At 37.9% G+C, this 72,089-nt stretch overlaps 4 pseudogenes; 2 read left to right on the top strand and 2 right to left on the bottom strand.

The window, feature by feature from the left end:
• Positions 1–28,291: 28,291 nt before the first annotated feature.
• On the bottom strand, positions 28,292–28,840 carry LOC100066697 (ferritin heavy chain pseudogene; annotated as a pseudogene).
• Positions 28,841–29,182: 342 nt separating this feature from the next.
• Positions 29,183–45,164, top strand: OR5AL22P (olfactory receptor family 5 subfamily AL member 22, pseudogene; annotated as a pseudogene).
• A 3,233-nt stretch (positions 45,165–48,397) lies between these two features.
• LOC138920857 (forkhead box protein N3 pseudogene) lies at positions 48,398–50,863 on the bottom strand (annotated as a pseudogene).
• On the top strand, positions 58,352–59,278 carry OR5AL17P (olfactory receptor family 5 subfamily AL member 17, pseudogene; annotated as a pseudogene).

Raw genomic sequence — 72,089 nt, 5'->3', positions numbered from 1 at the left:
CTTGAAGTCAGCAATTCCAAAAGTCCCATGCACCACAATGTTCATTGCAGCATTATTTATAATAGCCAAGATGTGGAAGCAACCCAAGTGCCCATCAACAAATGATTGGATAAAGAAGTTGTGGTATATACATATACAATGGAATACTACTCAGCCATAAAAAATAACAAAATCATCCCATTTGCAACAACATGGATGGACTGTGAGGGAATTATGTTAAGTGAAATAAGCCAGATCGAGAAGGACAATCTCTGTATGACTCCACTCATATGAGGAATTTGAAAATGTAGACAAAGAGAACAGATTAGTAGCTACCAGGGGAAAGCTGGGGTGGAGGGTGAGCACAAAGGGTAAAGGGGTGCACCTACAACACGACTGACAAACAATAATGTACAACTGAATTTTCACAAGATTGTAACCTATCATTAACTCAATAATTTTTTTTAAAAAAAGCATGAGACAGCTGGCTCTCAATGCCTATAATATGTTGACTTACCGGTCACTATGTAATATTCTTTTTTAAATTAATACACTATTTTTATAGAACAGTTTAGGTTTGAAGTAAAATTGAGCAGACAGTAGAGAGAGTTCTCACATACCCCCTTGTGCCCCCACCACATACACACACACGCAGAGTTTCCCCTATTATTAACATTTTGCATTAATGTGATGCATCTGTTACAACTGGTGAGCCAATAGGATATATTATTATTAACTAGAGTCCACAGTTGACATTAGGATTCACTCTTCGTGTTGTACATTCTATGGATTTTGCCAAATGCATAATCTCACGTGTCCACCATTACAGTATCATACACAGCAGTTTCACTGTTGCAAAAGTCCTCCGTGTTCCACCTGTTCATCCTGCCTTCCTCACCCCTGGAAAACACCAATCTTTACAGTCTCTAGGGTTTTCTCTTTTCCAGAATGTCATTTAGTTGGAATCATACAGTGCGGAGCCTTTTCAGATTGGCTTCTCTCACTTAGTGACGTACATTTAAGTTTCCTCTGTGTCTTTTCATGGCTTTACCACTCCTTGGAGCCTGGCTCTGGCCCTAATGGTGTGGGCCTGAGGTGGGCTTCACTTCACAGGTCAGCTCCCTGACCCTCCCCGGCCTCTGTGTTATCCCCACAGTGTCCCGCTATGTCCCCCCAGGTTCTCTGTTCAGGGCTAGGGTGAAGGGGAGCACCAGGCTCTGTGCTCTCCTGCTGCTGTTCCTCCTCTTGCCCTCTGTCACTTTGCCATCTATCAGTTCTCTGTGCAGGATGCTGAGGTGCAGTTTGCTTCGTGAGGCCCCACTCACCGCCCTGCAGGGCATTTGCCATGGTTCCTTATGCTGTCATGCCTCCCCCCACCCCCCATGGATCTCACCATCAGCACTACCCCTGAGTGAGCTCCTGATCCTGCTTCAGATGCCCTGATTTTAGTTTCCCCAGAGTCTGGGAACTCCTTGCAGCAGGGCTGGGTCCTAGGATCCTTGCATCTCAGATCGACATTTGTCTCTACCGTAAGCTAGCTGCACCTGGACGAGTCCTGTAAAGTGTTAAGGCTAGATGGTGAGCACCCCAGCACGAAGGCCAGGGAATCACTGGTTCTGAGAGTATATGGCCTCCACTGGGTGTCCATCCATCACATGGAGCACTTGGATCCTCAGTGGACACCTGGCCTCCAATGTGAGGAAGTCACATGACCTGGCAGCACACAGATGATTCCATTCAGTCGTTCATTATGTGATGCATATAATCACAAGGGCATTTATTCTAGGTTTAGAGATGCACACGTTCTCGCCCTGGTCTCACCTCCTTCTAGAGACATTCTAATATTTCCTCCTCTTCCTGTGTCATTCCTGTTTCCTCTCCCCCAACAAGAGCCTGGGGCTGGATGCCACTGGTGTCTGATGAGAACGAGTGGCTGCAGATTGACCTTGGAGAGAGGGCGGAGGTCACCATGGTGGCCACTCTGGGCAGGTGCGGGAGGTCCGACCTGGTGACCAGCTACCTGCTGACGTTCGGTGACAGCAGCAGGAACTGGAAGCAGTACTGGGAGGAAAGCATCTCCATATGTCCCATTGGTGTCACAGGACTCCAGGAGCCACAGCAGGGCCACTCCTCCCCCAGCCACAAAGGTCTCAAATCCAGAAGAGAAATGGAAGCTGCAGGATTACTTTGCCAAACTTTTTGTGCATTTTCAGATGCATGACACACACATAACTTAGCAGCTCTCCAAAAGTGAAATCATTTTAGAGCATATTGGAAAAATTGAAGAGAAAGTGTTTTGTTTCACTGAACGTGTGGACAGCGTCGCGTGTAACTAGCTGTGTGCTACAGCACGGAGGCAGCACTGTCTCCGAGTCATTTCACACGCACACAGGGGCCATTGTCTTCACTCCTTTGATCCCAAGTTTCTGAAGGGCACCACTGAATGACCTCCGTTCCTGGCATGTGCAGAAATGCAGAAATTGCCACTTGCGGTCTGCAGGGTCTGTCTTTCCTTCTGTGGCCACGTTTAGTGAGTTTTTGGGTAGAGACCTCAGTGGGATTCTGTGACATTGTGTCTCTGAACACCAGTGCTTCTTTGGAACACAGTGCTTTTGTTTGGTTAACTTTTGTGACTTTTAGAAAGTTATACAATTGACTGCATCTCTTTTATTACAGGATCATTTAAGGAAGCTTTGCTAACCTTTGTTCAACCTTGCCTATCTCTGACAATGGTTTAAAATGTTGGATTTTGTGGCTGGGGTGTGGGCTGATAAGGGAGGGACTGGCCATTTAAAGAGGCAGGTTATTTAAAGAAGGCAGTGATGACAAAGCCACAAATGGGAAACGAGCACTGAGAGAGCGAGCTCGAAGGAGACTGCCAGCAAAAAGACCTCCTTCTTTTCTGATCTAAAATGACATACAAAAGTTAGTCTGTGTTTGGGCCCACCAAGTACCATGTCGCAGCTGGATAACCCTCGATTCTTTGCTCTGAGCTGTCGTGACGAGGGGAGGATGCAGAAAGTAACCACCAGTGAAGAGAAGACAGCGAGGAGACCCATCCTAATGGGTGTAGGTATGTGGCGTGGTATCCCATTATGGTTTTGATCTGCATTTTCATTTGTTTTTTGAGGAAGATTAGCCCTGAGCTAACATCTGCTGCCAATCCTCCTCTTTTTACTGAGGAAGACTGGCCTTGAGCTAACATCCTGAGCCCATCTTCCTCTACTTTATATGTGGGACGCCTACCACAGTGTGGCCTGTCAAGCGGTGCCATGTGCACACCCGGGACCCAAACTGGTGAACCCTGGGCCGCCAAAGTGGAGCATGCAAAGTAAACTGCTGCACCACCAGGCAGGCCCCTTTAATATTCTTTTAACCAGAGCTGTTTTTACTTCAAGAGAAGTAAAATCTTACAGTTAATAATTACTAGTTTTATCCTGTTGTACTTAAGCAAAACAGGCTCCTCTTGGTGTCTCCAGCACTGTCATTTGTATTAGTTAGCTCCTTTATAATAAATCAACATCTTATTAGAAATTCTGCCTTTTCCATATACATTTGTTTTAGATTGAAATTGTAAAAGTCAGAAGTAGTTAAGTATTTACTTTCATCCCCTAAAAAATTAACACTCTTGTTAATGAAAATAATATACTTACCCTTAGCCATGTCAGCATGTTTGTAGATCTCTGACTTTTTAAATTATTGTTGGCATCTGTGCCTTTGAAATGAGGATTCTTTGGATAAGTACCCAGTAGTGGGATAGCTGGGTCGTATGGTAGTTCTATTTTTAACTTTTTGAGGAATCTCCAACCTGTTTTCCATAGTGGCTGCACCGCTTTTCATTCCCGCTAGTAGTGTACGAGAGTTCCCTTCTCTCCACATCCTCTCCAACACTTGTTATTTCTTGTCTTGTTAATTATAGCCATTCTGATAGGAGTGAGGTGATATTTCACTGGAGTTTTGATTTCCAATTCCCTAGTCATTAGTGGTGTTGAACATCTTTTCCTGTGCCTGTCGGCCATCTGTATATCTTTTTTGGAAAGATATCTGTTCAGATCCTCTGCCACCCCCCCTTTTTTTTGTGTGAGGAAGGTTGGCCCTGAGCTAACATCTGTTGCAAATCCTCCTCCTTTTGCTTGAGGAAGATTGCTCAGTGCTACTTATGGACCTTCTGTCAACAAGAGAGACCAGTCTGAGTGGCAAAATGGAATAAGGCAGAGAACCAGGACCTGGCAAGTTGCCCTAAGTGAATAGTGAGAATCTAGGGCTGTTTTCCTGTTCTCTCTTCTCTTCTCTTGCTCTCTCTCATAATCTCTCTCTTTCTTACACAGAATTTTTATCATCTGAAAACACCTGATCGATTCTCCAGCTGCCATTTCTCTTTAATGAAGGTTCCCATTATACCTGCCCCATTTCTTAGGAGCCAGCACCTTAGCCCCAGACCCACCCCAGGATTGTTCCCTGGCACAGACATGAACTTGGGCTCAGAATAGGGGCACAGAGCTGAAGGGGCACGGAGGAGGGGGAGGAGGAAGATTTGGAGGAGGATGTGGAAGAGGAAGAGAAGGAGGATGTTGAGGAGGAGGAGGATGTGGAGGAGGAGAATATGTAGGAGGAGGAGAAGGATGTGGAGAACGAAGAGGATGTGGATGGATAAACAAACTTTTGTCTACTCAAACAATGGAATGTTATTCAGCAATAAAAAGGAAACGAACTATCAAGTCATGAAAAAAACATGGAGGAATATTAAATGCATATTTCTTAGTAAAAGAAGCCAATTGCAAAAGGCTACATACTGTATGATTGCAATTATATGCCATTTTGGAAAAGGCACAACAAGGGAGATGGTAAAAAGTTCAGTAGTTACCAGGGCTTGGGCAGAAGGAGGGAGGAATGAATAGGAGGAGCACAGAGGAGTTTTAGGGCAGAGAAATTGTGCTGTGTGATACTGTAAAATATATATATTTTGGTCAGAAAGATTGGCCTTGTGCTAACAAGTATTGCTAAGTATTGCTAATCTTCCTCTTTTTGCTTGAGGAAGAATGCTGCTGAGCTAACATCTGTGCCAATCTTCCTATTTTTGTATTTGGGACACCACCACAGCATGGCTTCATCAGTGGTACATAGGTCTGCACCGGGATCGAGCCTGGGACACCCGGGCCACCAAAGTGGAACATATGAACTTAACCACTATGCCACCAGGCCAGCCCCATGCTGAAGTTTTCTATAAAATTAAAACTATTCTAAAAAGGAAAGTCTATTAATAAAAAAATTAAATTCTAGAAAAGGGAATTATTTGAGTACTGATGAATAAAATAATGAGTGATGTTAATTGGTAAATCCCAAATATTCATAAATATTAAATAATTTAGATTAATAAAAACATCCAGAATGTATGGGTTTTTTCTTTTTACATTTTTGAATTTCCTATTGCAAAGGCAATGCATGTTCAATATATAAATATAAGAAAATAAAGTATAAAATAACATGAAATACTCATTGTTCTGGCACAGCTATGAAATGGCACTGTCTAAACTTGGATACATACGTTCCCAGATGCTGGGTAATGAATATATTACAGTATATCCCCTCCTTTCATACCTTTTTACTGCAAATTTTATCTACTTAGTTCATCAATTTTTGGATAAGTAGATTTACCAACAAATTATTTGATATAGGTTTTGTGCTAAACCTGGAGAGCAGTAAGAGAATACTAGCTTAGAAATAAAAACAAAAAGCAAGAAAATGGAAAGTATTCTTCAAAACGGAGTTGCACATGACCAAGTTTTGAAACATAGAATCTGAGATATTCATTACAAATGGAATCCATCCCTTTGACTAAACTGTGCTGTGGAACTATTTGCCCAGGAAATGGCCTCCTGGACTCGTCCATCCACACCAACCTACAGAGACAGCGCAGGTTCTCAGTGTTGGAGAATGCAGGGCTGAGGAGCAGTGATGGGCACAGCAGCTCTGGTGAGGCGCTTGGCCTCCAGTCCTCCAGGAACACCCACAAGTGGAAACACTATCCAGCATCCTTTCCATCTCCTTATCTTGGCTTGGGATGCCAAGAAGGGCTGGGAGATTTCATCCTTGAGAGGTAAAGGGGAAGTGGATGAAGTGGCTTACTAGGGAGGTCAGAACATTAGCATGCTTTTGGCCAGAGCCAAGACCCAGGAAGATAGAGAGGGTAGCACAGAGCTCCCATCTGGGACACACTTTGCACATGCCAGCTTCAGCACATTTGACATAGAAGGTGCTGGAAGGTAGTGGTCATGGCTCTGAACTGGAAGGCTGGGGAATGGGTAGAGTAAATGTAAGATTCCAGACCTTGGTCTACTCTGGAGGTCTTCTCAGGACCCTGCTGCTGTTTACTTGTTTACTGCCATTGTGACATAAGGGATGTTTGTTTCCTTTTTCCTTACTTGGTGATGAGGTTAGCACTAAGAATGTCATTCCCTGTGGACAAAGCCACTGACAGCCAGGCCTCACCTAGTTCCCCAAGACTCATAATCCTGGATGACTCCTTGCACCTTCTGGTAAAGCTGCCTGTGTCCTCCTTTCATGCCTTAATGTGGATGGAAAGACAGAAATTTAAAAATCACCATGAAAACACATGGTAATAATTGCTGCAGGCAGTGGACACATGCTAAAATTAGAATTTAAGAAGTCAAAAGATTTTGTGCATCCTCAAGTTAACATCCACAAAGTACTTACTTAATTTTCTGTCATTCCAAAAACACTTCCTGTTTTTCCAAAGAGATTATTTACATTTCCAAAGAGATTATCATATTATGGTGAATAAATCTGTCAAAAAGTCAATCAGTGTGATACACCACATTAAAAAATGAAGAATAAAACTCACATGATCATCTCAATAGATGCAGAGAAAACATTTGACAAGACCCAACAGCCATTTGTGATAAAAACTGTCAATAAAGTGGGGATAGAAGTAAAGTACCTCAACATGATAAAGGCCATATATGACAAACCCACAGCCGACATCATACTCAATGGTGAAAAACCGAAAGCTATTCCTCTAAGAATGGGTACGAGACAAGATGCCTATTCTCTCCACTCTTATTCAACACAGTGCTGGACGTCCTAGCTAGAGTGATTAGGGAAGAAAAAGAAATAAAAGAGATCCAAATGGGAAAAGAAGTAAAACTTTCATTATTTGTGGATCATATGATTCCATAAATAGAAAACCATAAAGAATCCACCAAAAAACTATTGAAAATAATCGACAAATACAGTAACGTTTCAGGATATAAAATCAACATACAAAAATCATGTGCATTTATATATACTAACAAGGAATAAGGCAGAAGAAGAAATCAAGAATGCAATTCCATTTAAAATCAGCACAAAAAGAATAAAATACCTAGGAATAAATTTAACCAAGGAGGTGAAAGACCTATACACTGAAAACTGTAAGATATTATTGAGAGAAACTGAGGAAGACATAAAGAAATGGAAAGATATTCCATGCTCATGGATTAGAAGCATAAACATAGTTAAAATGGCCATACTACCTAAAGCAATCCACAGATTCAATGCAATCCCAATCAGAATCCCAATGACAGTTTTCATGGAAAAACAACAAAGAACCCTAAGATTTATATGGAACAAGAAAAAACCATGAATAGCCCAAGCAGTCCTGAGAAAAAAGAACAAAGTTGGAGGTATCACACTCCCCGAGTTCAAAATAGACTAGAAAGCTATAGTAATCAAAACGGCGTGCTACTGGCAGCAAAAGAGACACACAGATCAGTGGAACAGAGTTGGAAACCCAGAAATAAAACCACACATTTATGGAGAGCTAATCTTCAACAAAGGAGCCAAGAATATGTAATGGAGAAAGAAAAGTTTCTTCAAGTAAATGGTGATGGGAAAAATGGACAGCCACACACAAAAGAATGAAAGCAGACCACTATCTTACATCGTACACAAAAAATAACTCAAGCTGAATTAAAGACTTGAATGTCAGAGGTGAAACCATAAAACACTTAGAAGAAAACAGAAGCAGTACACTCTTTGACATCAGTCTTAGCGATAACTATTTTGTGTGTGTGTGTGAGGAAGATTGGTTCTGAGCTAACATGTGTTGCCAATCTTTTTCTTTTTGCTTGAAGAAGATTATCACTGAGCTAACATCTGCTCCAATCTTCCTCTATTTTATGTGGGATGCTGCCACAGCATGGCTTAATGAGGGGTGCTAGGTCTGTGCCTGAGATCTGAACCTGTGGAACCCAGGCTGCCGAAGCAGAGCATGCAAACTTAAACACTGTGCCACTGGGCTAGCCCAAGCTATATCATTTTGAATACCATGTCTCCTCAGGCAAGGGAAAGAAAAGAAAAAATAAACAAATGGGACTATATCAAACTAAAAGTCTTCTGCACAGCTAAGGAAATCATAAATAAAATGAAAAGACACTCACCAACTGGGAGAAAATACTTGCGAATTATATATCCAATAAGGGGTTTATATCCAAAATATGTAAAGAACTCATACAACTGCACAACAAATAAATGAACAACCTCATCAAAAGTGGGCAGAGGATATGAACAGACATTTTTCCAAAAAAGGTGTACAGATGGCCAACGGGCACATGAAAAGATGTTCAACATCACTAATTATTAGGGAAATGCAAATCAAAGCTACAATGAATATCACTTCACACCCATCGGAATGGCTATTATTAAAAAGATAAGAAATAACAATTGTTGGAGAGGATGTGGAGAAAAGGGAACCCTCATATACTGCTGGTGGGAATGCAAACTGGTGCAGCCACTATGGAAAACAATAGGGAGATTCCTCAAAATTGAAAAGTAGAAATACTACATTATCCAGATATTCCACTTCTGGAAATTTATGCAAAAATACGAAAGCATTAATTCAAAAAGTTATATGCACTCCTATATTCATTGCAGCATTATTCTCCATAGCCAAGACTCAGAAGCAACCTAAGTGCCCAACAATGGGTGAAAAGGTAAAGAAGATATGAAATATATATACACAAAGGAATACTTCTCAGCCATTAAAGAAGATGAAATTGTGCCATTTTGACAACATGGATGTATCTTGAGGGAATTGAACTAAGATAAATAAGTCAGACAGAGAAAGCCAAAGACCATATGATTTCACTCATATGTGGAAGATAAAAAGACAAACACACGGATACGGAGAACAGATTGGTGGTTACCAGGAGGTAAGGGGGTGGGGAGGGCAGAGGCAAAGGGTCACATATATATGGTGATGGATGGAAACCAGAATTTTGGTGGTGAACACGAACGCAATGCAGTCTATACAGAAGCCAAAACATAATGATGCACACCTGAAATTTACATAATATTATAAAACAATGTGACCTCATTAGAAAAATAAAACAAGAAAACAAATATAACAAGAACAACAACAAAGAAATCAGGAAGACACAAACTTAACTACAAGATTCAAGTTAACATCATCAGTAAGAAGAGAGATTAACCTCATGGATCCCTTGATATGATAAACTGCTGAAGGCACATCACCTTTGTGGTTCTTGTCAAAAATGTAAAATCTCAATCTAATTATAAGAAAACATTACAAAGATTGAAAGCGAGTCTAACAAATAACTGTATTTCAAAAGTGTCAACATCATGAAAACAAGGAAAGACTGAAAATTTGTCCCGGATTGGAGAAACCTGAGAAGGCATGACGGGTAAATGTGATGTGGGATGCTATTGGAATTCTTGAAGAGAAAAAGGACGTTAATGGATAAATTGTTGAAATCCAAATAAGGACTGTGATTTAATTAATTATTTTACACTAAGTTGATTTAGTCTTGGCAATTGCGCTTTGTTTATGTAAGATGTTACATAAGACGTATTAGGCATGCTGGGTGAAAGATATGCAGAAGTTTTGCTACTTTTTAACAGCTTTATTGAAATGTAATTCACATACCATACAATTCACTCATTCACAGTGTAGAATTCAGTGGCTTTCAGTATATTCACAGATTTGTGCAACCAACACCACAGTCAACTTAGAACCTTTTTAATACTCCCTCCAAAATGCCCATACACCTGTCGGCCATGACCTGTCTCCTCCCCAGCCATAGGCAACCACTAATCAACTTTTGATTACTATAGATTTACCTGTTTGGGACATTTCATATCAATGGACTCATACAGTTTGTGGTCTCTGTGACTGACGTCTCTCACATAATGTTTTCAAGGTTTATCTCTTTTGTAGCTTGTATCAGAACTTCATTTCTTTTTCTTGCCAAATGATATTCCATTGTATGGCTATACCAAATTTTTTTATATTCATTCATCAGTTGATGAACATTTGGGTTGTTTCCACTTTGGGACTATTATGAATAATGTTACCATGAATATTTGTGCACAAACCTTTGTGGAGACATCGGTTTTCATTTCCATTGGTCATATGCCTAGGAGTAAAATTGCTGGGTCACATGGTCACCACATGTTTAGCCATTTACAGAGTTGCCATGTTGTTTTCCAAGCAGCTGTGTCTTTTTACATTTCTGCCAGCAGTGAATGAGGGTTCCAAATGGTATAAATATCACTAGTTATTGTCTGTCTTCTTAAGTTACAGCCATCCCAGGGACGTTGAAGCAGTATTTCATTGTGGTTTTGATTTCCATTTTTCTGATGGCTAACGAGGTTGAGCATCTTTCCAGGTACTTTTTGGCCATTTATATATGTCCTTTGGAGAGCTGTCTATTCAGATCTTTGACCCATATTTTAGCTGGGTTATTTGTCTTATTTTCGTAGAATTGTAACAGTTCTTTATATGTTCTAGATACAAGTTTCTCATCAGATACATGATTTATAAACGTTTTCTTCTATACAGTTCATTGTCTTTTCACTTTCAGAATGGTGCCCTTTGAATAGAATAAACTTTGATGATATCCAGTTTATCTAGTTTTTGTTTTGTCATTTGTGCTCCTTGTCTCACATCTAAGAAATCATTGCCTAATCCCAGGTCACTGTGATTTATGCCTATGTTTTCTTCAGAGAGCTTTGTACTTTTAGCCCTTTCGCATAGGTCTTTAATCCACTTAGAGGTTGTCTTTCTGTATGCTGTGAGGTAGAGATCCAACTTCATTCTTTTGCATGAGAATATCCAGGTGTCCTAGCACCATTTATTGAAAAGACTATTTTTCCCCAATTGAATTGTCATGGCATCATTATTGGCAATCACGGTAAATGTGAGGGTTTATTTCCAGACTGTTCATTGTCTTTCATTGAACTCTCTGCGGTATATGTGCCACTCTGATGTTGCAAAGTCTAAAATCATTTCAATGTTTAAAAAGTAATGTTATCCATTTTGGGCTTGTAGCTTTCATTTTATCGAATTTTCCCTATTTTTACTTACTTCTGCTGGTTTAAACTCTCAATGACTGAGGGAAATTTAAGGAGAACGTTAAAGAACATCATTTTATGTCAAAACTGTCCATTCAACCTCATAGATTTGCCCATTTTAATTATATGTTACTGGGATATAAAATAAGATACATACAATTTCAGAACTGTGACACCTTCCTAGCGAATTAAGCTTTTTATCAATATATATTGATTATTTTAAGTCTACAGTCATCATTTCAAAGTAATGCCTATCTTCTCTGATCCTAAATTATGTTAACTTTCTCTTGTGTTTAGCTGGTATGATTTTTATCATCTTTTCTGTTGCAACCTCTTTCTCCTCAAGCTTTAGACGTGACATGTTTAAACACCTACACTTGTATTTTTAAATTCATATTTATCCTTCTTTTACATTTAAAAAGAGTTAATCCATTTAAATTTACAGTGATTATTGAGAAACATGAATCAGTTACAGCTGTCTAATGTTCTTCCTTTATTTTTCTGTTAGTTTCTTGTTTTCCTTTACATTTAATTATTCTTTCTCAATCCATTTTTTCTTCTGTCACTTTGGAAAATATTCACTCCTGTTCGATTGTGTAGTCTGTTAACATAGAAATATACCAAGCATTTTAAGTTAAGAAAGTTGAATTTTAATTATTTTTACCATTTTCCACACACCTGACATTTGTTAGAAAGCTTCAGCTCCAATCCACCCTGACAACTGTGGCCAATGTGTAGTTCATTAATACTTTTTTCTTTTATTTTTAACCCAAGAAATTAGACATTACATTAGCACTTTTTCACAGAAAATAGTAATATATAAACAGGACATACAGTGGGAATAGTTTATATATTTTATATACAATCTTTTATATGTATTACGACTATCTACTCCTAGTCTGTGGTCTAGGTTTTCCCTCTCCTAACAGTGTCTTTTGAAGAAGAAAAATTCTTAATTTTAAGGAAGTCCAAATTATCAATATTGTCTTTTGTGGATTGTGCTCTTTGCTTTCTCTTTCTCTTTGCCCTTCCCCAGGGGATATTTTCATATTTATTCTTCTAGAATATTTAATGCTGTAGCTTTCCCATTTAGGTTTGTCTCAAATTAATCATTGTATTGTAGTCATTCATACTTCCACCAAGGAAAATTTTCGCATACAGATATTCTTTTGTTTCCAATAGCATTTTTTTTTTGCAAGGTTACAGTTACCCCAGTGAATTCCAGTGGTTCTTTTACCATAATCAAGGACTTTATATGTGTTGATCTATTTGGGGACTTATTATTGTGTTCCATTTGTCTATTTATGTATATGTTTGAGTGGTATTTGCATGCCTTCTTTGGAAAAAATGTCTGTTCAGATCCTTTGCCTATTTTTTAATTGGATTGTTTGGTTTTTGCTATAGAGTTGTATGTGTTCTTTGTACATTTTTAATATTAACGTCTTATTCCATAGATGATTTGAAAATATTTTCTCCTGTCCATAAGTTGTCTTTTCATTTTGTTAACCATTTCGTTTGACATAGTCCCATTTATTAATTTTTGGTTTTCTTCCTTGCACTTTTGGTTTCATATCAAAAAATTCATTGCCAAGACCAACGTCAAAGACCTTTTTCCCTATGTTGTCTTCTAGGAATTTTGCTGTTTCAGTGCTTATGTTTAATTCTTTGATCCATTTTGAGTTTATTTTTGTGAAAGTTGTAAGATAGGGACCAATTTCATTTTTCTGCATGCGGTTTTCCAGTTTTCCCAACATCATTTACTGAAGAGGTTATCTTCTTTCCATAGAGTATTTTTGGCTCCCTCGTCAAATAACAGTTGGCTACATATGCGAGGTTTATTTCCGGGTTCTGGATTCTGTTCCATTTGTCCATGTATCTATTTTTATGCCAATGGCAAACTGTTTCGTATACTATATCTTTGTAGCGTAATTTGAAATCATGAAGTTTGATGCCTCCAGCTTGTTTTTTCTTTCTCAGGATGTATTTGGCTATTTAGGGTCTTTCGTGGTTCCATACAAATTTTAGGAATTATTTTTTCTATTTCTGTGAAAAATGCCATTTGAATTTTGATATGTATCGCACTGAATCTCCAGATGTGTTTGAAAAACTTTTACACTTTAACAACATTAATTCTTCTGATCAATGAACATATGATATCTTTCCATTTGTTTGTGTCTTCTTCCATTTCTTCCATCAAAGTCTCATAGTTTTCAGTTTAAAGATCTTCCTCTTCCTTAGTGAAATTGATTCCTAAATATTTTATTGTTTTTGATGCTATTGTAGTGGAATTGTTATCTTCATTTCTTTTTTAGATGTGTTGTTATTAAGTTATAGAACCACAATTGATTTCTGTGTTGATTTTGGATTCTGCAACTTTATTGAATTCTTCGATTACTTCTTACAGTTTTTTGGCGGAGTCTTTAGGGTTTTCTCTATGTAAGATCATATAGTCTGCAAAGACATTTTTAATTCTCTCTTTCCAATTTGTATGCCTCCTATTTCTTTTTCTTGTCTGGTTGCTCTGGCTAGGACTTCCAGCACCAAGTTGAATATGAATGGTGAGAGTGGGCACACTTGTCTTGTTCCTGATCATAGAGGGAAAGTTTCTAACCTTTCACTGTTGTGTATGATGTTGGCTCTGAGTTTGTCATATATGGCCTTGTGTTGAAGTATATTCCTTCTATACCCAATTTGTTGAGAATTTTTATCATGGAAAGATGTTGTATTTTGTCAAGTGGTCTTTCTGCATCTCTTGAAATGATCATTTGATTTTTTCTTTCATTCTATTAAAGTGGCACATAACATGGATTGATTTGCGTACGTTGAGCCATCCTTACAATCCTGGCACAAATACCTCTTGAACGTGGTGAATGCTTCTTTTAATGTGCTGTTGAATTTGGTTTGCACAGTTTAATTTTAATTTATTTAATGGTCATACCATTAGTGTCTTGAGAGGTGCTTTTCTACCTCTTTTTCTCTACATGTTTAAAATAGTTTCCTGTAGAATTAGATCTTGAAAATTTTCTGTTGCTCGTTTTATATGAATTTAGTTTCCTGAACAGTAGAAGGAAGTGTGGTTCAGGAGAGTTCTTTCCGACTTCACAGAGCTACATATTCTTCTGTTTTAGTGACTTGCTAACAAGCATAGCAGCATCTCCTCTGAGAGTCTGTGGCTCTGTTTCCAGCCCCGTCATATATCTTCTCTTCCTTTTTTCTTCATTGTCCATGCCCTGCTCATTTGTGATTCTATTCGCAGAACTTTCTCCTTAGTGTGGGGTTTCATGCACAAAGGGAAATTTGGCTGGTTGTTCTTCAGAATTTATGTGGCCCAGATTGCTGAAGTTCCTCTCAGATCATACTCTTGACCCATTGCACCTCTCCAATGCCTTGTACTCACATGGTATTAGGTTGGGTGTAAGCCCTTGCATTTCCACTGGTGTTCTCAAAATCCTTTCCAAAATTCCCAAGTATGCCTGTTGTCTCTTTTTTGTGGTTCTCTTGTTCTTGGGTACACTAGCAGCTCCCTTATGCTCCTACCCGCTTTCCACAAAGAATCTAATGACACTGTGGGTAGGTGTTGAGGTTTTTATTGGTTTGTCCTACTCCATTTGTATTTTGCATTTTGTGGCATTTTAATTTCTCATATGGTTTTGTTGTCAATGATCTCCATGGGCTTTTTATTTTGTTTTCTATTTGCTCTGCAGTTTTTAAGTGGGAGTTCAGAGAGATTAAAAACCTACCACTACCACCTCCATTTTTCCATTTTTCTAGAAACTCTCACAATTTCTCATTTTTAATTTAACTTATGCTCACACAATAAAAAAAATGCAACTTTTATGAACAGTAATGGGGACCACTGTAGCTGATCCATATACAATTCATCTTCATATTGGTTACTATATCAGAACGGTCATGAGTCGAAGGCCGTTTTGAAACCTTCTTTGCAAAAACATCTAAACACAATTAAAGATTTGAGTATTGATCTTATAGCTGACAACCTTGTTGAACACCTTAATAATTCGAATAGTTTTTTATTGGTTCTCTTAGGACTTTCTATATACAAGGTCAAGTCATCTGCAAGTAAAGATTGTTTTCTTCTTCTTTACAAATATGCATGCCTTTATTTCGTTTCCTTGGTTAATTGCCGTCGCCAGAGGCTGTAATACAATGTTGAATAGAAGCGGCAAAGCAAATAGCATTGTCTGTTCCTGATGTTGTGGGGAAAGCATTCAGTCTCTCACAATTAAATATGACCTTTTAGCTGTGGGATCCCTAGATGCATTCTATCAGGGAGGGAGGTCTTCGTCTATTGCTACTTTGTTGAGTGTGTTTATTATGAAGGAATGTTGGATTTTATTAAATACTTTTTCCACAATCTTGAGATGGCTATGTGGTTTTGTCCTTTATTCTACGTATTCAAAATATTTCACTCACTGACTTTTGTATGTTGAACCTCACTCTTGTGTTCCCGGGATAAGGCCTACTTGGTCATGGTATAAAATCCTCTTAATATGTTGCTAGATACAATCCACTCAAATTTTTTGAGGATTTTTGCATCTATATTTATGGAAAAGATTGGTCTGATGTTTTCTTTTCTTTGGATATTTTTTTCTGCTTTTTCTATTCCTAGTACTGGATCCATAGAATGATTTGGGAAGTGTTTCTGCTCCTTTTGGTTTTTTATAAAGCTCTTTAAAAAATTAGTTCTAACTATTTTTTAGACATGGTAGAATTCACTGTAAAGCAATCTTGGGTTGAACTTATCATTGTGGGGATTTAAAAAATATATTTATTCAATGTCTTTACTTGTTATAGGGCTACTCAAATTTTCTTTCTTTCTTTCTTTCTTTCTTTCTTTCTTTCTTTCTTTCTTTCTTTCTTTCTTTCTTTCTTTCTTTCTTTCTTTCTTTCTTTCTTTTTTTTGAGGAAGATTAGCCTAAGTTAACATCTGCTGCCAATCCTCCTCTTTTTGCTGAGGAAGACAGGCCCTGAGCTAACATCCGTGCCCATCTTCCTCCACTTTATATGTGGGACGCCTACCACAGCATGGCTTGCCAAGTGGTGCCATGTCCACATCTGGGATCCAAACCGGCAAACCCTGGGCTGCTGAAGTGGAACGTGCACACTCAATTGCTGGGCCACTGGGCCAGCCCCCAAATTTTCTATTTTTTTGTGATATAGGTTCAATGGTTTGTGTTTCTTTAGGGACTTTATCATTTCATCTAAGATAGCTAAATCATGGTAAAGTTCATAGTGTGTCCTTGTGGTTTGTAGTATAGATCATACTATAACATATGGTTCATAGTATGCCCTTATAATCATTTTTTTATCTGTAAAGTCAGTAGTAATGTCATCTCCTTTGATCCCTATTTCAGTAATTTGAGTCTTCATCCATTTTTTTCTTGGTCAGTCTAGCTACCGGTTTGTCAACTTTGTTGATGTTTTCAAGGAAACAACTTTTGACGTTCTTGACTTTCTTTATTCAGTTTCTATTCTCTAGTGAATTAATCTCTGCCTTCATCTTTAGTATTTCCCTCCTTCTGCTTGTTTTGTTTTTAGTTTGCTCTTCTTTTATTGATTTGAGATCTTTCTCCTTTTTTCCCCTTCATTACTCCATTCCTCAGAAGTGAGTCACTCTGTCCAGCCTACCCTCATGGGGGAGATGCACATTCCTGAATTTTTAAGATCTGTTAGAACATTTTTTTTAAAAAATTGTGTAAAAATATAGAGGACATGAAATTTGCTATCTGAATCATTTTTAAGTTTTATACAGTTCACTAGTGCTAAGTAGATCCACATTGTTTGTGCAACTAGTCTCCAGAAGTCTTTTCGTCTTTGAATATTGAAAATCTATGGTCATTAAGCAATTCCCTGTTCCCTCTGTTCCCCAACTCTTGGCAGCCACTTTCTTCTCTATTGATTTGACTACTCTGGTAACTTATATGAATAGAATCATGTAGTATTTTTTTTATGTGCCTGGCTTATTTCACTTAGTATAGTGTCCTCAAGGTCCATCCATGTTGTAGCATGTGTCAGAATTTTCTTCCTTTTTAAGGTGGAATAATGTTCCATTATAAGTGTATACCACATTTTGTTGATCCATTTATTCCTTGGTGGAAAAACGGGTTGGGTCCACCTATTGGCTGTTGTGAATAATGCTGTGTTGAACATGGAGGTACAAATATTTCCTCAAGACTTTGCTTTCAATTTTCTTGGGTATATACCAAGAAGTGGAGTTGCTGGATCATAAGTCAATCCTATTTTTGGTTTTTTGAAGAAATGCCATACTGTTTCCCATAATTCTTGTTCCATGTTACATTTCCTGCCAACAGTGCACAAGGGCTCCAGTTTGTCTACATCTTTGCTAACACTTTTGGATATTAATCTCTTATCTTATCACATATATGATTTGCAAATAGTTTCTTCCATCCTGTAGGTGGCCAGAAGTTTTAAAATTATGATGCAGTCCAAATTATCTAGTATTGCTTTTGTTGCCTGTGCTTTTGGTATCATCCCTAAGAAATCACTGCCACAACCAATGTCATGAAAATTTCTCCCCTATGTTTTCTTCTAAGATTTTAATTACTTTAGCTCTTATGCCTAGGATGTTGATGCATTTTGAATTATTTTTTATTTGCTGTGAAGTAAAGATACAACTACTCTTTCATGCATATCTAGTTTTCCCAACATCATTTCTTAAAAAGAATGTCCTTGCCCCATTGAATGCTCTTGGCAAGATCTTTCTTATTATTTAATATATTTATAACATGTATTTAATATAATTTAATGCATTAATTGAAAATGTAATTAATATTTTAAGTGATATGATTTCTAAATATATAAAATATACTTATGGCTACAAATTAATTTCCCTCTAAACACAGCGTTAGCAACATCTCATAGGTTTTGGTATACTGTGTGTTCACTTTCGTTCATCTCAAAGTATTTTCTAATTTCCTTTGCAATTTCTTCTTTGACCTTGATCTTTTAGGAATATGCTGTTTCATTTGCACACTTGTGAGTTTCCCAAATTTCTTTCTGGTATTGATTTCCAATTTCATTCTATTGTGATTGGTAAACATATGTTCATGTTGTCAAGCCTTTTAAATTTGTTGAGGCTTGTTTTATGGCTCATCATATGATCTCTCCTGGAAAACATTCCATGTGTACTTGCAAAGAGCGTGTATTTTACTGCTGTTGGGTGAGTGTTCTATAGATGTCTGTTAGGTCTAGTTCATTTATAGTGTTGTTCAATCCTTCCAACCGTTTGTTCATTTTCTACCTAGTTGTTCCATCCATATTGAAAGTGAGGTATTGCAGTTTCCAACTATTGCTGTGGCATTCTCCTGCTCTCCCTCCATTTCTGTCAGCTTTTGCTTTCTGTGTTCTGGTAAACTGTTATCAGATAGTTATACATTTATAAATATTATATACTCAATGGACTAACACTTTTATAACTATAAATTATCCCTCTTTATTTCTATTAACAATTTTGTTTTAAAGTCTATTTTGTCTGATATTAGTATAGTCACTAGCTTTCCAGTGGTTGATGTTTGCACGCTAGGCTTTTTTTCAATTTGTTAAAACTTTCCACATTTTATTTATATTTTGAACCTACTGTATGTATCTTGTAGACAAACTATAGTTGAATATTGTTTTCCATTCTTTCTGACATGTGTATTTTCCTTGGACTATTTAATCTGGTAAACATTAATGGTATTGATTCATATATTAGGATTTATGCTTTCCTTTTCACTTTCTGTTTTACATGTCTTATTCCTTTTTTTAACCTCTATGCCTCCTTCACTGCTTTTTATTGGCATTAAGTGAGTGTTTTCTAGTGCAACAGTTCAATATTTTTAATGATCCCTTCTACTGTCTATGTTTGGAGTTACTTTCTTGGTTGCTCTAGGGCTTACCAGATATATCTTAACTTAGAATCAACTTCAGATTTATACTAATGAATTTTCTTGTGATATACAAATATTATTCCTAGATAGCTCTTTTCCCTCTTCCCCTTTGTCATGTTGTTAGTATTATATATATAAATTCTACATACATAACAACCCCAACTATATATCATTATAATTATTACTTCATGCTATTTCATGTCTTTAAAGAAACTGAAAGAAAAGAGACAAATATACAATTATAGTTTGTTATGTTAACCTTCATATTTACCATTTCTGGTTTTCTTCATTTGTTCCCGCGGATTTCAGTTACTGTCTGGTGACATGTCCCTACTCCAGTACAATTTTATTCCCACAAACCTCCTTCTGTACTCTTATTATTTAATACATCACATTCTTCTATTTTATAGGCCCAAGAATTTGATTTTACAAGTATTGTTTTATTTAATTGATTTTGAAATCAGTTGAGAGAAGAAAGTGGAAGAAATGTACATTTAGATTGTCTTTTCTGTTGACACAAACACCTTGCTGATAGCCTTTGTTTGTTTGTGTGGATTCTAATTACTGTCTAGGATCCTTTGTTTCCAGTCCTTTGCTTTCAGCCTGAGAAATTCTCTTTGATATTTCTTGTAAAGCAGGTCTGCTAACAACGAATTTTCTCATTTTTTGGTTTTCACTTCATTTCACTGTCATTTTTTAAAGATAGATTAAGTGGATATGAGATTTTCTGCTGATGGTTTTGTTCTCACAGCACTTTGAATAAGTCATCCTACTGCATTCTGGCCTCTGTCATTTCTGAGAATTTGGAGTGTGACTTTTACAACAGTCCCTGCACCTCTTCTAGATTTAGTGCGGGACTCAGCACAGATGCCTGCCCCTCCCCCAATGCCCCAACAGTACAGAGCTTTTGTTATCTTTTCTTTTCTTTTCTTTTTGTGCTGGGGAATTTTTTCCCTGAGCTAACACATGTTGCCAATCTTCCTCTATTTTTTTGCATGTGAGCTGCCACAACAGCATGGCCACTGACAGATGAGTGGTATATGTCTGCACCCGGGAACTCAACCCAGGCCACTGAAGCAGAGCACATGGAACTTAACCACTAGGATACCAGGGCTGGCCCTTCTTTTTCCATTCATCCCTTTTAATGGGTTTCCACCATTTTCCTTAGTCCACATGTTGTCAGGATTCTCCTTGCAGATCAGGACCTTTGTAGCACAGGGGAGACGAGTCTGGGCAGATTTCAGGAGTGGCTGCTGTTCCCCCCACTGTTCTCGCCCTTGGGGAAGCTTTCTCAGGCTCTCCCTCATCTTCCCTGTGGAAGGGAATGTTGGTGCAGTTCCTGGAGGAAGAGCCCACAGGACAGTGTGAACCTCCCTATGTCCCTGGTCCTCGGTGCTTCTCACTTTCACAGTAGCCCACACTTGGCCTTTAGCAGTTCATTAAAAATTTCTAGATGCCACATTGTACTGGCTTACATGGTGTTCCATAGCATCTGTCCCAGGAATCAAATGCTTAGGTCTTGACTCTCCCTGAAGGGGCCTGACTCACTCACCAGATTTCAGGTTTGTTGTTTGCACTGTGACCTCAGTTCTTTGATGGTTTCAGGAAACCTGGTGAACTCGCACTTTTCAAGCTTTATCTTGTAAATATGGGAGCAATGTACTTTCCAGCTTCCTATGTCTCCAAACAAAAACTGGAACAACCTGTCCTCTTGTTTTAAACACACAAACCTCCACTTTATCACTTGAATTTAGGCACTCAGAGCAGAGTGTGGGCAAGCACATTGTCTGAAACCCTCTAAGATAGCCCCTCTTGGCCTCCCATCAAGACCTTGTCTTCCTTCCAGAAAGTCAGACAGCCTTAATTGCTCTTGCGGGGAACATGAAAAGCTCACTGTGAGTAATTACGTGTAGGCTTCTACCTCGTCCTCAATTCTGAAATTCCAGAGTTTGGATTTTTATATCCCTCTTTCCTCTGTACCTGACTAAGAGGGCAGCAATGCATTCTGGCCTATTGCCTAATTGCGAAGAGTTGCTGAGGACCAGAAAGAGTTCCAGGGAAACTGCAGTAGGTGACGTATCACAGCATTTTGCTGATATGCATGAAAGTGATAAGTGATGCTCACAGAGCAGCTGTGGAAGCCTGTGAACAGTATAAAGAAAACAGAGGTGTTGAGCCTTGTTTCAATTGAGGAGAAAGAGGCTCCTGAAAAAGATTCTGGAAGTAACAGATGGACTGGACTACTCAGAAAATTCATGAGCAATAAATCCAAGAGCTGAATTAACAGGAGAGATAAGTGATTGAAGGAAACCAGAATATATCACCCCCAACTATGCCTCTTTGACATAAAAATTATTTGAAGCTGAAGGAATTTGAGAAGCTGCAGATCCAGAAAAAGCTCCCTGTTTTCTCCCTAGAGGCAGGAAATGAATTATCTTTGTACTGAGGACTGACTCTCATCAGCTCAGAGAGGACACCAGGGGAATCTGCAAACAGACCTTTCTCCATTCCTTTCCTCCTACACAGTTACCTTCCCAGTTTGCTGCCCTTGGAGCCAGAACTCCTTTCCCTGTCATTCTTCTCCAATTCTATTGCTCTTCCTTGCAGATGCTCTATAATCTGGAATTCATAAACAGCCATTTTGAGTTACTTTTCCTTTGGGTTTCTCCTGGGCGATGCACTGCTGCAGGCATTAATAAACTGTTTTCTCTTGTTAATTTGTCTTTGATTATGTGGATCTCAGGCAAGAGCTCAGAAGGAGAGAGAAAAAATGATTTTCCTCTCCCACAAGATCAAGAATTTCCTAGGTTGTGACCTTCAATATGATTTTTGGCTGTTTGTATTTGTGAATGGAGAATTTCTCGTCTTTGTTCCTTTTCCTCTTAGGGTATTGGCCAATATTTTTTTAAGTGAAAGACATTAAATCATTACCTCTTTGTCCACTTACTCTGTTACAGATATTTCCCCAAAACTCATATATGTTAAGTTTCTGGGTTTCCTTTATTTATTTTTACCATTCAGATATTTTGGATATCTATAAATAACTATTAAGACTTACAAATAATGATCGTATCAAGCTTCTCGTTCTATATAGTAATATATTTGGATTTCTCCCCTTTGATATGTTTGGAAAACTCAATTTATTTAGATTGTTTCTTGCCGTTTTTAACTATTCAGCCGATCTTTAATGTGCCCAAGGTGAAGACTGTAATGCAATGAATGTAATGTAACTTCACCGGCATATGATGTTAGCCCATTTACTTAAGACATTGTTGCACAAGTTATGCTTTTTCCAGTGGTATTAAAAGTGGTCACTCCCAATATTAATAAACAGGTTGTCATTATTTCAGGCTCCGGAACAGACCCGGCGTCCCAGTCCAGGAGTTCACACCCAGACAAGCACGCATTGTCCACCGAGTTGCACAACTGGTCCCACAGCCCAGACCCTCCCACCCATGCCCGAGACCTCGGACGGAAGGGCTCCGCAGACCCCTCTTGGAGCGCCCTGTCCGCCCGCCTAGACACGTCCCTCAGGCCCACACAGCCCCATCCCTGCCCTTGCCCTGCTTGCAGGGCCTCCAGCCCTGAGGAGACCTGTGCCTGTGCAGCCCGCCCCGCTTGCGCCAGGAAGCCTTGGGCTGGTCTTCGTGTCCTCGCTGCACACTCGCAGAGGAGACCCTGCAGCCTGACCCACGGGGCGAGGGGCGCGGTCTGTGCAGCTGGGCTGGAGGCACTTCTGGCTCATAGGCGAGGTTGCGGCAGCGCCTTAGCGCGTGTAGCAGCCCCGGGCCACGCATTCTCGGCTCCCTTCACCCTCCTCCCAGCCGCACGGAGCTGCTGCAGAGGATGTGCCCGCGTGGGCAGCGCTGGGACATGGAAGGTTTTTGGCGGGAAAGTGCAGCCCTTCTGTGGGGATGGCGATTGAGGTCGAGGGTGGCCCCCGAGACAGGCTCCCAGGACATGGGGCTGGAGACCCCCTGGGCAGCCCCCTTCCCGGGGCTGCACTCCCTGGGTTCCTGGGGCTGGTCGCGTGTCTGAGAAGGATGGCATGCCAGAGCGCCTGGGGCAGGAGGCAGTCTGGAGCTCTGATCCAGACTCCTCGCTCTTCTTCCTTCCTTCTGGCTGGGGACGAGGCCTCACAGCTGAGTCATGGGGGTGGGACAGCACAGTGGCTCAGCATTGTGGGCACTGACTCGTCCCCTCCAGGTTTGCGCTGTTAAGATGCAAGAAGATGTGCAGTTAGTTGTGATGCATGGTTTCAAGTTAAGGGACTGAGCCGGAAGTCGGGTCCAAAACTGGAGTTCTTAAACAAGTGGTCCTTGGTCTGTGTGCATGCAGGTGATGGGTGCCAGGACCTCCTGAAATTGTGTAGACGTGCTCTATATATTTGTGAATTTCCATTTTTCAGTAATGAAAAGATACATGCATAATTCAGAAGATTTAGACCCGAGTTTTTATCTGGAATCAAAAATTGTTATGCCTTGTTATGGTTTTGCACAAAGTTAGTGATCAATATAATGGGAATAGGGCCGGCCTGTAGCTTAGTGGCTGGATTTGCACGTTGCACTTCTACAGCCCAGGCTTCAAGGGTTCAGATCCCAGTTGCAGACGTAGCCCTGCTCATCCAGCCACGCTGAGGCAGCGTCCCACATAGTAAAGCCAGAAGGACCTACACTAGGATACACAACTATGTACTTGGGCTTCGGGGAGGAAGGAAAAAAGGACAGGAAGATTGGCAACAGATGTTAGCTCAGGGCCAATCTTCCTCACCAAAAAGCAAAAAAAAAAAAAAAAAAAATCACATAAAGATAATGAATGCTAAGAAAAGCACATGATACCCATGAGAGAATATTATGCAGATATTAAAATTCCTGTTAATAAGAATTAGTCATTATAAGAAACAATGGCTGTGACCTGCTGTTAAATCGTCTTTGTGGTTGTGGATAATAATGCTCAAAACAATTTTAAATTATACGTGTTCATTTTAAAAATTAAAATATTGTAAAACCCTCTGACAAGGATTCTATCCAAAATGATATTTTAATTAGTTATTCAGAGAGGAATGGAAGATGTGTAGTCACATTTATTAAACTACTTCCATGTCCTCAAAACTTTTCAGCCCATTTTGCCTACATATTCTCATTAATCTGCAAAGGCCACTTCCCTTTCTATTAATGGAAGAATCTTTATAGTGCACTGTGTCTGATGATGTCAGTGTGGGACAGCTAAAGGATATTCAAGAACAGGTCAGTGGTATTTCTTTCAATCACATTGATTTTTCATGGCAGGCCTAGTGCTTAAAGATTTTTTTTAAAGACAAAAATATAGCCTCTGCCATAATGATGACTTAAAATATTTTAATACTTTGAAATATCTTTATGTTGCATTTATGATGATGGAATTTAATGCAGACTTACTGCAAAAAAATAATTTTCTAAGGAACTTTTGAAGAAGAAAATAAGAATACTCTTTAATCCCACTGCCTAGAAATAATCACTTTTAATCTTTTGGTGTATATGTTTCTAGGTTTTATGTGTGAACATTTCTGTGTCGTTTTGTTTTGATAGAACATAACTGGCCAAATGAAGGGGATGAAGAGTCCTGCTCTTAGTTTGAAAAGGAGATCTGACCCAATCATGGGTTTCCTTATATGTGCCTTAGGGAAAAGGATGCACCAGGAAGCTCTTTGAAAAACATTCTCTTTTCACCTTTTAGATCTTAGAAATTTTATTTAAAATTTAATTATCATGGCACCAAATTGCTAAATGAGACATCACTTCACAATTAATAATTTAGAGATCTAAGATTCCTTTCGGAGAAAATAGCACTGATTTCTTACTCCAATTGTCTTGCAAGTACAAATGATAAATAATATAATATTTTCACAAATAAAAAATGTGATATAAATCTCCATATTGTGCAGGAGAATAAGATTCGCTTGTTTGTTAAGATTCTGCATTTTATCACATCCTGTTGTTTATATATATGTAGGTTTGTGATGCTGGATGGAGTTTTTATTGCTCGCTGTAGCTGCTGGGGACTGAGGAAGGGGACATTTTCTCCTTCCCTGTCTAGCAATTTCTCTCTTTTGTTACTAATGATTTTATTAAGAAGAATTATATTTTCTCAAAGATAAGAACTGGAATTTGTAAAATTAAAGATAAAGCCCAAGAAGCACAAATTTTCTATCAGACAAATGATGCAGCAAAATTCACTTGCTAGTGTAACGATGGATTAAGGGGTGTCTACTAACTTTCACCTTCAATAATGGTAGATAATTATGTATTAGCCATTGTGATATATCTTTTTGTATTTATATGGACTACCTCGTTTAGTCTTCAAAACAGACTTATGTAATCGCTGATATTCTTATCCTTTGTTTGCTGATGCAGAAAAAGAGGTGCTGAGATATTACTAACTCTCACAGCTTTAAGCTCATTTTGAATTCCTAAAAATCTGACAACAGAGCCTGTGTTCTTAATTTCACAAGATTTCACTTCTTAGATTATGCATAACTTTTTAAGCCTGCCTTCTTGACTGAGGTAATATTGTTTTCCATCATTTCATATGGATTAATAATCAGTGAAGCCATAGTATGTCACCATATTGCAGACCATAATGTGTTTAACCTGTTCCCTGCTGTGAAATAGTTGTGTTTTTAATTTTTGGTTATCAAAAATTATTCTCTTTGGCCTGGCCCCGTGGTGTAGTGGTTAAGTTTGCTCACTTTCTTGCTCTTCTCCGGAGGCCCAGGGTTTGCAGGTTCAGATGCTGGGTATGGACCTACACACCGCTCAACAGCCAGGCTGTGGCAGCATCCTATGTACTGAAGAGAGGAAGACTGGTACAGATGTTAGCTCAGTGCAATCTTCCTCAAGCTAAAAGAGGAAGATTGGCAACAGGTATTAGCCCAGGGCCAATCTTCCCCACAAAAAAGAAAAAACCCAAAACCCAAAAAACCCCACGGTTATTCTCTGATGAACATCCTTGTGCACATGTACTTCCGTAATTATTTCCTTTAAAAAATTCCTTGAAATGAAATTTTGTGGTAAATAGGCTTTTATGAACTACCTACAATATGCTAGGCCTAGAGATTGTAGAATTTGGGGTAATACAATCACTTAAAAGACATCATTGCTTCTTTTACGATGCTTATTATCTAAAATGAAGGTAAAATCTTAATGGGAATAAGCCTAAGGCAATGTGTAATGAAGACCACTGGAAAGATTTAGGTAACTTACGTTTGAATTAAGTCTGTCTATACAAACAGTCAGGATACGAACAAAATATACTGGTTGTATGGAATATCTATGGAGTAAATTGATTTTCTACTGTGACTTTTATATTTATAGTTTTTCTTCTAATTTTTTTAGGTGCAAAGTGAAACTAACAGGGTATCACAATTCAGCAGACATCTGGGGGGCATTATGGCTTAGCTGACAGGTTTAGGAACCAAATAAACCTGTCTGTCAAGAGGACCTGGAATAGAGCTGTATTGAGATCATCATCAGTTCACATAAGAGGTTACACAGAGACTGCTCCCTATTTTTTCTAGACAGACCTCTGTCATACCTGAGAAGAAAGGATAGGGTTCAAATATTGGATCGAAAGGAAATGGACACAAGATAAGCCATTCAGTAAGACAATTTACATTTAGATAACAAAGAAGTTTCTTAAATTCTCCTCCTTTTGGACATCTTCGTGTTAAAAAATAAAGAAAACATGCACACAGATATATTTCAAGTTAACCTATGGTCATTGTTACAATAATTATGAAATAAGCTTTAAAAGGAAACGTCAAGATTAAAATAAAAACAGTGTTATTAGGTGGTCCATAACCTTCCAGACTTTTTTGTCTACTGATTTCAGTGATCTGTTTCTCCACCACTCTTTCTCTCTGTTGATTGATACATTCATATATTTTTCAGGAATACATAATTCAATCTATTTATTGATAGCATATCTGGAATATTTCGCATATCCATAAATATTTTCCCAACTTCACATTTGATACCTAGTTGGTATTGTAGTACAGCGATGGTTTGTCATATATTTAATTAGCAAGCTTTCCTGGACTGAAAATACTGAGCACTGACTTTCCATCTCCTATGTCTTAACCAACCTGACCCAACTCAAAGCCACAAAAGAGGTTCTGGCTAGAAGGCTATGGGATCTTTTCAGTCTTAGAAGGTGATAATAGAAGGAAGAGGCATGCTCAGGGCATGACTGCACTGGACATGCTTAGGTCTGCACCTGCCTCACCAAAAGGACGCTGTGGCCGGAAAACTTCCTGCTGACATATCTGGGAATGGCTTCAGTGCAGAAATGCCTCTGTTCTATGACATTTTTTTCAGCAGAGATCCCTGGGATTTGAGGGAGGAAATGGATTTATCTAGAACCCTCACCTGCTGAAGTCATGCTGATGGGAAATAGTTTGGAACCTGGCATGGAAGATCATATCAGTGTCATTAACTTGAGTCCTGTTAGGAACACTAAAGCAGAACTGGTCTCAAGATATAGCTCTCTCCCCAGCTTTGGCTTTCTGGAACTGTGCTTTTCTGATAGAGGAACCCTGAGACTGATCTGCTCTTGAAGGTCTAAAACCATGGCCATGTGAGTTGATGTTTCTCTCCTTGAAATACGTTTGTTTTGTTTTGTTCTTTAGGTCATGTGAGTATTTTTATTAGTTTTTCTAAAGTTTAATACCATGAGAGGGCCCTCAAATAACCTATGTCCCACCTCTTGTTCCAGTGAAATGTGATAGCAAATTACCCAGCATCATCTCTATGTAGCCCATTCTAAACTAACTAATGTTATTCATGTTCATGTTATTACAGAGAAATTATTGAACATATCTGTTATTTGGGGGGTGGGTACCAAATTACTTTATTTGAAGGAATGGTACAAATCCAAGAACTTAAGTAGATGTTTTGGTACAACTTATAGGAAAGGTAAAGGTAACCCCAACATGCATGCACTGCCTCGGTGGATCAGGGAAGCCACCCGGTGGCTGGGGGAAGCTGTCCTGAGACTTAGCTCTCATCATTGTCTCCCAGGCTGTGCTTGTCAAAGAGATAATCTGCCATGCCAGATTCGGGGGCCCCCATCCTGTGCGGGTTGGTTACATGGTCACCCAATTCTTTGATGGCTTTCACCTGCTCATTCAGGTAATGAGTCTCGAGGAAGCCACACAAGTGGGGGTCATTTTTGTCAGTGGCCAGTTTGTGCAGTTCCTATAGTGACTCATTCACATTTTCTTCCAAGTGTAATGCACACTCCATTGTCTTCAGCCCATTCTCCCAGTCATCCTGGTCTGCTTTCTTAAAATCCTGAAGGAAGATTCGGCTGCCTCCTTGGTTCTGCAGCTTCATCAGTTTCTCAGCAAGTTCCCTCTCCTCTTGATATTGGTGAAGAAAATATTTGACAAAGTTCTTCAAAGCCACATCACCGCGATCAAAATAGTAAGACATGGCCAGGTGGACGTAGGAGGCATGGAGCTCCAGGTTGAGCTGGCACTTGATGGCGGCCTCTGAGTCCTGGGGGTAGTTCTGGTGCACCTGTGAGGGGACTGTGGTCATCATGGCGGATGGCTGAGGGGAGAAGGGAGCGGCAGTGGGGCTGCGCTGGAGTGGCGGTGGGAGCCTTGGGCAGGCCTAGAGCACTGTAAGGAGGTGAGGGAGGGCTGGCTCTTGGTGGCCAGCTGGGGTGGGGAGCCAGCACTTGTTCTGTTCAAGCGCTGTTGAAGCAGGAAACCATGGCAACTCCAACAAAGACTGTGTTGAACATATCTTAAGTGTCCATTCTTCTGTCAAAGGCAATGATGGAGCAGTGAAGGAGATAGGTCCTTTGAAATAAAGATTTATGCTATTTGAATCAGGTCTGTAGTTTGGTGAGATAGAGATAATGGTTATGTTTAACCATCCATGAGAAGACTGAAGTTTTCAGCAGACTTGAGATTTCCAGGTAGGTAACATAGAAATTTGGTATTTAAAGACCTACATCTCAGTGTAGAGTGAGATCTCGTGGTTTGTGTGGATTAGTACAGGCATATCTGAGAGACATTGCAAGTTCAAGTTCCAGGCCAATGCAATAAAGCAAATATTGCAATAAAGGGAGTCACACAAATTTGTTGGTTTCCCAGTGCATATAAAAGTTATCTTTAGTCTATTAAGTGCACAATAGCATTGTCTAAAGAAAATGTATACACCTAATTAAAAAATACTTTATTGCCAAAAGGTGCAAACAATCATCTGAGACTGCAGTGAGCTGTAGTCTTTTTGCCGATGGAAGGTCTTGTAAAAAAACACAATATCTGAAAAGCACAATAAAACAAAATGCGATAAAGCGAGGTATGCCTACATATGATTGAGATTTGCAAACTTGGAGGTTGTGAATCTTGTCAGGAAATGACAGAGATAAATATCAAGACTAATTTATTGTTGAATGAGACATACTAAATTTGAATGACATCTACATAATTCATTATCCTTCCTCAACATTCTTTACCTCAATGTATGAGTTACCTATTCCTGCATAAAAATTTAACTCGACACTTACTAGCTTAAAACAGTAAACGTTTATCTCACAGTTTCAGTGGGTCAGAAATCTGGACTTGACTTAGCTTGACTTTCCTGCTCTGGGTCTCTCACCAGGCTATCAAGATGTTGGTCAGGGCTGCAGTCTTCTTAAGGCCAACATTCGCTGCCTCTCATTCCAAGGTCACTCAAGTGTTTTTTGACTGGATTTAGTCACTCATGGGCTGTTGGCTAGAGGCTACTCTGGGTTGAGCAAGTGAGACAGCCAAAGAGGGCAAACACTATGGAAATCATAGTCTTTTGTAATTACAATCAGATGTAGCATTTCATTACTGTAGCTGTTTTCTGTTTATTAAATAAAGTCGCTGCTTTCAGCCCACACACATGGGCAGGAGAGCACACAGGGGCATAAATACCAGGAGGTGGCCCTCAGTAACCTAAGTAGTAGCTGCTTACCACGCTCCGCGTAAGCCACTTGCTCAGTGACAGATGGTGGATGGCAACAACAAAAAGTCCTGCAGTCAGTGAACACAGACTCATAGAATTGGGGAAGACCTCACAAATGGTGTGCATCCTACCTGTATAAATGATTAAACCTGATATGTCCATAAAATATAATGTCATGTGCCAAAGAGTACATGGTTTTATCAAAACAAGAAAAAATGCTTAGGGTAAGGTCTGACATCATGAACTATTTAATGCTTGAGAGAATTTTTATTTTATACAGACACTTTTTTCTAACATTAAGACTTTTTACTGCATTTCAAAAAGTATGTGATTAAATGTTCTCTTCTCTAAAAAGTAAAAGATTTCCTGAGCAACTCACGTTTACTGGGAATTTATGTGACAGGTCCCAATTAAGCATTATGCTTGTATTCACTATTTCATTTAAAAGTAAAACATTATTATTCTATCTATTCTCAAATGGTTCAAATATGTAAGAGTGTGCCAGAAAATGTTGTCTAGTCCAGTAGGCTTCTTCAAAAACATACGTGCTGCTCCAGTCCCCCCTCAAACTGTAGATTTTCAGTCTGCCTCCGTGCTATATTGCTCTCTCCCTGCAATGCAGTCCTCATCTCCTCTCTTTCCATCTTCAAAATATCCCTTTAATTTCCCCAGTAACGCATGTGTTTGTTTGCCATTTCAGAGATCTGTGACGTTCAGCGATGTGGCCTAGACTTCTCTATGCTGGAGTGGGAATATCTAGACCCTGTTCAGAAGAACTTGTACCGGGATGTGACGATGGAGAACTATGGCAACTTGGTCTCACTGGGTATGCCTGTAAGCTTCAAATGACTGAGAATAATTTAGAATCTGCTTTTCAAGATATATATTATTTTCCACTGTGATTTTCAGGACTGGTTTTCAAGAAACTAGTTAAATTTGTTCCTTTTTTCCAAAGAAGTGGTTTGAGCGTTGTCGGGCTTGAATTGGCAGCTCCGTCAAACACCTTCATCTTCCCTGTCTTTCGGTCACACTCATACCTCCTCCAATCTTTCTCATAGTTGCCTCTCTTCTTTTGTGAATAGGGTCTGGTTGAGAATTCTTTGGCATTTATTATAAACAATGTCAGAGGATCCAAGTTTCCTATTTACTTATGCTCAGAATTTTTATAGATATTCAATTTTAATATCTGATCCACTTGCAGGGAGACTAGCCTGACCCAGGGGCCTGAATTGCTCTAAAAGGGCCTCTACAGTTTATGTAGTGGTGGATTCAATAAAGGGAATTAATTGAAAACTGAAGCATATGCACTGTATTTTGTAAGAATTTTTTTCTGTTTTGTGGTTGAAAGTTGTAATCTATGAACATTACATTTAAAATGAAATGAGTATCCTATAGATATCTCTTCCCACATACGCTTCATAAAACGACAATATCAATAGAAATGTCAATAGTTAACACCGTGTTTAGTATATAAGAGGCAGTGCTCGAAGCACTTTCCATCTATATATCAACTTGTTTAATCCTCCTGACAGACTTCCGATTCCTGTTCTACAAGTGAGAATACTGAGGCACAGTGGGTTTAAGTGACTTTCCTGAGGTCAGACACAGCTGGAAGGTGGCAAAGGCAGGAATTGAACCACAGCTCCAGAATCTCTATTTTTAGCCATGGTATAATGCATTCTCTCAAGAAAAAGAGGATGTATGAGTGTATATGTTTAAAATATCCTTACCCTACCTGATTTCTTGTTCTTTAGCTCCCTTACCCACTTTTCTTGGAAATTTTATTCAATACCATTTTGACCTTTAGTTTATTATTATTATAATTTTAAGTAAACAATGTTTTGTTCTACATCATATGCCATTTCTTTTCTTTGTAAGCAGGACATTTCAATTCTAAGCTGGATGTGATTACATTATTGGAGCAAGGAAAGAGGCCTGCATGGTTGTGAGGGAAGAAACAAGAAGATGGCATACAAGTAAGTATGAACAAGTCAAGCTATGGGAATATATTTGGAGAGGTAAAAGCCCAAGCAGTTAAGGAGGAGAGATGCTTGAAATGTTGCCTGGAAAGCTCCATTCGTACTGGAGGAAATACTTGTGATCTAGAGAGGAGACAAATACTCTGCATGAGCGACCCAGTGAATTTCATCTTCACCTCATTAACCACGCACTTTGTTACACTTCTCATATTTCTGTCCCAGTTCAGGGATGGGTGCTGTTCTTCTTCCTCATGTACCATTTTATCTGTGTTTTGAACTCAAACACTTTCCAGATTCTCTTGTGCACTTAGATTTATATATGTAGTTTCATTGCTTAAAAATATATTCATTCCTGTATCTGGCTAATAAAATGGAGTTTGTAGTATATTAGGTAAGACATATAAATAAACATGTAAACGGATAAGAAGATATGTATCATCACGTAGTGAAATATAGTATAAAGGAAACTAAGCAAGAACAGGGCAAATTTAGGTAAGGCAATCTGGTATGAACTCTTTTCTGAGGAGGTGATATTTGAGCTGAGACATGGATGGTAAAGAGCCCAGGCCGTTTGTGCATATTAGGGAGAGAGTTCCAAGAAGAGTAAACAAAAAGTGCAAAGGCCTGGAAGGGATCCTGAGCATTGTGTGTTCCAGAGCAGCAGGTAGCTAAGAGCAGGGTTACTGAGGGGTGACTAACAAACCATGAGATCAATGTGCTAGGAGGGACCAGATCATGTAAGGGTTTGTGATTCATTAAGAAGAATTACAATTGTTTTTTAAGATTATTTAGGAGCCATGGTCTGATTATATTTTTATATCTTTAATTTTCAAAAATTAAACCTTTTTCTTAATTGTGAGACTTATACATAACTCTAGGTAAAATAAGTATAGACTGATTGGTTATTTTCTTTCTCTCATATACTTTTCATATATTTCTTAATTTTTATTAAAACTATTTTGTCCTAACATTAAAATATTTGAGTTGTTCTTATGTATTTCTAGTTTATATTCTGATTATTTTTTATTTTATGTCTACTGTATTCCTGAGCTTTATCACTTCATTTCTGATTTTTTTCTAATTTGGATTTATGTTCTTTCATTCCTTGTAGCATTTTCTTAAAGTCAGAATACTGAATATTGTTAAGATGGCGATACTACCCCAAATCCCGTTGGCTTATTTGCAAAAATTGATATCCTGATCATGAAACTTATGTGGATTTGCAAGGGATCAAGAATAGCCAGAAAATCTTGAAAAAGAAGAAAATAGGACTCACACTTTCCAAGTTTAAAACTTACTACATATAGAAACTTATAGGGTATATTGAATGTAGTGCTGAGTGGGAAGTTTACACCTGTAAACACCTAAATTAGAAAGAAAGATCTCAAGTCAACAACCTAATTTCATACCTCAAGGAATTAGAAAATGAAGAATGAACTACAGCCAAAGATAGCAGAATAAAATAATAAACAGTAGAGCAAAGATAAACAAAACAGAGAACAGAAAAGCGATAGAGAAAATCAATGAAATTAAGAGTTGGTTTCTCAAAAATACCAACCAAAATGAGAAAAATTTACCTAGATTGACTAAGCAAAAAGAGAGAAGACTCAAATAACTAAAATCAGAAATGAAAGAAGGGACTATAAATAATTTTATGGCAACAAATAGGGTAACCTAGGTGAAAGCTTGAAAACACACAACCTGCCAATACTGAATTATGAAGAAATAGAAAATCTAGTCAGTCTTATACTAGTAAATAGATTGAGTCAGTAATCAAAAACCTAACAAAGAATAGCCCTGGATCCAATGGCTTCACTAGTGAATTCTACTAAATATTTAAAGAATTAACACCACTTCCTCACAAACTGTTCCAAAAAATTGAAGAGGAAGAGACATTCCCAAAGTATTCTATGAGGCCAACGTTACCCTGATACCAAAGTCAAACACACTACAGGAAGTGGAAACTACAGATGAATATTACTGATGAGTATTGAGGCAGAAATTCTCAACAAAATACTAGCAAACCAAATTCACCAGTACATAAAAAAGATTCTAAACCATGACCAAATGGGATTTACTTCTGGAATGCAAGGATGGTGCAATATATAAAAATCAAGCAAAGAAACACATCACATTAACAGAATGAAGGGAAAAACCAGATGATCATGTCAATTGATGCAGTAAAAGCATTTGACAAGATTCAATACCCTTTCATGACAAAAACACTCAAGAAAGTAGGAATAGAAGGAAACTACCTCAACATAATGAAGGGCAAATATGCAAAGCCCACAGCTAATATCATACTCAATGGTAAAGATTGAATGCACTGTACTTGCTGCACCCCATAAGTTTCGCTATGTTCTGTTTTCATTTTCATTTGTCTTACAATATTTTCTAACATCCATTGTGATTTCTTCTTTAACCCATTGGTTATTGAAGTATGTGTTGTTTAATATCCACATATTTGTATATCTTCTAGTTTTCCTTCTGCTACTTATTTCTTTTTTCTTCTTTTTAAAGATTGTCCCCTGAGGTAACATCTGTAGCCAAACATTTTTTTCTCATTCTTCTTCCCAAAGCTCCCCCAGTACATAGTTGTATATTCTAGTTGTAGGTCCTTCTGGTTCTGCTACGTGGGATGCCACCTCAGCATGGCTTGATGAGTGGTGCTAGGTCCACGCCCAGAATCCAAACTGGTGAAACTCTGGGCCACCAAAGCTGAGTGTGCGAACTTGACCACTCGGCCTTGGGGCCAACCCCATGCTACTGATTTCTAATTTCATTCCATTGTGATCAGAAAAGATAATATCTATTATTTCAGTCTTCTAAAATTTGTTAATATTTGGGGCTGGCCCCGTGGCCGAGTGATTAAGTTCGTGCGCTCTGCTGCAGGCGGCCCAGTGTTCATTGATTCGTATCCTGGGCGTGGACATGGCACTGCTCATCTAACCACGCTGAGGCAGCGTCCCACATGCCACAACTAGAAGGACCCACAACGAAGAATATACAACTATGTACTGGGGGGCAATGGGGAGAAAAAGGAAAAGAATAAAATCTTTAAAAAAAATTTAATATTTGTTTAGTGGTCTATCTTGGAGAATGTTCTATGTGCTCTTGAGAGGAATGTGTAGTCTCCTGTTCCTGGGTGGAGCGTTCTCTTAATGTCTGTTAGGTCCAGTTTGTCTATGTTGATCAAGTCCTCTACTTCTTTATTGATCTTCAGCCTGGTTGTTCTATCCATTATTAAATGTAAAGTGCTGAAGTCTCCTACCATTGTTGTATCGCTGCCTATTTCTCCCTTTAATTCTGTGAATGTTTCCTTCATATGTTTTGGAGCCCAGAAGTTTGGTGCATAAATATTTATAATTGTTTATCTTCCTTATGATTTGACCATTTTATCATTATCTAATGTCATTTGTCTCTTGTGGCAGTTTTTCACTTAAAGTCACCCCTACTTTCTTTAGGATACCATTTTCATGCAAAGTCTTTTTCCATCCTTTTACTTTTACTTGTGTGTATCCTTAGATCAAAAGTGAGTGTCTTGTAAGTAGCAAGTCACTGTGCCCTGGGTTTTTTTAATCCACTCAACCAGTCTGTGTCTCATGATTGGAGAGTTTAATCCGTTTACATTTAAACTACTGATAGGAAAGTGTTCATTATTGCTGTTTTGATTACTTATTTTCTGTTTTCTTCCTGTGGTTTTTTTGACCATTTCCTCTCTTACTACCTTCTTTTGTGTTTAGTTTTTTTTGTAATGACCTGCTTTGATTCCCTTCTCATTTCCTTTTATGAGTATTCTATAGATATTTTCTTTGTGGTTACCATTGTGATTGTATTATAAATCTTAAAGTTACTACCATCTATTGTACACTGATAAAAAGTTCAATCACATACAAAAACTCTACTCATTTATAACTCTGCTCTCGCCCTTTATAGTATTGCTGTCATAAATTACATCTTTATATATTGTGTACCCATCAAAATATGTTTGTTTTCTTATGATTTTGCCCTTTAGATTCTATGCTAGAATGTAAAGTGGATTTATACACTAAAATTAGAGTAACACAAGATTCTATATTTGTCCAAATATTTACCTTTATTGGAGATCATTATACTTTTCTATGGGTCTGTGTGGCTTTCTGAAGTCCTTTTGTTTTAGCTCAAAGGACTCCCCATAGCATTTCCTGTGGGCAGCTCTAGTGGGAATGAATTCCTTCAGCTTTTCTTTATCTTGGAAGGTATCGATTTCTTCATTTTTGAGGGAGAGTTTTTCCAGGTGTAATATTCTTGTTTGTTTTTCTTTCTTTCTTTCAGCACTTTGACTAGATCTTCCCAGTCCCTTCTGGTCTGCAACGTTTCTGCTGAGGAATACACTGATAATCCTATGGTAGCCCACTTTTATTAGTTGAGCTGTTTTTCTCTTGCTGCTTTCAAGATTCTTTATTTGTCTTTGAGTTTCATAGTTTTATTATAATGTGTCTTGACATACAGCTCTTGAATTTTCCTAGTCAGAGTTCGTTGAGGTTCTTGAATTTGTGTATCTATTTCTTTCCTCATATGTGGGATGTTTTCAGCCATTATTTCTTTAAATAAGTTCTCTGCTCTTTTCTTTCTTCTTCTGGGACTCACATAATGTCTATATTGGTCCAGCTGATGTTCTCCCATATGTCCGTTAGACGCTCTTCATTTTGTTCTTTCTTTTTCCCTCTGACTTGATTATTTCAAATGACCTTACTTCAAGTTTGCTGATTCTTTGTTCTGCCTGATCAAGTCTGCTACTGATCCCCTCTAGTGAACGTTTCAATTCAGTTATTGTATTTTTCAGGTCCAGAATTTCTGTTTGGTTCTTTTTTATAATTTCTTGTTGTTAATACTCTAATTTTCGTCATGCATTGTTTTCCTGATTTCATTTAGTTGTGTATCTGTGATCTCTTTTAGCTCACTTAGCAGCTTTAAGACAGTCATTTTAAATTCTTTTTCAGAAATTTCATAGATCTATACTTTTTTAGAGTCAGTTTCTAGAGCTTTGTTGTCCTCCTTTGATTGGGCCATGTTTCCCTGTTTCTTTGTGTGCCTTGTGATCTTTTGTTGAGATACCAACTTTGAGAAACAAGCTACCTCTTTCAGTCTTTACAGGCTGTCTTTGTCCAGGGGAAGACCTTCACCAATCAGCCCAGCCAGGGTTCTGTAACCATTCACACATTTTCTGGGGATGCGTCCTTTTTGGGGTTGTGCGTGCGCTTTTATTCTAGTATAGATGGCTGCTTAACTGTCTTAATTTCATTGCTTCTCAAGAGCTTTCAGTTTCTCTTGTATTCCTCTACGCTTAATCTTTTGCTTCTCCTGGTGACTGCCTGTTGAACTATATAGTCTCTGCTGCTGTAACACACTGTGGTGTTTACCTCTGTTCTCAATGGCCTCCAACTTGATATACAAACTATGCCACCATTCCATCAGCACCACAAGCCAGGAGAGACAGAAACCAGTCCCTCCAGCAGCACCAACACAAGCCAGAACGCTGGACAAAGTTCCACTTTTCTTTCTGTCCTAAGGGAAGAGCCAGAAATTGGGAGCAGGTACTCTCCCCTCACGCCTTGTTACACTGGGGGGCATGAGGGGCTATGGTGAGAAAACTACGACTGACTCTTACCCTTCTTGCCTGTCTCTTCCCTGTTTATGTGCTTACTTGGGTGTTTATTGTAGCTCCTTACCTAGTCTTTCGGGTTTTCCAAAGTTATTTTTTTACATATATTGCTGTTAATTCAGTATCTCAGGGAAAACAAGGACCTGCATCTTCCTAGTTTGCCATATTCCTAATGTCCTATCCACCCTTTTTTTTTAGTTCTTCTGTTTCCCATTTCCTGTCTTGTACTGGAGAATTTAAATTTTTGTACTATTCATTTTAATTTATCTTTTGGCATTTTGGCTGTTTCTCTTTGCATATTTATTTTAGTGTATGTCATAGGGGTTGCAATATACAATATACCTAAGCTTTCGCAATCTACATAGTTAATATTATAGTATTTCCTATAAAATGAAGACACCCTTCAATACCCTTCATAAATAACTTTCCCTTCATAATTCTCATGTTTATCATATCTACATACATTGAAAATACCACCAGGTTATGTTATAAACATTGCTTTCAACAATCATACATATCTGTAAGAACTTAAGAGGGGAATAAACGATCATATGTATTTACCCAGATATTTTTCTGTCATGATATGTTTCCTTCATTCCTGAAAATTCAGGGTTCTCTTATATCATTTTCCATTAGCCTAAATAACTTCATTTAGTGTTTTGTTCTTTTCATCAGACACTTGTTGCTGTTGTCTTTTCTCTTTTCCTTTTCAGATTCTAATTACATCTTTGGAAATGTTACCTCAGGGCCCTGAAGCTCTGTTATAAAAATGTTTAACCTGTATCATTTATGAATTTCATCACGAAGAATTTCTATACATCTATCAAGTTTACTGACTCTTCCCTCTATTGTTTCCATTATGGTATAAGCTCATTCAGCAATTTGAGAAGATATATCTTTTAGTTATACAATTTTTATTTTCTTTTATATGTAGTTTCTTTTTCTTGTTATATTTCTTATCTTTTCAATAATTTCAAATGTGTAGGTTTAAGAGTTTTTAAAAGTCTTAGAGTGTAGCTAAAATAGCTGCTTTGTCTTTGCCTGATAATATCACCTTTTGGGTTGTCTCCACTTTAACATCTGAGGTTTGCCTTTTCCCTTGAAAGCAGTTTTTTGTTCTTTTTATGATGAATACTTTTGAATTTAATTGTAGACATTGTGAATGCTGTGTTGTGTTGATTCTGGGTTTTCGTCATTTCTCTGGAGAATACCAATATGTTTATGTGTTGATATTTTTATTTTAGGAAGTAATCAATGCAATACAATTTAGGCTATACATTTGTCCTACTGTTTGTGGGCAGTGGTTTAATTCTCAGTTTGGTTTGCTGAGGCCTTGCTTCACTGGTTTATGTCCTTCTCATACATGTGTAATTCAGGCTTAGACTAAGCTTTGCACTGGTTTGTGCTCCAAATTAGGTAATCTTCTCTGAATATTTCCCCTCTAGGGTTCCTCCTTTGCTTTCCACTTTGGTAGTGTTCCTTGCCATGACTCTTGTATTAAGAAACATGTTGGGGCCTTTGCAGCCCATTTCCCCTGGTATAACTGGGTCCCACCACTGCAGCAAGGCTATGAGTGATAGAGAAAATAGCGAGAATCTCAGCCTGAGGTAGGTCCTCTTTTAAGGTTTTCGCTCCCCTGCCCAGTCCTCCTCTTTTGTTTACTCTTATTTGCTGACCTGAGATGTTTGATTTTTTCTTATGTCAAGCAGTTTTAGTTGTTATCAGTCAGACAGAGAGGGAGATGGACTTTAAGAGGTTCACACCATGCTGATGGAACTAGAACTTCTTCAGTTAAGGATTTATTTAATGGTGAAAATGACCCTTTCATTTATTCTCTCTTGTATCATTGTGGACTCATTGATTTTTAGTATACTGTTTGTATCTGTCACAATTGTTTTTATGGTACCGTTTGTACAGTTTTGGCAGTCACGCCTCTGTAAGTGTGATGATGTCATATCTTTTTACCATAACATCCCTAGGCTCACCTTTCTTGCCCCTTTCCAGAATGGTCTTTTAATCCAACTATCCTGTATCCATATAATGGACATTGATATTTAGAAAGCATACTTTAGGAGTTAAAGAATGCTCATTTCCACTATGTTTTCTGGCAACTTGCTTTATTTGTTCCGTGACAATTGATCTCTTTAGGCTTTCTTCTCTAGGTGATTTGTTTGATGAATGTTGTAGAAGTTTTCTGGAGAATTTTCCATTCCATATATACTTTCAAAATTACTAAGGATGTATTCAAAAATATGCATAATATCAATAAAATTCATTATAATTTTGCATTTACTCCTTACTCATTTCTTTCTTTTTTTAATTGAGATTTATAATAGTTTACAACATCTGTCTCTTAGTTATCCATAAAAGAAGCAAATTTATATGCTTGAGAAAATGGCAAAATTTCTTTCTCCTTTTCTGGTGTGTAAGATTTTATTATGATATTAGTGCTCCTCATCTGGTTATCACACTTTGAGATCTGTAAAGCACCCTGTATTTCACATCCAAAAATATTCTTTTCTGTCCTAAATAGGGAGAATTCTTTCTTTCTGTGAGAGATAGTAAAATTATCTGTATAATAAAGTAGTGAGAAGAAGTTAAGGGGGAGCAAGAAAGAAAGTTCTAGGAGCAGGAGTGACGAAGGTTTTTATGGAGGGTTTGAGGAGAAGAGGTGTGTAATCAAGTGTCTGACTCCATTTTGTTGTTTGACTATTCACTACTTTTAAGCTCTCCTATTTTTCCTCTGCCTTTTATCCTAAATCTGGTGAAACTGATAAGAAAAACCCATTGCCCCACCCTTTGGTGCCAAATGAGAGTTGGAACAACTAAGCCTTTTCCTGCAGGCAGGAATCCTCACACCAGCCCCCCCACCACAACTCACCACAACACAATCCCCAAGTGCATTCACCATTAGCTGCTCCCTCAAGCCATTTCAGACCAGCTTGGGAGCTCACAGTGCTCTCCCCAGAAAGCCTCATTCCATGAACAATAGTCTTTTCATCCTCTTTTGTTGGGTGTGTCGCGTAATCAATCTGGATGTCTAAAGCAAATTTAGATAGAGATGCTCATTCATTTCTGTGGAGTGACTACAACAGGATGTCAGTTGATCTATGATCTGCATACATTCAGTATCCTAGAGACTGAAGAGAAAAATGAACATTCTATTAAATTAATCTCTGCTATTGTACTGAAATATCCATCATAACAAGAGTTTGAGACAATCTCAGAAGGAAAGTTTGAACATTACTGATGGGGAAATTCCTTAAACTGCTACTAAATGCAAGGTCCATGAGCTGAACATTTATTTTAAATAAATTCATAACTTTAATATGCAACCAAGGTGACAAATATTAAAGCAAGTATAGCAAATAATCAAAGTGTATATATGAGTCAATCAATTTTTTCCCCCAAAGAAACATTAAAATGCCTCTCTACTCTAGGTTCTTTCATTGACTAATAGATGAAAAAGTGATCTACATTTCAAGGGAAATAATTTGGTCCCCAAACACTAAAGAGCAAATAATTTCCTATTATTGTATATATAATTAAATTGCATTTCAATGCTTGTTAAAAATACTGTGCCACCAAAAAAAAAATTTCCCAAGGGACCACACACACACACACACACACACCCCAAAATAAAAATTGTCGCATAATACCTAGGTAATTTGAGATGTTATTGACGTCATATAGAGTCCTTTCAGGTGCACTAGACTATTTAGGGGTTTGTAGTTGAACTGCATGAGGATGCAGTGAATATCGAAAGACATCAGATAGTAGAAAAATATATACACAATCTATGTTGGTGGGAAAAACTTTGGACCTTTATAACTATAACTTTTTTTCACTTAATCATTTACCAGTTATTGACCATCTTCTTTGTACTGGATACTATTAGAGGTAGGTGATTAAATTGGATCTAAAATAGAAACATTAGTGCTTAAAAATAACAGTTTTAAGTCTAGGATGTGTTACAGGCATGTTAACAGTTGGTTGAAATATAGTGTGGTAGGTGCTGTAATAAAAGAATCAGTGGATGCAAAAACATCCCCATTAGGAGCACTTAACCTGACCTGAAAAGTCATGAGAGCTTCCAAGAGGAAGTGACTCAACAGAGGACAGAGAGTTAAGTAGAAGGAAAGTCAAGCAAAAGAAATGATGGTGGAAGAAAAGGGTTCTAGGCAGAGAGTAAAGCATTTATAACATTCTGGCTCTTATTTGACTGTGTGTGGTGGTTTGGAACATCTGTGTATCGAGACCATATGAGGAATCTCTCAAGAGATAAGCCTGATCTGAGACACAAAAACTAGATTTTCAATTTTCATCAACCATGTTAAAGAAGGTGGAATTTATCTTAAGGACAATGAGGAAACATTGAAGGAGTTCATCAGGAGAGTAAAAGAATGAAATTTTTGTATGTAAAAGTTCATAGAAGCTGAACTGTGAGGAAGAGAGAGCAGTAGGGAAGATTGCATGAAAGAATGAAAGTCATGTCAGTTGCCAAAAACCAAAACAGAACAAAAAGACATTGTGGTTGGATCAAGGAAACAGCATCAGTAAATAGATTTGAAAAGTGTGAAAAATATAAAACTGTTAGGAATTGGGGACAAATTGAATATTGTCATGAGGAAGAGGAAAGCATAGTAAACTGTAATTGGTCTCATTTGAAAAACTGAATTGGTTATAGCACTCTTCATTGAGATAGAAAATATATACTCCAGGTCTTGAACATTAGGTCCAATGTGCAGAGATGTCAGTTTCTTTTTTATATGTGATAATTTTGATGAACATCTAGACTATCCAAGTAACAGTTTCTGGGAGGAGTTTAGATTCATAAAGCTAGAGCAGAGAAAAGAAATCTGGAATAGAAATATGTATTTGTGCCTAATCAGCATGTAGATGATGATCGAGAACATAGGATTGGATAAGATCATTGAACAAGAAGGTATAAAGAGGAAAGTGTGGGGACTTTGGAGAGAGCCTGGAGAACACACTATCGAAAGCAGAGATAATAGGAGCAGAGCCTCCAAGGTACAGAACAAAATGGACAAATAACAAACTCAGAGACTGCTTTCTTCTGGAAACCAAAGGTCTATTCAATAGAGTTCAGTACTGCAGAGCTGCCAAAGCAAAAGCAGCTTTATTGGATTTGGGAATAGGGAAATTGACAGTAAGCTTGGTGAGTGGATTTCTTGGTTTAATGGGAAAGAAAGGTTGATTATACTTGTTTAACTTATAAACATGATTGAGAAATTGGGGGTAGATGCCCATTCTAAGATGGTTGGTTGAAAAGTGGTTAAAGGGAAAGAAAAGATAAAGGAATAATCCAGATAAAGTCTCCAAGGAGATATCAATCAAAAATTTAAGAGAGAGTGCTTTTTATATTTGATTGTATTTTGCCTGTCGATCATCCATAAGGTGCATGTGAAGAAACATGAGACAATCTAGGGATAAAGTTGGAAAATCAAGTTGACATTGTCTGCTCTGTTCAAGAAAGGAGGGGGGTGATTGCAATTCTGCTAGCTCTCAAGCATTCAGAATTGAGCTTAGGTCTATGGAAATGTTCTGTAGAATTTAGTTCATCTAGACACTGCCCAAATGCTATCCACTTTGGACCATTTAGATGCTTGAAGACAGAGGCTAAAGAGATGTCTCTTCATCACTTAAAGCTGTTTTACCATCCGGAAAATTATTAGCCACTATGTATTTTGCCAAAAGACAGAGCCAGAAAATTCACAATCGTACTTTTCCTTAATATCAACATTATATGCAAATTGAAAAACAATAGGAAACAGAAATAAGCGAAAGGAGAAAATTTTAAAATAACATCAAACGAGATGCCTAAAGATAGCGTTAATATTTTGATTTTGACTTTCATTTTATATTTTCCACACTTGACTTTGGTCATTTTTAATGTTCTGAGGAAATTATAATTTTATGAGATAAACTTTCAACTTAAGAAATGATTTTGATGTATGTTATCAAAGCCCCTTACATTCTTAATGTTGTTTGTTTTCTTTATAGTTAAAGAAAAGTACAACACAAACTTTGCTATTGCATTGATTATAAAATTTTAATGGAAGCACTCTCTTCTTCTACAGCTTCTTAGTGAATTTTACATCTTGGGATTTCTGCCTGGACCAAATCCTTTCAAACTGAAAGTCAAAGTAAAATCCACACGTAACGGAGAGTGCTTATCATCTTCGATTGAATTTGACATAATATCCTGGTGAGCCAGAGCTATCTTTTCACATTTAATTGATTCTTTCTTACAGAGTCAAGATTACTCAGAGTATGTGCTCTGGAAGAGTTTATTGTAGAATTGTTCATCTATTTCATGGCACAGGCAGTCATTGCGCAGCCACTGAGTTCATGCTCTTGGGCCTCATAGATAACCCCGAGCTTCAAGTCATTCTCTACTCTGTATTTCTACTGACTGACCTAGTTACTGGTTTGGGTAATCTTGGTTTGACTGTGCTAAGACAAATCAGTCCTCAACTTCAGACACCCGTGTATTTTTTCTCTTTCATCTGGTTTTTGTTGATTTTTTTGGTACTTCTGCCATCATGCCAAACACCCTTGTGAATTCTTTATGTGAAATTAAATTGTGTGTTATTTTATCCAGGTGCCACTCAACTGTGTTGCTTTATCACATTTTTAGTTTGGGAATTATTAATGTTGTCTAACATGGCCTTTGATTGGTATGTGGCCATCTGTAACACTTTACTCAATCTAGTTCTCATGCTCAGGAATCTGCTCAGATGGTCTCTAGCTCTCACATTTATGGATTCACTGTGGGACTCATGCAAGCAGTGGCTACCTTCCACATGTCTGTCTGTGACTCTAATGTGTCACTAGTCCTACTGTGATGATGTTTCCTTGATTGCTTTGTCCTGTTCTGATACCCAGATCAGAGAGCTGTTGTGGTTAATCATTGCTGGGTCCAATGTGTTTGGTTCTCTTATCATTGTCTCACATTCTATGTATTCATCATATTTGTCATCATAGGATCCCCTCTGCTGTGGGATGAGAGAAAGCCTTTTCTACCTGTGCTTCGCACCTGTTTTCTATTACTATATATTATGGGACCCTCAGTTTTACGTACCTGAGGGCTTGTGTGCAGCCCAGATCAAAACACTCACTAGATAAAGACAAATTTGCCTCAGTATTCTATGTAGTGGTGATTCGCATGCTAAACCCATTCATCTACAGCTTGAGGAATCAAGAGCTAAAAAAGGCTTTGAAAAAATTATTGAAAAGGTGTATTCTAGTAATCAACAATGAATTGTGTCATTACTAAAGAAATAAAGAAATACTGGATACAGGTTTAGTTAGGAAATTCTATTTATTTATTTATTTAAATCACTCACATGTCATTTTACTATTTTCTAGAAGAGGCATTTGCTCCTTTATAAAAATGAACTAAGGGGAGACAGCCAACTGAGGGGGTTTTAATTGGAAGAAGTCCCCTGCCAGAAACAGTCCTGAGTGTTTACCTCTGCCTTTCAGGAGGGAAGTCTGAATTTTATCTTGGGGATGTGGTGAGCGTGGGGAACTGTGGTGAGGGTCTTCTGGCCTTGGTCAGGTGACAACACAAATCATAGTGCCACTCAGGTTCCACAGCTGTGGATGGCTTTTGGGGTGACAGATGTTTGGGGAGATGGAGGGAACAGAGTACCCCAAAAATACATACTATTCCCATCCACCATCTGAACAAATAGACTGGAAGTATTCAGGTTCAGGTAACAAATTCGACCTGTTGTATGGGTGTAAGTGTTTTTTTAGGTTCTCTCATCAGCGGCGCAGAAGAAGATATGCTGTGGCACGCACCAGTTAATTTCCACCGTCCTGGCTGATGGACGTTCTGACAGTGCCTGGTGCTGGCAGATTGTTCCACATTGGCCCACAACCATTGCATTCTTTTAAGTTAATTTTTATTGAGTTTATGATAGTTTACAATCTTGTGGAATTTCAGTTGTACATTATTGTTTGCCAGTTGTTTTGTAGGTGCACCCCTTCACCCTTTGTGCCCACTCCCCAACCCCCTTTCCCGTGGTAGCCACTAATGTGTTCTCTTTGTCTACATGTTTAACTTCCTCATATGAGTGGAATCATAGAGATTGTCTTCCTCTATATGGCTTACTTCACTTAACATAATTCCCTCGAGGTCCAACCATGTTGTTGTGAGTGGGACAATTTTATTCTTTCCTATGGCTGAGTAGTATTCCATTGTATATATATACCATATCTTCTTTATCCAATCCTCAGTTGATGGGCACTTAGGTTGCAACCATCCCATTTTTAAAAACCAACATCATCCTAGTTCCTTCCTTCTCCATCACCATCATATCCTGAGCCATGGGAGTGGGTGTTTTGTTTGTGTTTTAAAGTTCCCCTCCTTTGGATGGATGATCATACTTTTTAGAAATTTCCCTTTGGATCTCCCAAGTAATTTCATTTAGGCAAAGATAACAAGAGTTTCTGGTTTGCGTGACATGTCCACCTGTCTAAATTCAGCTCTCACAATCTAGGTGGGCTTGCTTCCAGGTTGGTTTGTGTGCTGAGGTGGTAGAGACAGCCAGCCCCTCCTTCCCACCGTGAGATGGCATCTCAGGAAAAAGTCTAGGGCTGCTCCTTCCAATACCCGTGTCATCTCATCCCTCACAAGTACTTTAACTCTCACCCTCATCTAGTAAGCCCCATTAGGATGTTTCCTCTTCTCCTGGAGTACTTGCATAATTAGTCTCTGCCTTTTTCCTAGAACCAAATGACAGTAATGGTTTTCTCAAGCCAGTGCCCCACAATTCTCGATTCCCTCAGACACACTCACTACTGTTTGCCCTTAAATTATTGCATCATGGTAAACATGTACAGATGGAGAGAAAGGGCACACTTTCAACAGAGAAGTACAGGGGGCCGGGGCTGAAGTGCAGGCAAGGCAGAACAGAGCTCAATCCCCCAGGTCCTACCAGAACATGAAGATATCCCTATATTACAGAATAAGTTCCTTAACTGTCAGAATTTTTCCCTGAAGAAGGTTAAACCCTAAAGACCTGCTTCAAAAAACCAAAACTAAATAATCAGGGGAAAAAATACCCCTCCAACAAAATTAAAGAAAGAAAGAAAAAAAGAAAAGGAAAGAGAAGAAAACAAAACTTTAAGCTTAAGCGCTTAAAAATTAGAGGCATAGCCTTTTCTCTCTTTTCCATATGTATATGAAAATAATCCATGCTTCATGCTAAATAGATTATTTACCCTAAAGGAACCTTATTTTTGAATTTAAGAAAAGTTTACATTTTGTGATTTTTTTTCCTTTTTCAAAGGAATTCCTGCATTTTGGATCAGAAGTTTCTAACAGCTAAACTGAGTGTGGAAATCATTGATTTTTGCCAAGGTGAAGTCTGACTGACATTAATTGCAAGCTCCATTTTGAGGGAAGTATAGAAGTCTTTTCCCCTATTTTGTAATTGTTTAAATTTTTACCCATCAATGTGCCTTTAATCTTTTAAAAATATAACACAATACAAATGGTAGGTTCCATAGCACTTTGTTTTCTTTTTCATTTCGATCAAACAATTTTGACAGACAGAAAAACCTGTGTATCATTGTTTCCTTCCTTCACAGGTCTTATAATTCTTTGATCTTGGTTTTCACTTGGGCAACGAAGAAGACATAGCGTGTTTTCTGTATCAGTTCTCTCTCTCTCTTTCTCTCTCTCGTGTGTCTGTGTGAGCGCGTCTGTGTGTGCAGAGTCAACCTTCAGGCTTACGGCTTGTGGAACATTTTCTGAATGTAATATAGAACAGAATTCAGTGGTTGGCAACATCACTAAAAACTGACCCCGTTTCTTCTCATCTGTCATTAACACCTGGTGTGTATGACTGGGCCAGCATCCACCTCGTAAGATGTTATTAGGCTGTGTGGTTAAGAAGAAGAGGGGACTGGAGACCAACTGCCCATGCACAGTGTGTGGCAATGCCATGGTTTTCCTGGCACTATTTGATGCTAGGGACCACAAGCTTGGGTGTGCTTCCAGAGGGATGAGGGTGATTCCTTTCTGCCAATTGCCTTATGCAGAGTCCCTCAGTGAACCCAACTGGGTGAACATCCTGACCTTTTGAATCTCGGCATTGGGCCTGATGGACGGTTACTTTGCACACGTGCCTTCTGGGTGCTGAGTGTGTATCCCGTGGCATTACAGTTGACATCCCTGCAGACTCAGCCACGTGCTTCTGACATGCTGGGGGAAGCTATGGTCATTCTGGGTTTTTCAGTCTTGTCTTCAGATATTGAAAAGCTTTCATAAAACAGCTGAGTGTCAATATAAGTTCTATGGCTTCAATCTCCTTTAAAAATAAAATTCTTAAGGGTCCAAAACAAAGGAAGGGGCAAGTTTTTTTAAAAAGTGATGAAAAGTAAAGAAAATCAAACTAGATAATAATAATAATAAATAGCTGATATTGCCATAAATCATTAGAAATCTCCTGCCGTGATGAAACCAAATGGCTGTAAGTTGAAAACAAATCAGTGACTTCAATCTTTTGTGGTTTCCTTTTGCTCTTTGGGCCGCTTTGCTGCCCTGATGGTGAAGTTATTCACACAGGAACAAATCCCCACCAAGTGCAGGAGTGGCCCCGCTCCCTCTTTCATCTCCTGTCATCACTCTCATGGGCTTCTCTGGGCTTCTCTTTTTGAGGGGCAGCGTGTCACTGGGGACTTTCCTCGCCTTGGTTAAATGCTGGTGCTTCTTGTCCCAGGATGCACAGCTGCTGTCACGCAGGACATCCTCGGCCTCCTTGGGGCTGTGTTTCATGTCATCCTCCTCTCTCGCTGTGGCTTTTGGGACTCTAGAAGCTTCCATCACTGTCCTCCTGGCTCCCCTTGGTGACAAACTCATAGTGGCCATGGGCTGAGGAGGATGAGACTGTCACTGGGTGGTGAGGAGCTCCCAGCGGTGGAGGATTTGGCACTGCTATAGTTGTGCTCCTCCTTGGGGTCTCCGCTGACCTCAGGGGAGCCATACGATGGATTGCTCTGAGTCCCCATTGGGCAGCTGGTGAGACCATTCCTCATGGCTGCTGTCATTCCAATGGGAGTGACTGGCAATGGCCAGACTCTGGGTAACAGCCCTCAGCTCAGACACCACACTGTTTGGTGTCACTCCTGGAGGAACTCGCAGACAGGCTCCGGTTCTCTTGAAGGCACTGCCGGGTGAGTTGGGTGGGCCTGATGTGCTTTGATGCACCTGAGGAGACAGGGAGGTGTATTGAACACTGTAAGCTTGGCTAAGAAGGTGTCTTTTCCAAAGCCTGAGTTAGATTTTGTCTATACCAGATCCATGCACCACAATGCCCTTTCCCAGTACCCTGACTCCTCTCATTGCCCACTGTCCTAAAACGCTGATTCTATGACAAATTATGTCTCACTGATCTTTTCCATCCAGCAGGTGTGTTTGCAAAATACAGAAAATGTTCCAAGATCCATTTGTAGATACATTTACTGGCAGGTGCTTGGTTGAGAGTCTTTGATGGCGGTAAATCTGAGGCCTTTAAAGAACAGGGGGTGTTGCAGTTGGGGTTCTGCCAGGCAAGTAGGAAATGTCCGAGAGCCTGAGGGATGGGGTCCTAGAAGGGGCTGGGAGTCCTGGGCAGGGCTGACGCTCTTAAGGACCTGCCCCCCACAGCTCTCCTGCAGCCAGAGCGGGGGGTCAGCTCTTCATCCTGCACAGCCCGCTCCTCTAACCTGATGTCAGGCAGAGAAAAGTCGAGGTCATTTTTTTTTTTCTGAAGGGCGCTGGAGAAAGCGCTGCCCTAGTAGCACTGACTCAGCATGCTGGAGACACTAATTCTCAAGCTTTCTGGCTTCTTACTGGGAGGCAGGACTGGATCCGTTTGTGTGAAGGCTCCTGGCCAGAGGGTGGCGTGGCACATCACTGCCCTTCAGTGCAGAGGTCACACTTTCCTGAGCGCCCAGCGAGCATCACCTGGCGGCCCTGCTAAGGACCCCCAGGAAGGTGTGGTGAGCCAGGCGGGTGGGCGGCAGGGGCAGCAGGGGAGGGGTGGCTGCAGCAGGGCACCTGGCACCCTCCCGTGGCCCTGCCACCTCCTGCTCGCTTCTTCCACAGATCATTGGGCCAGGGCACCCAGAAGCGCAAAATTGTTCCAAGGCGGGAGTTAGGACATCAAGTCTCACGCAGTGGTACAGAGCCAGAAGCGTAGGCCCCTCTGTCTTCTGGGGCTCAGTTTCCTGACGTCTATTTCCTTGAAAATCCCTTGAAAGGATTCCTGGAAGACGCTTTGACTTACACAGAGTAGGAATTTCAATGTTTGATAGTTGAATTATAAAAAAGATAAAGATCACTCCTTCTCTTTGAAGGTGAGCTGCTTCAGCAATAAAGATGAAGAATAAAGCACCGTAAAATCATAAATTTATCTCCTTTCACTATAATATTGAGAATTTTAAGCTGTCTTGAAAGACAATACAAATACTATTGCAAATATCAGGTAATATTTTCTTTCATTGTTGAACTGAGGGAAAATATGCTCCGTTAAAGGGTTTTGACCGGAAAATGCCTGAAAAATGACCTTACTCTCACTTGACAATGTCCCTGTTGATATGGTTGAACATATTTTAAGACATACTTTTAGAGCAGTTTTAGGTTTACAGCAAAATTGAGAGGGAGGTACAGAGATTTCTCATACCTGCCGGCTGCCTCACACACATGGCTGGCCCATTATGAAAATCACTCCCCAGAGTGGTACATTTGTTACCATGGATGTACTTACATTGACACATAATTACCCAAAGTCCATAGTTTCTTAGGGTTCATTCTTGGTGTAATACATTCTATGGATTTCGAAAAATGTGTAATGACGTGTTTATTATTGTAATCTTCTACAGAGTATTTTCACTGCCCTAAAACTTCTCTGTGCTCTCTCTATTCATCCCTTCGCCACCACCCCGACCCCTGGCAGCCACTGATCTTTTCATTACCTCCATGGTTTTGTCTTTTCCAGAATGTCATAGAGTTGTAATCATACAGTATGTAGCCCTTTCACATTGGCTTCTTTCACTTAGCAATATGCACTTAAGGTTATTCTGTGTCTTTTTCTGGTTTGATAACTCATTTCTTTTTAGGTCTGACTAATATTCCATTGTCTGGATATACCATAGTTTATCCATTCACCTACTTAAGGTTGGTTCCATGTTTGGACAATTATAAATAAATGTGTTATAATCATTTGAGTGAAAGATTTTGTGTGGACATAAGTTTTCAACTCCCTTCATTAAATACAAGGGGGTCACAATTGTTGTACTGTATGGTAAGAGTGTGTTTAGTTTTGTAAGAAGCCACGAAATTGTCTGGGCTGAACATTTGAATATGATGATTCAAGCATTACCCCTTCTAGATTTCCGTCACATTCAGCCAGCACTTAACTCTGCTGATTATTTCCGGGTAGAGTGACACAAACTTTATTCTACATTGTTACTAAGAATGTAATTGCCCTGCCTTTGTTAGTTTCTAGTTTTTACAGTTGCTCATTGACAGTGACATTATCACTGGGCATGGAAGATATAAAGATGCCCTGTGATTTCCTGTGTTCCAGACATTCATTTTCTGGCCCCATTGTGCATTGGCACCCCTAACTTCCTCTGTTAATCATAGTTGATTCCCTTAGCCAGCACACTAATGCCTTCCTTGTCTGATGGTCTACTGGCATTAAGTAGTCACAGATTCCAGTTTTTTAAAACACTAATTGAGACCCTCTGGAAAGATTTGCCTTCCGGAAGCCTAAACCTGTAACCCAGAAGAGCCTAATATTGTAGGAATAGGAGGCACAAATTCAGAAACTGGGTCACAGAGTGTAATGATGACAAGGGCCAATCCTACTACAACTTCTTCATTTCCAGACCCATGATTTCATGCTCTTGGAGACACTATATTGCCTATAACCTACACCGACACTGGTTTGTAACCTACAGTGAATCATGGAGGATTGTGCTCCAGTGCAGCAAGTCCTTTTTCTGAGCTGGTGACTTAGATGAGCTGTCAATATTCCATTTGGATCTCCTATCAAGCCTGCTGATGGTTGGTGATGAGATACATATTAAGATCATTCATTCTATGCCATGGTCATGCCAAACCTTCATTGCTGTAAAATGTATTTCTTCTTTTCAAGAGATATTGTGTGGTTTACTATCTAAGAAATAATGTATCCTTTAAGCTGTAGGAAGGTGATATTCCCTCAGACAGTGCAGGTTGGGAAGGGAAATGCCTATTCCACCCATTAATTTCTGTAAGGACAGATTGCGTCCCTCCAATATTGAAGTGATCTGATACAATAGGATTATCACTGTGTTTTTGGCTTGTCTTTCAAAAAATGGTGCCATATGTAGGACTTGGCATAGGTCTCTGCATCTAACAGGTGGGACACTCAGTGTTGATACTAGTAGAAGGAGGCTATGTTATTGGATACATGTACATATAGGCTTCATTCCTGCCACTGTGGCTACTCTGTCCATGGTGTCACGGCATGAGCCCTGGGATTGAAAGAGTAGAGAGGGTGGCTGCTATCTATCCAATAGCTTCTCCAGTCCTCCTCACTGTCGCAAACCTTTTCTGCTATAGTTACCCTTTAGTAGTTGAAAATAAAATCAGCATGTTTTGTGCCCACTCGTACATCACCTAAAATCCTCTGCCCCAGAATGCCACATCCTTGGAGACTTGCTACTCCCAGTCCCCTAGCCAAATTTCCAGCGTGACTTATCACTGTGAATAGTGAATGAATGAATCAGTGTACAGTCATGTGTCACTTAATGATGGGGGCTCATTCTGAGAAATGCATCATCATTGTGAAAATGTCATAGAGTGTACTTACACAAATATAGATGCTATAACCTACTACACACCTAAACTATTTGGTACTAATGTTTTGGGACCACCATCATATATGCGGTCCATCACTGACCAAAATATCATTATGCGATGCATGACTGTATCCCTGAGACCAAATTTTCTCCATGGGAATTGGAAGGTCAAATGTTATTTGCACTGGGACAATTTGCTTTCATCACTGTCCTCCAGTGTCACGTCTTAGTGGGACTTTAATGTGGCACAAGTCCATTTCTGATATGTCCTGCATAAGGGGGTAACTCTTCTTTGCACTAGGCCTAAATCTTAAATGGAATTCTTCAGTTGGAACATCTACTCCATGAAACCACATCATGGACTGATGGAAAGGAGTCTGTGCAGCAGGGATAAGTGATATAAAAATCTGGACCACTTGTTCCCATAATTTGTTAGTGCCATTACAACCCCCAGTTTGTAAACCAGTCATTTACACTTACAATGGATTGCTATTGTGCCAGCTCAAAATGATGTGTTGGTAGATCCTATAACACTCAACACATGATAGGTAGCTGATGCTGTATTTTCATTTGGTGTCTTTTCATCCAGCACTTAGTTTCTACTGGGGCACAGTAGAACACAGAAAACTATTTTATTTCTTCCTCAGGAGGTCTCGCTCCATGGTCAATGTAGTGATGTGGATTTGGTCTTTCCAAAGACTCTCACATCATTCTTTTCCAATACAGGTATCTCTAGCATCATCAGATCACTTGCAGAATCTACTTTTTCTCTGAAACTGCATCAAGTTAGGCAGACTGATGAAATACCCAATAAATGGCTCAGAGCTATAGTGCCAAGCATGGTATATGTTGCCTGGCAAGCCCAAAGTGTTCTCAAAAGTACCACACATATTTCTGAGTTGTAGTGAACTTGTTGCACAACAATGTGTCTTTTACTTTGGAGGGGATGTGCAAAGCATCCCACTTGTCACTTGACTTTAAAGCAAATGGACAGAGGGAGCCATTGAACTCACAATCATTGTGGGATTTTTCTTCCCAGCTTTTGGCTCCTACATGTTACTAAGGCACCAAGGAATCTTGCCACTCCCAGTTCATCAGTATAGTTAGCAAGTGTCTATCACTGTGCTTCACTCGCATGTTTTGTGAAATATCCAGATGATTAAAGCTCCTATCGTCAAAATTTATTTTATCTTTATTGAGGTATAATTGACCAAAAAAAACAAACTGTATATATTTAGTGTATGTGACTTGATGTTTTGATATATGTATACATTGTGAATTAATGGCCACAATCAAGCTAATAAATATATTCATCACCTCACATAATTACCATTTTTCTTTCCTTCTTTCCTTCCTTCTTTATTTCTTTCTTTTGCTTGTGCTCTCTCTCTCTCCCTCCCTGCCTCCCTTCCTTCCTTCTTTCCTTCCTTTTATTGCCAAGAACACTTAAGATACACCTCTTTAGCAAATTTCATGAATAATACACATTACTGTTAACTATAGTTGACTGCACATTATATCTCCAGAATTTATTCATCTTGCATAACTAAAAATTTGTATCCCTTGACAAACATTTCCTTATTGACTCGTCCCCTCTTGAGCCTCTGGCAACCATTCTACTAAGAGTTTGACTTTTTTAGATTCCACATATAAGTGAGATTATGCAGTGTTTGTCTTTCTATGCCTGGCTTATTTCACTTAGCATAACGATTTCCTGGTTCACGGACAAATTTTGGAAATCAAGGATTCACATATCCCTGAGGAAGTCTGCTATAATTTATTTATTTTCTCTTTTTCATCAGAGGAACTAAGGGTAAGGAGATTACTTAACATATAGAGTAAAACATTTGATGTCAAATTAGGGATACAATTTTTCTAAGAGTTTTACTTAGGTTAGACTGTTAATTGTTGTTAGATTAAAAAAAAACTTTCTCTTTATAAGAAAGTGGCAAGTTGGTCCCTATCACTGAATATGATTATTATAAAGCAGTTAAGCTTTATTGATCCATATTACCATATAGATTATTCTCAAGATAAATAATTATAGTAAGCTTGTGTGGTGGGCATTATCCTCACTTTATAAATAGCTGAATCTGAAAGAGGATAAGTGACCCATTCAAGAACACATAGCTTGTATGTGGCAAAGGTATGATGTAGGGACAAATGCTTCTGAATTCAAAATTCATGCGCTTTAATACTCTCAGACATTGACTAACGATTCAATGTATCATTGAATTTTTGTTTGTTTTTATTTAAATATCTTGGGGCAGATTCAAGAAGATCATGGTTGTGGTAGATTACTACCAAATAACCCAAAAGAATCCCTCTGTCTATAGCCACACACTTGTATAGTTACCTCCCTTATGAACTCTGGTCCCATGCCTTGCTTTATATAACAGAATGTTCAAAATTGATGTGCACAACTTCTAAGGCTAGACTCTCTTTTTCTCCATGGGGATGCTAAATGTTGGAAGCTAACCACCAAGTTTTTGGAAGACCAAGCTAGACACATGGAAACAGCACATGGATAAGAGAAAGCACTCCAGCTGACAGCCTCATCAGCTGTCAGTCATGTGATTGAGATTGCCTTGGATCCTACAACTGTCCTACTGCCCCAGGTGCCACCACATGGAGGAGGATTGCCTAGTTAGCCCACAGAAGCATGAAAGCTAATAACTCAGTGCTGCTTTAGGCCACTAAGTTTTAGGGTTGGTTTTTATGTATTGCAATAGATAGTTGAAACAATAGTGATCACAGAATAAATTGCAATTTATTTTAAAAGTTAAATTAGCTCTAAGAAGAAATCCTGAAAACAGCTTTTACAATTTTGACACAAGGAAGAAGTTTAAAATAGCTTTCTAAAACAATTGATGCACATATTCTCAGAGGCACATAGCTGTCTGCATGTTGATAGATGTTTTTCAAGCTTTCTTGAATTTCTTTCAAGCCTTTGAGGAAAATCACACACTTTGCATAATTGTTACAGATTAGTTACAAATACAAATACAAAAAAATATATGAAGGCTTCTATGCAATTTATGTTTAACATTTTTTGTTACAATTGTTTTAATTCTGCTAAGCAGAATGATATTATAAAAATTAAGAACAGAGTTCATAGGATAAAATGCCCACATTCAGTAAAAGTTAATTACTTGTTCTTTTTTAAATGAGCAACTGTTTGTGATTTTTAAAATCTATATATCTTTCTATTCATCACTATATACATACATGCATGTAGAATGGGGATAAACAGAGTTTGTTGGAGAGTCTGAAGAGAACGAGTGTTAATTTCTCTGTGATTTGCATGCCTTTAAATCCTTTCCAAGAGCATTCAGGGAACAACATAAAGTTCATTTTAAATCATATTCCTCTTTGAACAGAACTTTCAAACAATTTTCTAAGATTGAAATAAATGTACCTCCAGGTTGATAAGAAATTCATAGTTTAATTATTACTTGCTTACAGCTCGACAGAATACTGAGTTTCAGATGCAGGGTTGGATCTTTGGTGCAATTTATCAATACTTGGTAGCCTTGCAAAATCTGATGCATACTGTGACCTCTTACTAAAATTCAAAATTTAATAAAATCCATACTAAATTATAAAAAGTAAATAAAAATAGTTAAACATATTTTCAGTTGTTTTCCCATGTTTTAAAACATCTTTGCTGTTTGTAATTAATTCTTTATTATACTTGGGTTCAGTAGAGTGATCTGAAATTTTGAGTGATTCCTCTTTGCCTGTTCAGCTAATTGGGTCCTGAAAGATTAACCATAACATAATTGTTCATGCTTGTGAGACATCATTACCTTTGTTTTGTTCAGCAAATGCTTAAAATGATGTAACATGAAAAAATGTTTCAAGGAGACCAAGGAATGTTATGTAATGTTATGCATTGTTGTCATTCCCAGTGTTTGCCTCAAGATTTCTTGGACTCTTTTGGGTTATGTTGTTGATTGCTCAAAGGCAGCATGTGGTAGGAAAAAATCAAGGTAACTGAGGTAGCAAAAAAGAGTTTGGAGTAATGCAAACTTTGTATTTATTTGTTATATTTGGAGCATCTACTAATTGCTGAGTCTTACTTGTTTCAAATGGAAAAGCGCAAAGAGTCGTGACCTGGAGAGAAGTAGGTTCTCAAGAAGAAGCCATGTTTCAGTTGGAGGAAAGGATAATAAATGATTGAAAATACTGGAGAGTTTGCTGATATCAGAGGAAGAGCTACACAGGCTCCAATACGTCAGAGAAATATAAGCACTACAAAGGATAAGAGCCCAGAGAGGCATTGATTTCAGATCACAAGTTAGTGAGGCAGTGGAAGAACACTTCAAAATATTGCAGAGAATAACCTCCTACAGTCATCAGTATGATGGGATTTCACACAAGTTTCTGCAGAGTAAGCCTCAGTCTAAATACTATTAATACTATTGAGAGCTAAAATTGACTTATTTAGCACAAAGTGTAAGATAGGCAACACTCTACACACTTCATATGGACAAACTCATAGATTGCCTTTCCAAAATTGCCTTGATCTCTGGTGAATGGGAAAGTTCTTGCTCCCTGAAAGGTGAGCATTTCCATAAACTATGAATTGACGTTAGAGAATCAAGGGCTAGTTTAATGAGTTATTCTGCTTCATCCTACCCTAATCATGAAGCAAGAGGAGGGCTTAAGCTCTCACCCTCAGTTTCTATATCTGAAAGTGAAGATGATAGCTATGTTGCCAACCGATAGGGCTGATGTACAGATAATCTGGGATAAAAATATGGGATAAATTGTGAAAATATAAAATCAAATTTATCTCTTTTCTGCTCAAATAAAGATCATTGAAAGCTACTCTCAGTTGATTAGCCAGAAACCCCTTTGTATTTCTCCAAACTCATCCTAGAATTTTTTTTCTTCTCCTGCTTTGCATTTGGATATTTGAACGTTCATGATAAATGTATTTTCTGAATCACTTAATGTATTTTAATCCTGTTATGCCTGTTTCCAAAAAAGCAAGACTATCCACATTCCTAAGGGTGTTTTCCTCCTTTTAATTAAAAAAAACTACATAACAATCAGAGGAAAAAATAGGAATCAAAGTAAGTGAGGGAAAATATTGAATAAATGTCATCCTGAATATTTGATATAGAGATCATCAGTATTCAAAATTTTAGGACCTCATATTACTTCTTCTGAAAGAAATTTTTTAATTTATTGTTTCTTGTTAATTAAAAATTTTCAAAGGAATTGTTATAATTTTTAAAGTATTCCAACAACTTAAAACATTATTTTTATCTGTGTTCAAATAACTCTTAATCTTTATTTTTCTTAATAAAAATTGATACGGAATGGATTATTCAATAATATAAAATTTTAGACAAAATACCATTTTTCTATCTTTATAAATCTCCACAGAATTTCATGCTTTGGAGTTCGTGCCTAGAGCAAATCACTTCATTCTGAAAACAGAAGTAACATGAAGATTCTTCTTTGCTTGTGTTCAACATAAAATCCTGGTGTGTCAGAACCAGCTCCTAACATCTTCTTGATTATTGCCAGTGGAGACAAGAACGCTCAGAATGTGTGCTCTGGAGGGTCTTAAAATATTTAAAAAAACACGTTCAAATCTGTTCCACAGCCCAAGGCAACCATTCAGCAGTATCTAAGTTTATACTTTCGGGACTCACAAATGATCCAGAGCTTCAAGCCTTCTCTCTGGTGTATTCCTAGTGATCTATTTAGCTAGTGCCATGGATAATCTTGGTTTGATTGTGCTAATCCAAATCAGACCTTGGCTTCACACACCCATATATTTGTTTTTTCTGAACCATCTGGCCTCTGTTGATTTTTCTTTTACTTCATCTGTCACCCAAATCATCTTGGTGAATTTTCTGTGTGAAGTTAAATGTATAAAATTTTATTCGTGTGCCATTCAGGTGTTCTGCTTCATCACACTTACAGTTGGTGAACTGTGTTTGCTTGCAATCATGGCATATGATCAGTATGTTGTCATCTGCAACCCTTTACTCTATGTCATTCTCATGCCTAGAATATTCCGTTATGGAATGATTGTTGGCATATATATTTATGGATTCACTATGGGTCTTGTCCAGACAGTGGCAGCATCCCACTTGTCTTTTTGTGGCTCCTGTAGTCAACCACTTCTACTGTGATGATGTTCCCTTGATTGCTTTAGCCTGTTGTGACACTCATATCAAAGAGCAGATGTTACTAATGATTGCTGTGTTCAATGCACTTTGCTCTCTACTGATTGTGATAATTTCTTAAGTCTTCATCCATTTTACCATTCTGAGGATCCATTCTGCTGAAGAAAGATAGAAAGTTTTTTCTATCTGTACTTCTCACCTGACCTGCATCACAATATTTTAAACAACAATCAATTTTATGCACCTACTACCCAATTCAAGCCATTGTCTGAACATAAATAAATGTGTTTCTGAGTAGTGATCCCCATGTGAAATCCATTGATCTATAATTTGAGAAATCAGGAAGTAAAAATTGCATTTAAAAGAATTAAAGAAAAGTTGTGTTTGGATATCAAATAACTGAAAACTTATTGGACAGGGAGAGATCAGGGGACTTTGAGTTGTCTCTTGTCTAGAATCACAATGCTGAGAAATGACAGAGCCCAATTCCTCACTTTGGGTGCTCATATTCACTCAATAATGTCTCACCAGCTTTTTCATTCTCAGTGATTTCCACATGAAAGACGTGTTTTATACTATGAGTTGTTGAATTGTAAAAGAGGAGAGAGAGAGATCTGAATCCTGTTTGACCACAACTTCTTCTTCATAATTAAGGAAACAGAGAATTGGGAAATAGAGGCTTTACCTGAATTCTGAGCCATATTGAGAAATTTGAGTAGTACTGAAATAGATCAACATAATAGATCAACATCTGGTACCTTGCATTTATTTCATTGGAGCCATTTCACAACATTATAATTCACTGCCCATTCTACATAAGTATGGTTTAGGAACATGGGCTCTTCATTCACACAGTTTGGCTAACAATTTTAGCTTTTCCACATAATAGCTATTGTCATTAGTAAATTATTTCACATTTCTGTCTCTTGGTTTCCTCATCAGCAGAAGGCAATAATAGTTTCTTTCTCTTGGCCTCATTGTGAGTATTAAATAATATTATAAATATCAAAGACACTGTTCGTAGCATAGGGCAAGTACTTCAGAAATGTTGACTATTACACTTAATTATTAACATTATTTTTGGATCCATGATCTCTCTAATTTGGCTTCAGGCAATGGGGTAATAGCCTTTTAGAAACAGTTGGCAGCACGATGTGTTTCATTTTAAATCAATAAAATGAAAATACAAAGCTAAGGAGTCATTTTACTGTGATTTTTAAATCAATAAGTTCTTTTCAATTTATTTGTGGGTGTGCCTATGATCATATTTTAAACTGAATCTTTTTTAGGGTCTGCATTACTGCTATTAAAATAATCATCTTTTGGTGATGTCAGGAAATGGAGGAGTAAGCTGTTCTTTTTCTCTCCCTCTTTTGAACTACAACTAAATGGACAGTCACTGACCAATGGAGGAAGCCCACACAGTACAACAGGATGCTTGACAGACACACAGCTATATATCTGTGGGTGGCTAGACTGACCCCCCCAGGAAGTGGCAGAGAAGGATGAGCACTTCCTTCTCTCCCATGGTAGCTCTATGCACACACATGAATGCTTCCCAGCCTGGTGAAAGTGCCCCAAACGTGAGGACATGCACCAGGGTGCATGTAGGAGGAGGTGATGGCAGCCCTTAGCCTGCTCATGATTGCTTCCCCAGTGGGGAGGAGGAGCCCACCAAGAACAATCCACTCAAGCGCTTTAATGCATTCAAGGCTGGGGAAAGTGCCCATTGTACTCCCACAGCTTCCAGCAGACAGGGTTGGGGCAGAACTCTGCTTCTGCTTCCACCTAGAAGTAACAGGTCGAATATGCAACCTAACACTACCACACATGTCCCAACAAAAGATTGGTTCATAAAGCACCATGAGAAACTACAGCAGAAATTCAGACCTGAAGGAAAAGGACAATTCTCCGGAACCCAATCCTGAAGACACAGAAATTTACAAACTAAATGACAGAAAATTCAAAATAGCTGTCATAAGGAAACTCAATGATTTACAAGAGAGCATGGAAAGACAATTCAATGAGCTCAGGAATAAAATGAATCTCTGCACCAAAGAGATTGAAACGATAAAAAAAAAAAAAGCAGAAATTCTGGATATGAAAAGCACAATTAATCCAATAAAAGATAACTTAGAATCCTTAAGCAATAGAGCTGATGTTATGGAGGAAGAATTAATAATTACGAGGATAAAAATATAGAAATTCTACAAATGGGGGAGGTGACAGAACTAAGATTTTTAAAAAATGAAAGAATTCTTCAAGAAATATCTGATTCAATTAGGAAAAGCAACATAAAGATTATAGGTATTCAAGAGGGGGAAGTGAGGGAGAAATGAGCAGATAGCTTGTTCAAAGAAATAATAGCTGAGAACTTCCCAAACCTGGGGATGGTCCACATTTACAGATAAATGAAGCTAATAGAATGCCTGATTACATCAATGCTAAATGACCTTTTCTAAGGCATATCATAGTAAAAATGGCAAAAGTCAGTGACAAAGAAAAAGTATAAAGAGCAGCAAGGAAGAGGAAAATAAACTACAAAGGGAATCCCATCAGGCTTTCAGCAGAAACCCTACAAACTAGGAGAGAATGGAATGACATATTCAAAATACTGAAACACACAAACTTTCAGGTAAGAATACTGTATCCAGTGAAATTTTCCTTCAGACACAATGGAGAAATAAAAGCTTTCTCAGATAAACAGAAGCTGAGGGAATTCATTGCCACTAGACCTCCCCTATAAGAAATAACAAAGATGCCCTCACAATGGAAACAAAAAGGCAAAAGTCTAAAAAGCTCTGAGAAAAGAGATAAATAGACAGACATAATCAGAAAACTTCAGCTCTCTATCAGAACACGGAGGCAAAGACTCAATTACAACTTATAAAGGAAAAGAAAGCAACAAAATTAATGATAAACACCTCAACATAGTCACAAACTCACATTAAAAACAGAATATTTTTTAACAACAATAACTCAGAAGGAGAGAGGAAAAGGAAGGAATCTGTTTAGGTTAATGGAGATAAGAGGCTATGAGAAAATGGACTATTTCATCTATGAGGTATTTTATGCAAACCTCATGGTAACCACTAAACAAAAAATCAGCAGTCGCAATTCACAAAAAGAGAGAAAAGTGATAAAAACTTCCTCAGAAAGCAACCAAAATGAAATGACAGTCAGAAATACAAAGGAAGAGACACAATGGAAACCTAGAACAACCAGAAAACAAGAGATAAAAAGACAATATTAAGCCCTCATATATCAGTATCACTCTAAATGTAAATGGATTGAATTCTCGAATCAAAAGGCACAAAGTAGAAAGATGTATTAAAAAACAAGATCCAGCAATATGCTACCTCCAGGCAAGATTTCTCAGCTCTAAAGACAAACACAGGCTTAGAGTGAAGGGATGGAAGACGATACTCAAATTAATGGCAAACAAAAGAAAGCAGGTGTTGTCATACTTATATCAGACAATGCAGACTTCAAATTAAAAAGAGGGGCAGTATATAATGATAAAATGGACTTTCTACCTAGACGATATAACACATTGAGATATATATATGTATATATATATATATATATATATGCACCTAACACAAGCTCACCATAGTACATAAAGCAATTATTAACAGACTTAAAGGGAGAAATTAAGAGCAACACAATATTAGTAGGGGGCCTAAACACCACTTACATCAATGGAAAGATCACCCAGACAAAAAGTCGACAAGGAAATAGGACATTTAAATGAAACTCTTGATCAGAAGTACTTAAAAGATATATTGAGAGCATTCCATCCAAACACAGCAGAATACACATTCTTCTCAAGTACGCATGGATAATTCCCAAAGATACACCATATGTTGGGAAACAAGGCAAGCCTCAATAAATTTAAGAAGATTGAAATCATACCAACCATCTTTTCTGACCACAGTGCTATGAAACTAGAAACCAACTACAAGAAAAAAATTGGGAAAGTCAGAAACATATGGAGACTAAACAACATGCTACCGAACAACCATTGGATCAATGAAGAAATCAAAGAGGAAATTAAAAAATACCTGAAGACAAATGAAAATTAATATACAATACTAACTCTTATAGGATGCAGCAAAATTGGACATAAGAGGGAAATTCATACCAATACAGGTCCACCTCAACAAGGAAGAAAAATCTCAAATAAGTCATCAGAAAATACACCTCACAGAACTAGAAAAAGAAGAAAAAACAAAGCCCAAAGTCAGCACAAGGAGGAAATAATAAAAATCAGAGCAGACGTAAAATAGAGACTAAAAAAAGTAGAAAGGATTAATGAAAGTAAGAGCTGCTACTTTGAGAAGACAAACAAAATTCACAAACCCTTAGCCAGACTCACTAAGAAAAAAGAGAGGTCTCAATTAAATAAAACTAGAAATGAAAGAGGAGAAATTACAACAGATACTACAGAAATACAAAAGATTATAAGGGAATAATATGAAAAACTATGTGCCCGCAAATTGTATACTCTAGAAGAAATGGATAAATTCTTAGACTCTTTCAAACTCCCCAAACTGAATCAAGAAGAAATAGAGAAACTGAATAGACCAATCATAAGAGATTGAAAGGGTAATCAAAGACTTCCCAAACAACAAAAGACCAGGAGCATATGACTTATCTGGAGAATTCTACCAAACATTCAAAGAAGATTTAATACCTAGCCTTCTCAAACTATTCCAAAAAATGGAAGAAGATGGAATGCTTCCTAACTCATTTTATGATGCCAACATTACCCTGAGGCCTAAACCAGACAAGGACAACACAAAGAAGGAAAATTGCAGGCCGATATTGCTGATGAACGCAGATGCAAAAATCCTCAACAAAATACTGGCAAACAAAATATATTAAAAGTATCATGCATCATGATCAAGTGGGATTTATTCCGGGGAGGCAGGGATGGTTCATCATCTGCAAATCAATCAATTTGATACATCACATAAAGAAAATAAGGAAACAGAATCCCTTGATCATCTCAATAGATGCAGAGAAAGCATTTCACTACATCCAACATCCATTTATGATAAAAATTCTCAATAAAACGGGTATAGAAAGAAAGTATCTCAGCATAATAAAGGCCATATACAACAAACCCACAGGCAACATCATGCTTAATGGTGAATAAGTAAAAGCCATCCCTCTGAGAACAGGAACAAGACAAGTGTGCCCACTCTCAGCACTTGTAGTCAACATAGTACTGGAGCTTTTTGCCAGAGCAATTAGACAAGAAAAAGAAATAAAAAGAATCCATATTGGAAAGGAAGAAGTGAAACTCTCACTGTTTGCAGATGACATGATTCTATATATAGAAAACCCTAAAGAATACACCAGAAAACTGTTAGAAATAACCAACAACTACAGCAAAGTTTCAAGGTACAAAACCGATTTGAAAACACCAGTTGCATTTCTATACACTAACAATGAAGTAGCAGAAAGAGAAATCAAGAATTAAATTCCACTTACAATCACAACAAAAAGGATAAAATATCTAGGAATACACTTAACCAAAGAGGTGAAAGTCCTGTTCACTGAAAACTATAAGACATTATTCAAAGAAATTGAAGAAGATATAAAGAAATGGAAAGATATTCCATGCTCATGGGTCAGAAGAATAAACATAGGTAAATTGTTCATACTACCTAAAGCAATCCACAGATTCAATGCAATCCCTATCAGAATCAAAACAGAATGGCATTCTTCACAGAAATAGAATGAAGGTTAAAGATTCCTCAAATTTATGTGGAACAGCAGAAGACCCCAAATAGCCATGACAATCCTGAGAAAAAAGAACAAAGCTGGAGGCATCAAAATCACTGACTTCAAAATATACTACAAACCTATAGTAATCAAAACAACATGGTACTCTCACAAAAACAGACAGATGGATCAGTGGAACAATGAAAGCCCAGAAATAAAACCACACATCTGTGGACACTTAATCTTCAACAAAGGAGCCAAGAACATACACTGGGGAAAAAGAAAAGTCTATTCAACAAACAGGTGTTGGGGAAACTGGGCAGGCACATGCAACAGAATGAAAGTAAACCATTATCTTGGACCACACACCAAAATTAACTCAAAATAGATTAAAGATTTGAATGTAAGACCTGAAATTGTAAAACTCCTAGAAGAAAATATAGATAGTACACTTTTTGACATTGGTCTTAGCAACATCTTTTCAAATACCATGTCTACTTGTGCAAGGGAAACAAAAGAAAAACTTAGCAAATGGGATTAGATCACAATAAAAAGCTTATGCAAAGGAAAGGAAACCATGAACAAAATGAAAAGACAACCCACCATCTGGGAGAAAATATTTGCAAATCATTTATCTGACAAGGGATTGATCTCCAAAATATATAAAGAACTCAAACAACTAAACAATAACAAAAAAACACCTGATCAATGAATGAGTAGAGGATATGTACAGACATTTTTCCAAAGAAGATGTACAGATAGCCAACAGACACATGAAATGATGTTCAATATCACTAATTATTAGGGCAATGTAAATCAAAAGTACACTGAGATATCACCTTACACAAGTCAGAATGGCTACAATTACCAAGACAAAAACAAATGTTGGAGAGGATGTGGAGAAAAGGGAACCCTCATACACTACTGGTGGGAATAAAGACTGGTGTAGCCACTATGGAAAACAGTATGGAGATTTCCAAAAAAATTACAAGTAGAAATACCATATGATTCAGCTATCCCGCTACTGGGTATTTATCCTTGAAATCAATGATACAAAGAGATTTATGCACCCCTATGTTCATTGCAGCATCACAGTATCCAAGATGTAGAAGCAACCCAAGTACCCTTCTACAGATGAATGCATAAAGAAGACGTGGTGTGTGTGTATATATAAATATATGTATATACACATACTTACAATGGAATATTACTCAGCCTTAAAGAAAGATAAAATCATTCCATTTGCAACAACGTGAGTGGACCTTGATGGTATAATGTTAAGTGAAATAACCCAGAGAAAGACAAACACTGCATGATTTAACTCATTTCTGGAAGATAAATATATAGATAAAGACAACACATTAGTGGTTATGAGGGGAAGGGGGTTGGGGGCTGGGCTAAAGTGATAAAGGGGCACATATCTATGGTCATGAACAAAATTAGACTACTGGACAAAAATTAGATCACAATGAAGTGTATTCAGAAATTGATAAATAATAATGGACACCCAAAACTACACAATGGTATAAACCATCATGATCTCAATAAAATTAGTCGAAAACAGCAGCATTTTTCTTGAAAAAGGAAGCAACTTTTATTACATTTAGTAAAGATTACATTAATAAATTATGAACTTATTTAGTTCTAAACTTTTCAGAGTAAAAATAGAGTCAACATCTATTGATTGTTTTTCCATATGTCAGGTGCTGTGTGATATGCTTTAAATGGACTGTCTCCATTAATTTTTGTAACACTGTACTGAGATGTATATTTAAAGAATAAAGAAATTCAAAACAGTTTACACAATTCATTAACACACCTGCAGCTGATAACTGGAATAAAACAAGATTTGTGTTCCATTTTGTCCAACAATACAGCTTGATTTTCTAATGACTATATGTCCAACTATACAAGTTATACAACAGTGGGATGAAAAGAAAACTGAACAGTGATTCATAAAAATGTCTCCCCAAAATTAGATTGAAATTAAATTTATCATAAGTTAAAAAAATGATTAGGGGCTATCCCGGTGGCTTAGTGGTTAAGTTCTCACACTCCACTTTGCCAACCTGGGGCTCACTAGTTGAGATTCTGGGCATGGACCTAAACATCACTCATGAAGCCATGCTGATGTGGTGTCTCACATAGAAGAACTAGAAGGATCTACAACTATTTACTGGGGCTTTTGGGAGAAAAAAAGAAGAAGATTGGTAGTAGATATTGGCCGAGGGCTAATCTTCCTCGCCAAAAAATCAAATCAAATAAAATTTTTTTAAAAAAAAATTAGAAAGATATGTGAGCCTGAGCCTAGCACAGAAAATGGATCCTCCATATTCCTCACAGTCTGGAAAGAAGGTAAAGGGAAAAGTCACCACACATGGGGCAGAGGACCTTCTGCTTTTATCATCCCTTTGTCTATCAGTGACCTTAACTTCAAATGTTTCTGAGTATCTCTCATCTCCCCCCAAATCCAGAGTCTTAGCTGTTTCAGTAAAGCCTAACCATATTTTACTTTGACACTTTGGTGTCACAGGTCCCATTTGCTATCACAGTCATGTGTCACTTAACAATGAAGATATTTTGTGAGAAATGCATCATTAGGTGACTTTGTCACTGTGTGAACATCATAGAATGAACTGACAAACCTAGATGGTGTAGTCTACTGCATCCCTGGGCTACATGGTACTGATCCTATGGGACCAGCATCGTATGTGCAGTCTGTCCTTGACCAAAATGTTGTTATGCAGTGCGTGACTGTATATGACTGCCTAGGTTTAGGATCTGAGAAAAGGACCTTAACACACACACACACACACGCACACACACTTTTCTCATCTATAAATGGAAACTTTCCATAGAAATGATCTCTAAGGGTACTCAACCTGTGTGGTTACTTTCATAATAAGATACCAACATTCTATGCTTAATTCCTTACAGACTAAATTAAGTACCAAGAAGAAGGCCCGTGGGAAAAAAGTCTATCAATGTGTAATCACTAGTGGTCCTTCTTCATATTTTACTTTCTGTTATTGTTTTGATGACTTCAAAATATGTAGAACAATATGACCTCCTCTGGACTAACAGAGAAATGAGAAATATAATTGAGAGAATATGGGGGAAACATAAGTAAGCATACAAAAAAGTAGAATTAAATTGATCAGACTGCTTACATTCTAGATATTACTGAAAATCTTGTATCTAAAACAATTGATTTTTTTTTAATTAAATTAAAGCATGTTTTCATATACAAGCATCAAATTAATGGTAGAAAACAAAGTTGACCATGCAGTTGCATGTTGATGTGGAGTTTGGATTTCAAAATTGAATAAACTTAAAAATCATATAGAGACAAAATTACCTCTGAAAGTCTGTGAAAGAGCTCATGAAATACAGCACTCATGATTTTGCATCTAGCTTATAGACCTCTAGAATATTTTATCAATTCCTCTAATTGTTTTAAAGCAATTTTTCTTCATAGGCACCAATTAGTTTCTGTAGGTTGTTCTGAGGCATCACCATCCCACAGTATCACCATTTATTCAGTCATTTCCACACCTCTGTCAGTTTTGAATGAAAATCCTTAAAATCACTGACACATTTTACCCAAAGATTTCCTTAAGAAGCACTGCTGTTTCTTGTTTCACTTCGTCTTTCCAAAAGTGAGTTTTGTCTCAAATTTAACTGCACATTGAATCATCTATGGAGTTTTTAACATCCCAATGCCCAGGCCCCCCTGATAGATTTATCAGAATGTCTGGGTGGCACCCAGGCTTCAGTATTTTTAAAGTTCCCCAGGAGGTTCTAATGTACACCATATTTGAGAACCAGGAGTCTACAGAACAAATTCAATGGTTAGAATGACAAGCAGAGCTCAGCCATACTTTCAAACTTATTTATTTCTATTTTACTTTTGTTTTCCTACCCTCCAGCTGCGTTAGTTGAGTACATGACTTCACCATGCCAGTGCAATTCAAATTGGAGTATGCCTGTTCATGTTCATATGAAAAGACTCACCAAGCGTTATGAGGGCAAGAATAGTTTTAAGAAAATTAATGTTCAGTTCTTCCATTTCCATATCCATTCCTTCCTGAAAATGACTTGCCTGAGAGAGCACCTAAGCTCTTGTTTTGTTTTTGGGTGTTTTTGGCTTCTATTTTCAATATCAACCATTCTTTCACTTTACAAATGAAAATATTTCTCACCCATCTGGAAGCTTATGATTCCTTTCTCCAAGATGTAAAAACATTCAGTGTTCTAAGTAATTTGGACATTTATATAATTCCTTTCATTGAGACACTCTCATCTCATAATATGACAAATGGCAAAGGAAACTTAAATGTATGTTTAATGCTTATTCATCAAAACTGTGATTATAACTCAAACAGAAATATTTTACTAGTATGGTATAAAGAATCTATAGAAATTTATAGTTACAAGAATAAAATTCAAAGCTGTGTGTGTGTGTGTGTGTGTGTATTCTAGGAGATTACCTGGTTAATTCAATATGAGGTCATTTAAGAAGTGCATATGTATAAGAGAGAGAGAGAATTGGAGGCGGGTGAAGTAGAATTTTAAGTACAGATAGATATCCTTTCGAAAGTACTGAAAAGCAGAGTATGAAAGTAAGAAATGCAGTCAGGATGTTAGCAGTGTTATCACTAAAAGCAGACTGTCTGCATTTAATACCACAGCTTACCGAGGAGACTGGTTTCTAACACGAACCTTACTTATGGGTGGAGGGTTTGCTACGCACTCTGTATACAGCCTCCACATGGCTCACCTGCTTAGCAATGATCCTGGCTCCCACTGGATCACTCTCAAGTTCTTTGGGTGATTTATTGGTTCTAGATCCTTTTGGACCCCTAGAGATATCTTGACTTGAACCTCTAGAGACATCTGAAAGCTGTAATATTTCCTTCCCTGTTTCTCTCAAAGTAAGATGAGCTGGACAAATTATATTGCAGGTTTTAAAAAATATTTTAATTATATGCCAGAAAAAAAGCATACTTCCAGTGTACCATTCAGATAATTTGCATGAGAGTAGAGACACGCTAGACTACTGGAAACAACATAAAGAGACCATACACCTTGGTTCTTTTGCATAAGAACTCAAGTTTTGTGAAAGGATAAGACCAGCAATTAAATTCTGAGTTATTTACTCAAGAGAGCTTTGTCAATATGCACATTCTTTTTAATTCTCAATTTCTTCAGTTGTGAAATCAAGTAAAAATCGTACATCTTTCATGGTTTTGTGAGTATTGAATGAATTAATGTACATAAAGGACTCGGTAAACTCTATGGTATGTGTTCAAAAGATATTTCCTTAAAAAGTTAGATAAATTAGAACTATAAATAAAATCAAGATACTTCAAAAACCTACCTGAAAAACAGAGCTTCTTCTGTCACAGTTTCAGATTCTATCTTGGTGAATCTACACAAGAAATGGATGTGTAATTATTAGTGGTGAAACCCAGTCTCTTCATAAGTTTCAAAGAGTAGATATGAGTGTGTGTGTGTGTGTAAAACACAACTCACAGAAGTAGCCAAAATTCTTGAAAAAGCTGTCGACTGCTTCCAATTTCTCATAAACTTTACCCTTTCCAATCCAGCTTTTCCCTCCACCATGGAAGCCACTCCTTTCTAGATTATCTGACTATCATACTATGGATAAGTACAGTGAATATTTTTCAAGTATTAGTTGGATTTCCTCCGAAATTTGAAAATGTTGTACATGGTCTCTCCTTGTCATTTGTGATACTACACTTTATTTTTTTCTTTCTTAATTGTAGTAAGAACACTTAATGTGAGATCTCCCTTTTAACAAATTTTTTAGTGCACAATACAGACAAAATGTTGTACAGCAGATCTCTAGAACTGTTTATCTCTATAGATCTCTCTATTTGTATCTATCTCTCTATCTATATATCTCCCTATAGATCTCTAGACTGTTTTAGATACCTCATATAAGTGGAATCATGCCATATTTGTACTTCTATGACTGGCTTATTTCACTTTGCACAATGTCCTGCAGGTTCATCCATTTTGTCACATGTGGCAGAATTTCCTTTTTTAAGCCTGAATGATATTCTACTGTATGCATACACATTTTGTACGTATATTTATATTTGTATATATACATATATGTATGTATGTATGTATATTTTCTTGGTCCATTCATCCATTGGTGGACATTTCCATTGTTTCCATTTTTAGCTACTGTGAGTAATTCTGCAATGAGCAGGGGAGAGCAGATGTCTTTTACAGACTCTGATTTCCATTATTTTGGGTAGATGCCCAGAAGTGGGATTGCTGAACCATATGGTGGCTTTAATTTTAATTTTTTGAGGAACCTTCATACTGTTTGCCATAGTGGCTGCCCCACTTTATATTTCCACTAACCATGTACAAGTGTTCCAATTTCTCTGCCTCCTCGCCAACATATCTTTTTTTAATTATGTGTAAATAATAGACATCCTAACTGGTGTGACATAATAACAAAATTGTGGGTTTGATTTGCTTTTTCCTGATAACTAGTGACGTTGACCAGGTTTTCATATATCTGTTGGCCATCTGTGGTCTTCTTTGGAAAAATGTCTATTCAAGTCCTTAGCCTGCTTTGTAATTGGGTTATTTATTTATTTTGACTATTGAATTGTAGGAGTCCCTTATATGTTTTGGAACTAACCCCTTATCAGATATATGGTTTCAAGTATATTCTCCCATTCTCTGAGCTACCTTTCTCTCTGTTGATTGTTATCTTTGCTATGCAGAAGCTTTTCAGGTTGATATAGTCCAATGTGTCTAACTTTGATGTTGTTGCGTGTGCTTTTGATATCATATCCGCAAATCATTGCCAAGCCCAATGCCATGAAGATTTTCCTCTGTGTTTTCTTTTAGGAGTTTTACAGTTCCAGGTCTTACATTTAAGTCTAAAATCCATTTTGAGGTTATTTCTGAGTAGAGTATAAGATAAGAGTTTAATCTTACTATTCTGCATATGGGTTGCTTTTGCCATTAGAGTCCTTTGTAGTTCCATATGGATCTTAGGATTGTAAAAAAATGTCACTGGTATTTTGCTGGGGATTACATTTTCTTTTTTATCTCTTGCCTCACTGATTTCCGTTTCCAGCCTCTACTTTTTTTCTGTTATTATTTTTGGTTCTTCTCGCCATTCTATATCCTTTTTTATGCTCACAAGTTCAATGATCAATGAATCTCAAATTTATTTCTCACATTCCATACAATAGTTAGCAGGATTCTGCATGACCTCACCCAAGTTTTCCTCTCTAGCGCTGCCTTGCCCTCTCTTTCTAGGCCACTTTTGTTTTAACCACATTCCTTTTATGTCATCTGCTTGTTTGTTTCTTCCTGCCACAAAACTCAGTATATTCTTTCTTTATTAAATGCTGTCCCTACCTCCCATCCCTTTTGTCAATCTTTACTTGAGAATTTAAACTAAGTATCATTTTCTAAGG

This window comes from Equus caballus, chromosome 26, assembly GCF_041296265.1.
Source record: "Equus caballus isolate H_3958 breed thoroughbred chromosome 26, TB-T2T, whole genome shotgun sequence".
Lineage (NCBI taxonomy): Eukaryota > Metazoa > Chordata > Mammalia > Perissodactyla > Equidae > Equus > Equus caballus.
This window is presented reverse-complemented; position numbering and strand designations above follow the sequence as displayed.